Source organism: Miscanthus floridulus, chromosome 6, assembly GCF_019320115.1.
Source record: "Miscanthus floridulus cultivar M001 chromosome 6, ASM1932011v1, whole genome shotgun sequence".
Taxonomy (NCBI): domain Eukaryota; kingdom Viridiplantae; phylum Streptophyta; class Magnoliopsida; order Poales; family Poaceae; genus Miscanthus; species Miscanthus floridulus.
This window is the reverse complement of record NC_089585.1, coordinates 99,751,991-99,823,890: the sequence shown is the minus strand read 5'-3', so window position 1 is coordinate 99,823,890 and position 71,900 is coordinate 99,751,991. Positions and strand designations below refer to the sequence as shown.

The window sequence follows — 71,900 nt, the reverse complement described above, 5'->3', positions numbered from 1 at the left end:
GAAAAACCCAGTGGAAAAAACCAAAGTATACCGATATACTAGGCAAAACTCTTTAAAAACCAGTGGGAAAAATAAGAAAAAACACCATGATATATATAACTCCAATGTTAATAGACCCTTTAGCAGTTCCTAAAAACATAATCTAAAAATAATTTTATCAAAGATCAATGTCATAAATATTATCTTCGAAAAACCTCTGTGAGGAAAAATAGATAATATGATATTTACTATGTGTTAACATTAGTACATTAAAAACTTTATGTGAGAAAACTCCAAAAGAGTATAACTCATATAAAGAAAAAAGAATGTAATGTGATTTTTTAAAACAGGTTATATTTTAGAGAGATTCTCCCCTTGATTCTTGCAAGTCTCTATGTCTTCTCATACCAATGCCCTCAACACATTTATAGAATGCGGAGTGTGGTAGAGATTTTGTGAATAAATCTGCTAGATTATCACATGACTTAGTTTGCAAGATTTTAATTTCTCCATTCATTTGGAGCTCATGGGATAGAATAACTTGGGAATAATATGCTTAGTCATATTACTCTTAATATAACCTGATTCCATTTGTGTAACACATGCCAAATTATCCTCAAAGATAATGGTCGGTGTCTCAAGTGCACCAATACCACATGATTGTATTATGTGGTTTACCATTCTGCGAAGCCATACGCATTCGCGTGATGCTTCATATAAAGCAATTATTTCAGAATGATGGATGGAAGTAGACACCAAAGTCTGCTTTGAAGACTTCCAAGATATTGTTGTTCCACCTTGCAAAAATACAAAGCCTGTTTGTGATCTGCCATTGTGGGAATATGATAAATAACCAGCATCTGTATATCCTAACAAAATTGGATCTTGATTTCTGCTATAGAATAATCCAAGATCTCTAGTGCCATTGAAATATCTTAAAACGGTTTTAACTCCTACCCAGTGATGTTTGGTAGGTTCAGCACTATGTCTTGCCAACAAGTTTACTGCGAATGCAATATCTGGCAAGGTGCTATTAGCAAGATACATAAGTGCTCCAACCACACTAAGATCTAGGACATGTGGTCCTAGAATTTCTTCTTCTTCCTGTGGTATAAAAGGATCATTTTCAACATCTAAGGATCTCACTACCATCAAGGTTTTTGTTGGATATGACTTCTCCATATTGAATTTCTCCATTACTTTCTGAACATAGGCAGCTTGGTATATAAATATATAGAACATAAATGCTCAAGTTGTAAACCCAAGCAGAATTTAGTTTGACCCAAATCTTTTATTTCAAACTCTGTCTTTAAATAATGACGTGCTTCATTAATATCGGGTTCGTTGCCAATGATATTAAGATCATCAACGTACACCGATATGATACAAAATCATGTTGATGGTTTTTTAATGAAGACACATGGGTAGTCATCATTATTTGTGTATCCTTTCAAGTTAAGGAATTCACTTAACCGGTTGTACCACATTCGGCCCGACTGTTTCAAGCCATATAATGACTTCTGCAACTTGACATAATACATGTTGCGATTTGCCTTGGGATTCGGTATACTGATTCCATCGGGAACTTTCATGTATATATTAGAATCTAATGACCCATACAAATATGCGGTCATTACGTCCATTAACTGCATAGATAGACGATTTTGTACTGCCAGCGATATTAAGTATCTGAATGTTATTTCACTCATTACCGGAGAATAAGTTTCGTTAAAATCAACGCTAGGTCTTTGCATAAAACCTTGTGCCATAAGTCTTGCTTTATATCTCACCACTTTGTTATTTTCGTTCCTTTTATGGATGAAAACCCATTTGTATCCCACAGGGAAGATACCAGCGGGTGTTGGCATTACAGCCGAAAACACTTCCCTTTTATAAAGCGAGACAATATCTGTTTCAATTGCTACCTTCCACTTATCCTAGTCTGAGCGCTTCTTGCACTCAGTCATAGGCTTAGGATCTAAATCGGTTTGAAGGATATTTGCAATTTATTCAGAGACATAAATGCCAACTATTATGGACTTAAGATTATAAGACTCTCTAGCTTCTATGAAATTTATAGCAATTTCGTCTACCCTTAAAGATTCATAATGACTTCCTGAAATGATGGATCTAGGGTCTTCCGATATTCCAGCCTCAGTGTTTATGCGCATAACTGAGCTAGATTGTGGATCACTTCTATCCATAGGACATTATATGTCCCCTAGGTGTCTTTCAACCAAAGGTTGAGTTGCATTTTTAGTCTTCTTTTGCTTGCCAGCAATCACATCTTGCCTCTTGAAAGTGCTTCTCCCTCTCTTTTTGCCAATTTGGAGGTGAGTGGTTTTATTAGTTACCTCCACTCTTTCGGACACATTCCTTGTAGGATGGAGAGACTTTGTAACACCTTTATAATCAGACAAAGCATCTAACAGATTGTTTGCAATATTTTGCAAATCAATAATTTTTTGAACTTGTAGTTCAGTCTCTGTAGTACATGGATTAGAAAATGGAATGCCTTCTGCATTCCAATCAATTTCTTGACATTCCTTTTGGTACAATTCTCCCCCTAATACCGAGAAATGATCCTCATTAAAAATACAATCGCCGAACCAGGCTGTAAATAGATCCCCTGTTAGAGGTTCTAAATACTTAATGATCGACGGAGATGAATATCCCACATGGATCCCTAGTTTCCTATGAGGACCCATCGATGTTCGCTGAGGTGGTGAGATGGGTACGTATACAGTGCACCCAAACTTACGCAAATGGGAAATACTCAGAGGATTCCCACATACTAATTGCAAAAGGGATGTTTCGTGATATGCAGTTGGTCATAGTTGGATCAGGTCGGCAGCGTGTAGAACTACATGACCCCAACATGACGTAGACAATTTGTAATTCATCAACAAAGGTCTTGTAATGAGCTTGATTCTTTTAATCAACGATTCAACCAAATTATTTTGAGTATGTACATATGGAACGGAATATTGAACCTAAATTTCTAATGCCATGCAATAATCATTAAAAGCATGGGATGAGAATTCAGCAGCATTGTCCATTCTGATATATTGTATCTGATGTTCAGGATAATATGCCTTCAAATTAATAAGTTGGGCCATTATTTTGGCAAAAGCATGGTTGCGTGTCAATAAAAGAGACACGTGAGACCATCTAGTAGATGCGTCTATCAATACCATGAAGTACCTAAACAGCCCCGACAATGGTTGGATCGGACCACAAATATCTCCTTGAATTCTTTCCAGGAATTTGAGTGGTTCAGCTCAAATTTTAAGATATGATGGCCTTAAAATTAATTTCTTGGTTGCACAAGCATTGCAACAAAAATCTTTATTTTGGGAAAATTTGATATTTTTCATATCATGACCAATGGAATTGTCGATAATTTTCTTCATCATCCCTATTCTAGGGTGCCCAAGTCGATCATGCCAGTTTCGTAATGTATCGACATCTTGGAAAATATCTTATAAGCAACATGTTCTATGGCTTTTATGTATGTAAAGTACAATCTAGTTTGGAGTGAAGAAATCTTTTCGTATATTTATTTGCCATATCCAGTAAGTTTGGTAAAGAGAAAGAATTCCTCTCTTATTATCCATATGTGTTTCCACATGGAAACCATTCTTACGGACGTCTCTAAAACTTAGAAGGGTACGAGTCGAGTCGAGATACAACAATGCATCCTCCATCGTAATTTGTGTACCTATAGGGAGAGTAATAGTGGCTCTTCCTGAACCAACTATTTACGCATCGCGACCGACGATGGTCATAATATTTCCTTCTGTTTTTTTAAGAGTCTAGAAATATTTCATCTCTCTAAGTATAGAGTTTGTGGTACATGATTCCACAAGGCATAATTCTTCCTCCTTTGGATTGAGATCAACACACATCTATATGTAAAACAAATATAATTAAAATACTCAAATGTAACATATAGAATTATACATAAAATGTATTGAATATCAAGTACAATAGTATGATATTACAATATCTATGAGTTGGTACAACTTAACAACAATATAAAGAAGTTTGTACAACTCTCAAGCACACTAAATAATACAACCCAAAACAACTATATGTTTGTATGACTTAAACTATTACAACATTTATCAAGTGAGATATCAAATGTTGGACCAAGATTACTCCAAATCTCCAAACATGTCTCTAGAACCAAGTCTAGGAGCATGTTATCCATCGATGGAAGGTTCTCTTCAATGTTAAGAGAATTATTGTTCACTTGTTTTTTAGGGGCCTGATTGGAACAACCCTATTTTGGGACAGCCTCAGATGCAAGATTGAAGTGTGTCTCATATCTTCTGTCTCCTGCTAGCTTGACCTCTTTTAAGGATTTTTGGTACAAAGCAACCATATGCTTAGGTGCACAACAATTCTTGGCAAAATGCGAAAAATCTCCACATCTATGACACTTATTGTCATTTTTGGATTTCGCATTGTTCCTCTTCCTCTTGTTTGAATTAGGCCTTTGTCTCCTGTTATGTTTGTGTTTGCCAGTTTTGTTCTTTGGAAATGATCCATTGAATTTATTCCTAGTATTTTTCTGTATGTTGTGAACCTCAGACAGAGGCGCCGAACTAACAGGGCGCTTATGATGATTCTTAAGAAGAAGTTCATCATGTTTTTCTGCCTGAGTCAATGTATAAATAAGCTAGGAATAAAGCTGGTAATTATGAGCTTTGTATTGCTGTTGCAATACTCTATCAGACTAAAGCATAGTAGAGAGTATTTTCTCTATCTTATCAGCATCCATTGTCTCTTTCTCATAAAATTTCAACTTAGAACAAATCCTATGAACAACGTGATTATAGTCTACCATAGATTTGAAATCTTAGAGACATAAATAATTCCATTCATGATTGGCCTCAGGCCAAATAAGTTCTTTTTGCTGTTCATATCGCTCCTTAAGAGCGACACATAATTTGCGAGGATTTTCAATTATAAGGTATTTAGATTTAAGGTCGTTATGAATATAAAACCATAGCAAAGCCAAAACAGTATAGGTATGATTATCTTGCAGGACAACCCCAGTTTGGGGTTCCTGAATTGTAGCCAAAAGACTATGAGATGCAAGCACTATCTTGATATCAGAAGCCCGTGTAGGGTAATTGCTGACATTTAACGCGAGTTCCTCGAACTCCTTAGTGGCTATGATCCTACGTGGACAACCATGGATTAATTAATTTACCGTATGGTAAATTAAAATCAACATGATAATGTTGTAATACTAAATGCAATATTTTTAAAGTTTATATCTTATCATAGTTTTGGAGTGTTGTAGGTAATCACAAAAATTATGTATACCATACAACAAATCATCATAAATTTTAATATACACAAGGCAGATAGTCTCTAAGTCAAAGACAAAGAGTAGATCTTTATGGTAGGCAAATATATTGCTGCCTAAGCATGGTCTCTGGGCAGGATAATTCATAAGTGAATTAAACACAGCCATAGCTTAGGTTTCTACCATCTTGTGTAATAACAAAATAATACGATGAAAATAGATGTAGACCATTTATAACAAGCCAAAACCATTATTTTGGATAAAAACACAGTAGAGGTAATCATCAAGTTTTAGAGAAATAAGATGTAGACCTCTTAGTAACGGGTGATTTAATCACTGCTATGGCATGGTCTCTAGGCAGGATAATTCACAAGGAATTAAACGCAACCAATGCCATAGACTCCATTACCTTGTGTTAATTTACCAAAATAATCAAGATATATATTGCAATTTTAAACCTACAACAATTAAAATTTTCTAATTCTATGGATAACTTTGTTAAATTGCATCTAAGTCACTAGCTAATTTAACATGTATGTGGTGCAAAAGGGGTTTGGGGGCACCAACATACCCAATTCTATTATAAAATTACAAATGCAACATATATGTTGGTGCAAAACAGGGGTTTGGGTGCACCAACATTTTCTAATTAAATAATCAAAGTTACAAGTGTAATATGTATGTGGTGTAAAATGGGGTTTTGGTGCACCAACATACTCCGAAATATTATAGAATCACAGATTGCATTGTAATATAATAAGATAAAACCATATTTATATACAATGACAATGTACAATAGGTACAGAGCAACACCAAACAATACAAATAACTGATGTTCTGCAGGAAATTAAATTAGCTAAACCATATGCTAATTAATTGTACTACTGTTGAGAAGGAAATAACAAAGAAACAATTTTTTTCTAGGCATAAGACAGGGCAAATTCAGCCCATGCAAGCAACAAAGCAAGCTAGGGGGCGTAGCCTGGCCGCTAGGCGCACGGCCCAGCCAGCTGGCCAAGTGCGGCCCAGCTCTGGCCAGGGCAGAGCACGGCCTAGCTCTGGCCAGGTCAGAGCATGGCCCAGCCGCCAGTGGACGACCCACCAGCAAGCCAGGAGGGAGACCATTTTGGCCCAGCCAGGCACCGATATGCGTGCGTCCTATATAAGGCCGGTGGTTAGGGTTTCCACTACCGTCACTGTCGCTTGGCCTGTGGCCACCACCGCTGTTGTCCCCTCAATTTGAGAGTCCTAAGTGCATCCATATTTGCACAAGGATCACGCACAAATCGCAAGAATGGTACACAGATATATGATAAAAGGTTCCAAACTTTATTGATATCTAGAAATAAGGTTTTACAACAGTGGCCCGAAGGGGCACGGTTATAGGCTACATATCTAGCGGAAGAGTACGGCCATGAAACAACATTATTGGTGGTCTCTAGAGCGGGATTATTATACAGCGAAGCGGTGTCCTATTCTAGAGGCAACTTGAACGCGGTCGAAACCCTAGCCTTGATGTCATACTCCTACGAATGAATCTCCTAGCAGGAACTCTAATCCTCGTGGTATGCTTCTTCATCAAAGTCATAGTCTTCTTCAGTGCCGAGGTCTGTGAGTCAATAATGGGTGATTACTTAGGTACTCAGCAAGCCCTAACCATAGGGTGGAAATAGAAGTGTAGTGGTGATTATAATTAAAGATTAGGTCCTAGCGGAGTATTACCATTCCCACTAGTACCCGGGTTAGCATCAATTCCGTTACCAGTTTCATTACACATAAAAGTAAAACTAATCAAAGTATCCCATCCTAGCATTTGCCCATTCCAAGGACATGGCTATTCAAATAGGTTTAGGTAACTCTGCTGAGGTGTACAAATTTCTCCACACAATAGGTGCAACCTCATCCATGATCAGTGGACGAAATAGACCTAACGAGACCTCATATCTGAATGTACGTGACCTTAGATGTCCATATAACTCTACTACGACTTCTCAGGGGTTGGAAACACAAAACCGGGAAGATACCAAATCCCCCCAAACGTGGTGATACCAAATCATCACAAAAGAAAAACATGGCTCGAACACGGCCAAGAAAACAAAGGGCTCAAACGTGGCCAAAAACCAAAAGCTTAACGTGGAAAATCACATAGCAACCACGCCAACCGGACCACGGAAGAAAACCTATTCCCCATGTCGGCTCCTGATATTCCGCTGCCTACACCAGCCTTCTAGTAGAAATTATACTTCTATCTAATGGGATGTGAGATCAAGCCTACCCATATAGACACGTGGCTGTACAAAATAACTTACTAGGCGAGAGGGACTACGAACCGGTTCTTATGTGACCGAGGCGAGCATCTCCCATAGGAATCCTCTCCAGGCATCCCTGCCATGGTAAACTACCTTCATAGTTCGCCACCACTCGCCCCATGTCGGGGTTTAGTTTCAGGTTAACAAGTTTTAAGTTCCATTATTATCCCTAAATCTATTCATAACGTGGAGCTCATAAAATAATAAGATAACCATTTATCTTAATCATATTACATTAACCGAGCTCATATTCTATGGTAATAATTTTATAGTCATGTTTTAGTATTTCAGTAGTTTAAAGCAAGATGGTAGAGAGGGGAGCTAGGACTTGCCTTCGCCGTTGTCACCTTTCGGCACGTCTACGAAATTCGACCGTCGTCTGTCAGGCATATCGGTCGAAATAAAACTACCACTAACCACAAAAGAAAAGGGCAAAAACAAACATGGAACACTATGGTGGCACTAGGTGCAAATGATAGGGTTGGATTTTAGATGAATTTTAGAGGTGGTTTCATGTAAAAATAAGTTAGGGTTTAAAAGTTATATAATTTAGAAGTTTATCCTATAGCTATTTAAATAGGTGGAATTTTATATGCATTTTCTGGTGCATGAAAATATGTGTAAACTACATGATTAAATTCCCTAATATATCTAGTTTATTTACAATTTTATGTGAATTTTCTAAGTCAGAAAAATGTATTTTTAGCTCTCTGTGTACACTAGCCGGGTGTACCTAGCATTTTCTAAAGCATACCCTACGTTGTGTGTGGTGTGTGTGTATGACCGATGGGCCACCCTACCTACGTCAGTAGTGACAGCGGCATTGGCGTTATGGCCTTGGGCCCACGTGTAAGTGAATAAGAGAGAGAGAGAGGGACGGACGGGGACGGAGGGATGACGACAACGCCGTTTCCACCTGGTCCCACATGGCAGAGACAGAGAAGAGTGAGGAGGGGAGACGGTGACGGATGGAGGTGGCTGCTGCATCGTCGGAACAGGGGAGGGGAGGGGAGGCTCGCTGGAGTTGGCCACACCGGTGGCGTCGGGCCTCGGCGGTGATGGTCGAGTGGTGGACGGAGCTCGCAAGGTCACGCCGCAGCTAGTGGCGGGATCTCCGACGGCAGCGGGTGCCCACGGTGGTGGTGGCGGCTCACCGAAGGGGTCATGGCGGCGCCATGCGGTGGACTCAGCCCTTTAGGCCCTATCCTAAACAACTAACTACATGTACGTGTGTGCGAGTGAGTAAGGAGTGTAGTGGTGGTGGTGGTGTGCCCCGGGGTGGCCTTGCTAGTGATGGCCGACGGCCATGGTGGCTCGGAGGAGCAGGGCGCACACGGGCAGCGCAACACAGAGACCTAAGCTACCAACTAGCTACGGAAAACGAAAGAGGAGAAGCTTGGGGACTCACCGGTCACTCCAATCGGCCGATGTCGCAGCGGAGAAGAAGAGGGGAGGTGGCACTAATGGTGCCGATGAACTCCCGAATTGGGGAAAATGGGAGAAAGTGGAAAGGAAGAGGAGAAAGGGGAAGTGGAGGGGGAGACGGTGTGTTCCCGCCCTCCGACAGAGCTGATGGTGGAGTGGGTGAGGCGAGAGTGTCACTGGCCAGGCCTATTTATAGGCCGGCTAGGCCGGTGTCCCGACGGCGAGATATGTCTCATGGTCGTTCTTATCCACCACGTGCTCACACGGTTGACCTCGTCTGGTCATGTCACCATAGCTGGAGCTTACCCACGCGCACGTCAAAGTGCCTTGGCGGCTACTTCGGTGGCTCGGCACGGAGGCGACCATGGCGCTAGTGTTGACGAGCTCACAGTGAGGGAGGAGAGGGAAGAGGAGGAGAAAGGAGGGGCATCGTGGGGTCCCGTTGTCACCGTGTCACCGCTGACCTCTGCTGGCACCGGGGTGGTGCTGGTGGAGCATTGACGCGCGACGTTGTGCCGCGTACGGCTACCGGCTTTAGGTCGACGACGAAGTTGACGGGCGGGGCCTAGGTGTCAGGGAGAAGGAGAGGGGAAGAGAGGAGCGCGGGCGAGGCTTGGGCTGCAGCTGGGCCGCGGTGCTGCTGGGCCATCTCGCGCAGGAGAAAGGAGGGAAGGAGGGATGGAGGTGGGCTGCTGCTGCGGGCCTAAGGGAGGGAGAGGGAGAGATTCAGCGCAAGTGGCCTTTTCCATTTCCTAATTCCTCTTTCTTTTTCCCAGCTCAAGTATGCATGTGTTTAAATGGTTTTTAAATTCAAATTTGAATGCATGAGTGTGCAAAAATGTACCACCATAAGTTCAATAAGCCAAGCAAACATTCACACATCAAGTTTCACACATCAAGTTTTATTTTCCTATGTTAATTTATTTGTAAAAATTCCTATGTTGGTTATATATGCTAGCTCCTATGCAATGTTTTAAAAAGTTCAAATTTTTAGTGATTTTTAAACTAGGTCCAATTTTAGGGTGTTACAGCCGCCACCGCCTTCTCCTCGCCGGTCACTGCTGCCGCCGCTACTGCTTTTTTGCTCTTGCCGCCTTGATGTGTGAAACTACCGTCTTGTGCCTCCTCTTCCTCCTTTCATGGCGGGCTCGAGCCGAGGCCTGTGCACCGGCCATGGACGCTGGCCATCGGGGAAGAACCCGGCCATTTCCGGCGAGCTCCGACCACGGAGGCCGTCGCTGCAAGCCGGGAGCGACGGATCCGCCCCCACCGGCCCTTCCCAGGCCGCTCAGAGGCGGGGAACTGCCCCTCCTCAGCCGAGGTGGAGATGAACCCGGCTCCGAGGGCGTTCCAACTAGGCCCTGGCGGCGGTTGGCCGCCACATCGACGTAGGCGAGCGTGCGGGTCGGTGGAGGTCGTAGGCAAAGCCGGGCGACCAAGCCTCCGCACCGGCTCTACGGTTGGGGAGCGGAGGGGCGCCACGGCGCGCGGCCATGGAGCCACCGTCTCCGTTCCATGGCAGTGCGAGCGCGGTCGACGACAGCGGTGGTGGTGGTGGCAACGGCGAAGTCAACGGCCTCGACAACGTCGACAGCATCGGCGGCGTCTCCGGCGATGCCCCCACGCGCCCGACGGACATGACTGGGCCATGCGTCGGGCAGACACCGGGGGCGAACTAGAGCGTCGGCTCCGAGCGCGGCGACGAACGGCGACCACTGCTCCCTCCGGTGCGGATAACGTGTTAAAGAGAAAAGTGGTCGATGCAAAATGACCGATGTCTGTTTCTATCGATGAACAGTAGTGTATATATAAAGGCAGTTGCCTTGTCAATGACTATGTGAAAAGATGTCTATATGTGAAAATGTGCCTATCTATTATGTCTACATGGAACTGTCATTAGCAGTTGTTAATGACGAGATTAACAATTTGATCACTAAATAATTAATCCTAATTAATTAATCTCAACAGACACCATTCTCGGGCGGCGCTGGCGCTTGCGGCCAGCGAGCTGGTCCTGTCCAACCATTTGATATGATCTGAGTTGAAATTCGTACAGTCAAGATGAAAGAGCCCTTTTGACCGTTGGAACGCACAGAGTAGAAAGAAAGAAACTAGCTGGTTCAGGGACGTGTGCGGGCCGAGGTTTTTTCTTTGTTGGCCCACGAACCAGCCCAACAAGGCAACAACTATGCTCTCCTGCCGCCCGCAGTCTGCACCTACCTGTTGCTCTCCACTCCAGGCAAAGATGGAGTACCTGATTGCGGGTTCGGCCAACGACGGCGGTTCCCCGAGCGAGCGCCGCTGCACTGCGCTTACCCCCGCTCGTGCCGCCACGCCGCTGTGAGTACCTGGTTCTGAGTACTATTCTCTTCTAGGTTCTCTCTTGAGTTTCTTTGCATATGCTACCGACCTGCATCAGCCGCTCCTCTGCGATCCAGCACTAGGATCGCAAATGTGGCGGGCGGAGATGCAGAACGTTATGAAAGAGTTGGGATAGGTTTGGCAATGCGCTTCGGTTCTGGTTTGGCGGAATCACTATAATCCGCAATACCAGCCTACCAGGCCTATAGTGAAGAACCTCAGTTTTAAATCCCATTCAGTTGACTGAACCGTAGCTTATTTTTCCTGCCTTCAGAACACACACATCAACGATAGCGAGAAACATGAAAGTGAGGTGGAGAGTGTAAAGTGAAGGGACAGAACGTTGCCCAAGATCAGGAACACGACGTCGCCGGAGTACCGCTGGAGCGCGATCACCAGCCGCCGGTGCGCAGTCACCTGGAACGGGAGCTGAGTAGTTGCAAACACGAACACGAGAAGAATAGATTTGTGCCGCCCGATATCGCAGCGCTTTCGGTCCTTTATTCATGCCTTTTATACATATGATGCATGACCTGATCTTGGGCACAGGCGCCCGCGATCCCCGCGTCACGTCGCGCATTGTGTGCGCGCCGTTTCACCACGACACGCACCGCGTGCGCAATACTCGCCGTGGCGCCAACTAACCGACCGACTCAGGCTGGATCACGATCTAGCACGCCACCGATCGTGTCCATCCCCTATCTAGCTGAACTATGACTCAATTGAACAAAAGATTACATATGCGTGCTCTAATTTAGCTAACAAACTCCCCCTAAACTTGATGCACCTTCATGATGCCCAGCGCCTGTCGAAGCTCCAGAAACCTCACCCTTCCCAAAGCTTTGGTGAATATATCAGCGAGCTGCTCTTCAGTCCTGACATGATCTACCTCCACCTTGCCTTGCTCAATGCACTCGCGAATGAAATGATACCTTGTATCTATGTGTTTGCTTCTATCGTGATACACTGGATTCTTACTTAGGGCGATGGCCGACATGTTGTCCATCAACAGCTTCACTGGCATCTCCTTTGTTCCCATCAAATCACTGATCAACCGACTAAGCCACACACCCTGACATGCTGCTGCTGCTGCTGCCACATACTCAGCTTCACAAGATGAAAGAGCAACTATCTTTTGTTTCTATGAAGCCCAGGTGACCAAACTATTCCCAAGGAAATAGACAACTCTAGTGGTACTTTTCCTGTCCTCGGTGTCACCTGCATAGTCACTGTCACTATACCCTAGCAAGAGGGGTTTTAGTGCAGTCCCACGATCATACCTGCAGCCAAACTCGACTGTACCCTTCAAGTACCTGAGAATGTGTTTCACAGCAGCCCAGCGTTGCTTAGTTGGAGCTTCCATATATCTGCTAGCTACACCAACCGAATATGCAAGATTTGGTCTGGTGTTTACTATATACCTCAAGCTCCCAATAATACTTCTATATGTTGTAGGATTCACCACCTCATCTTCTACTGCTCTTGTGAGTTTGAGTCTTGCCTCCATTGGAGTAGCACATGGATTGCAGTTCATCATTCCTGCATTTTCCAAGATTTTCAGTGCATAAGCACTCTGACTCAATGTGATCCCATCACTTCCTTGCTTCACTTCGATTCCCAAGTAATAGCTCAGAAGTCCCAAGTCACTCATGCTGAATTTTTTCCGCATCTCCTGCTTGAATTGCACTATGTCACTGACATGTGGCCCTGAGATTACCAGATCATCAACATAAACACCCACAATTAAGAATGATCTTTTGCCGGCTCTCCTGTATACATCATGCTCAATTTTACTTCTCACAAAGCCAAGGTTCAACAACTCCTTATCAAGTTTAAAATTCCAGGCCCTTGGTGCTTGCCTCAGCCCATAAAGTGCTTTTTCTCAATTTCAACACTTTGTCACCTTTGCCAATCATAAAACCAGGAGGTTGCTGCACAAACACTGTCTCAGTCAGGTCTCCATTCAGAAAAGCGGATTTCACATCCATATGGTGTACCTACCAACCTCATTGTGCTGCTAGCGCTAGCAAAACCCTCACTGTTTCAATTCTGGCCACAGGAGCAAAAACCTCATCGAAATCGACACCTTGCTGCTGAGCATAACCCTTAGCCACTAACCTTGCTTTGTGTTTTACAACTTTTCCTTCTGGGTTTTTTTTTTCACTTTGAAAACCCACTTAAGGCCAATTGCCCTCTGTCTTGCTGGCAGATCAGACACCTCCCAGGTTCTGTTCTCCTCTATCGCCTGCATTTCAACCTGCATGGCTTGCCTCCAGCACTGTTCCTTCATAGCCTCTTCCACCGATCTAGGCTCTTCTGCAGCAACCAAGCATAACCCACTGTACTCCATATCATGAATTTCTTCTGTGGTGTCAAGCAAATTTGGAATGGTCCTATATCGCCTAGGCCCTCCATCTGAATCTGCAGAGGCGTCTGATGGTGGTGATGCCCACTGAATTTGTGCTGCCGGTGGTGTTGATCCTTGATTGCCCGCGATGGGAGTGTGAGGTGGTGTATGTGGACTCCCCTCACCATCTTCGAGTGGAATTGTTGCAGCAGGTGAGGTCGGTGCACCATCAACGAATGAATCAGCGCCCGGAGCTGAATCGCTGCCCGTTGTCGGACAATGAACAGTGTCAGTATCGGGGTACTGAACGCTGAATGTGCTGGGTGTTGCCGCTCCACCACTAGAGCTGCTGGCTTTCTCCCCCCAATTCCACGGCTTCTTTTCATCAAAGACCACGTCCCTCGACAACATGAGCTTCTCATTAACAGGATCAAACACCCTATACCCTTTTGTTCCTGGTTCATACCCAAGAAACACTCCCGGGATGGATCTGTCAGCCAACTTAGTTACCCCCGGTCCATTGCGCTTCGCATAAGCAACACAGCCAAAAGTACGCAAATGTCGGACACTCGGTTTTCGCCCAAACCAAGCTTTAAACGGAGTCTTCTGATTCAGACTTTTAGTTGGTGATCTATTCAAGATATACACCGCCGTCTTTACTGCCTCCCCCCAGAACTTGCTCGGTACCTGCATTGACTTGAGCAGATAACGAGCCATCTCTACAACTGTCTGGTTTCGTCGCTCAACAACGCCATTCTGTTGAGGCGAGTACGGCGTGGTTGTATAATGCTTTATGCCCTTCTCACTGCAAAAAGCAATCACCGCGGCTGAATTGAATTCGCCACCTCGATCTGATCTGAATGCTTTTAGGCGACGGCCAGACTCCACCTCAGCCGCCACCACAATCTTTTTCAGACACCCAAGTGCCTCATCTTTGGATGTCAACAGCTCTAGCCACATGTAGCGACTAAAATCATCAACAACAAGCAGGAAGTATGCTTTGCCACCCGGCGTGGGCAGCGTGATCTGACCGCAAAGGTCACTATGCACCATTTCAAGCCCGGCTGATGCTTTATATGTCGACGCCTGTGGAAACGGTGCCCGGTGTTGCTTCCCCAGAGCACACCCATCACATACCTGTTCTGCCCGCTTGATCAGAGGTATCCCTTCCACCATCATCTTGGCGCCAAGATCATGCAGCGCCCTAAAGTTCAGATGCCCATATCTGGCATGCCACATCCATGCAGCCTCCTCCAACTTGGTCAGCGGGCACACTGGAGCAGTGAGGTTCAGCTTCAACACATACAATCGGTTTCTCCTCTCTGCCTGTATCAGAACACCACGCTGCCTGTATGCAGGCCAGCTATGCTCAAACACCTCCATGACGCCATGATCTATCTCGACCCGACATCCAGCTTCTTCTAACTGACCGAGGCTTACAATATTGCACTTAAGATATGGAATGTAATATACCTCAGTGAGAACCCGATGATCCTCATTCTTCCCGGCGATGGTCACGGCTCCTATGCCTTGTATCTCCACCATGGATCCATCACCAAAGCGAACAGCTCCTCGCACTGACTCATCCAGGCTGGTCAGTGCCTTCCGGCAGCCGGTCATATGGTTTTTGGCACCGGTGTCTAGTATCCACGCCCCGTCCCTATATTCTGCCGGAAACACACGTTCTTGATTCAAGAACACGCGCTGATCTTCTGCTATCGGTGTCCTCGCCACCGTGCAAACTTGAGCCACCAGGAGCGCCCCAACTTCAACATCGCCATTGGCGTGATGGGCTGCTTCCCGTCGTTCCTTCTTTTCTTTCGTCTTGCACTCTTTTGCAAAGTGCCCGTAGATGCCACATTTGTTGCACTTGCCTTTCCGTCGTGGTGTGCCCATCGACGTGAGTTGTCTTCCTCCGGAGTCACGCACACCGCCGTCGCCACGCGCCCCAGACTTCTCCTTCTTGACATAGTGCCCGCCACTCTTTCCGCCGGATGTCGAGGACGACTCCGACTGCATGCGGCTCTTATTCCTGGCCATCCACTCCTCCTCTGTTAACAGGAGCTTGCCAGTTTTCTCCACGACTTGTTCCACCGAGGGTTCGAACCTATCCTCCGCCGCCCGAAGGTGACCGACGAGCTCCTCAATGGTCAAGCTCTTCATGTCTTTGAACATCTCGATCGCTACTGCTACCTGGCTGTAACGTGGTGGTACCACGCGGAGGAACTTCTTCACCATCCGTGAATCAGTGACACTCTCCTCCCCAAGCCCTCGTAGCTCTGTAACAAGCTTCGTGATGCGCATTGCAAATTCATCAATGGCCTCGCCTAGCTTGAACGCGATGGACTCGAATTCAGCCAGCAACTTCTGGGCATTCACCTCCTTGACACGATCTGCCCCGAGCCTCATCGTCTTGATTGCCTCCCATGCCTCCTTCATAGTCTTCTTGTTCAAGAGCATCGAGTGCATCTCCTGCGGAACGCCACGCAGCATGGCCCCTAGGGCCAAACGATCTCGCTGCCGCTCCATCTTGTCAGGGTCAGATGTGACCGCATCCCAGAGGAACATACCCTCTAGATTGCACTGAATGTGCGACGACCACTCTTGATAATTTGTTCGGGAGAGCATCGGCCACACCAAATTGCCAGCGGCCTGATTGAATGCCCGATCCATGGACTCTTTCTCCCCAGAAGTGCCCATCTCGACGATATTGGGGTTCAGAGCACCTCCTCCTCCGAATTGGTGATCTAGGTCACCTGACGTGCTCTACTACTCCTCTCCACCGGCGAACACCTCCGCCTCCGACCAACCTCGGCTCCGATACCACTTGAAGGGACAGAACGTTGCCCAAGATCAGGAACACGACGTCGCCGAAGTACCGCTGGAGCGCGATCACCAGCCGCCGGTGCGCAGTCACCGGGAACGAGAGCTGAGTAGTTGCAAACACGAACACGAGAAGAATAGATTTGTGCCGCCCGATATCGCAGCGCTTTCGGTCCTTTATTCATGCCTTTTATACATATGATGCATGACCTGATCTTGGGCACAGACGCCCGCGATCCCCGCGCCACGCCGCGCATTGTGTGCGCGCCGTTTCACCGCGACACGCACCGCGTGCGCAATACTCGCCGTGGCTCCAACTAACCGACCGACTCGGGCTGGATCACGATCTAGCACGCCACCGATCGTGTCCATCCCCTATCTAGCTGAACTATGACTCAATTGAACAAAAGATTACATATGCGTGCTCTAGTTTAGCTAACATAAAGCATCAATTTTCCCTTTCAGTCAACAATACGGTTATTAGCATCATTGGTGTTGGAACTGAGACCGAGCTCAGCTCCTGGATCAGCAACGGCGCCGTCGGGGATCGGCGGTGACCGAGACAACTAAAACCCTTGGACACACACGCGAACTGGAGAAGAACACACACGATGGCGCTGCCAACTGTCGCAGCTTTTTCCGCAGTTTTTCATTCACTTAGATAGATGGATACATGGGCTTGAAGCCCGAACACCCCGCCACCACGACCGGCTCCACGACGCCCGTTTCTTTCGGGTTGCCATGGGACGCGCAGCGCGCGACGTCGTGGCGGGGACAGACACTTGGCGGTCACAGCGTGGCCAGGGCACATCACCTGCCACCCGCGATTCTACGCCTAACAAATTAACTGCAACACTAACAAAGTTCAACGGGATTACAAAGCGTTCATGACTCAAAACTTAAACAGCCAACAATTGGTGTATAATTCAAGCTACAATACACGTTCACGTCATTACATTTGCTTCAGAAACCTGACAGCACAAATGTGCTATGTTTCTTTCTTGTTAGGCAATGCCAGGAACTGCAACCATTGAACTGTAGTTTGACTTGATCTTGTTTAACTTAACAACCACATCACTCATTGGGATCCTTTCATCAGGTGTAGCACTTGAACAAAGCAAGGCCAAATCAATTATGGACGCTAGGCAGGTACTCAAGATACTGAAGTTCTCAGGAGGTTTACTTGTGTCTTGAATACCATTATTAAGCTCCTTTTGTATGCTACTGTCAACGACATTTGTGAGCTGATATGGGAATGCTTGACTAACCCACTGCCTCAAGCTGATGTCACCGACAAACATTGAATCGATCGGCCTTTTCCTCATGAAGACTTCAAGGAGAACAATTCCATAGCTGTAAACATCACTGGCCCGTGATGCTTTTCCTGTTGATCCGAACTCTGTTCAATCCATGTCAGAAGAAAGCTGGTTAGCTTAAATAACTATAATAATACATTTAGTGTCATGCGTTGCAAGAGGAACTAAAAAAAATACCTGGAGCCATGTATCCTACAGTTCCGGGCATGCTTGTTAATGTGATGGAGTTGTCATCTCCAACTAGCAACTTGGAAATGCCGAAGTCAGAAACATGTGCAATCATGTCCTTGTCAAGCAAGATATTGCTTGGCTTTAAATCACAATGCAGGACAGCTTCAAAATGCTGGTGATGGAGATACTCCAGTGCCATTGCAACATCCAGCATGATGCCAACCCTTTGGAGGAAACTGAGTTGCCTCCCATTATTTGAGTACAACCAATCATCCAAACTACCATGAGGCATATACTCAAGAATTAGTGCTTTGAAGTCAAGATTGGAACAAGTGCTAATTATCTTCACCAGATTCCGATGCCGAGCCATTCGAAGTGCACTGCATTCTTTGTCAAAGCTCTTGGAAGCTGATTCGTGCTGCATGTTTAGTACCTTCACTGCTATCAAAGATCCATTATCTAGCTCACCTTTGAAGACCTTACCAAAGCTTCCTTCCCCTAGCAAATTATCATCGGTGAAGTTGCTGGTTGCACGAACAAGTTCATAGTATGAGATCACCTGATAGTTCTGCAAGTCTGTGTCTGAGGGTACTAGCATCTTTCTTTGGTTGTTCACCTTCATTCTTACCAACATATACAAGAACACAGCTAAAGCGAAAAATGCCAGTAATGAAGGTAGTAAAACTTTTATCAACAGGTTTTTTGGTCGCGACTGATTGCTGGTGTTCTGGCACTGAGCTATACCTAGGCGAGGAAGGCCACACAGCGCATTGTTCCCCATCAATGATTTGAGTGTGATATTTGAGAACACTCCTCCTTCTGGTATCTGTCCATCCAATCTGTTAAAAGAAAGGTTCAAGTTGGCAAGGTAAGTGAGATTGGTCAAGGATTTTGGGATGGCACCAGAAAGTGCATTGGAGGATAGATCCAATTCCTCAATATTAAGCATATTGCCAAATGAACCAGGTATTGATCCTTGGAATAAATTTCTGGACAGATTGAGATATATCATCATGCGGAGTTCACCCAAGGAAACTGGGATGTCACCTGATAGCTTGTTTCCTGATAAATCCATCCCGGTAATTGCTGTCAATTTTCCAACATCAGCAGGCAGGAACCCACTTAAAGAGTTCTGTGACAAATCAAGCTCAATGAGGTTCTGAAGATCCCACAGACTTGTTGGTATGGTTGAAGACAATGAGTTTTGGGATAATGTCATAATTTGCAGCTGGCTTAGGCTATTGATATTGCTTGGAATGGGACCAGTTAGTTTATTGCTGTCAAGACGTAAATGAACTAGGTTTGTTAATCTACTGATTTCTTCTGGGATGGTGCCAGACAAGCTGTTGTAGGAGAGGTCCAATTCTTGGAGATTGTTCATTGCAGTGATTGGTGTAGGGATCTTCCCACTCAGGTTGTTTCCACCAAGATACAGTTCTAATAAGCTGGTAAGGTTAGCCAATGTACCGGGGATGCTTCCATTGATGTTGTTGTTAGCTACTTGAAAAGTTTCTAGCAGCGTGCTAAGGTTTCCAATTGAAGTTGGTAGCCTCCCTGTGAACTCATTGTTTGCTATGCCAATGGTAGTCAGGCTTCTGCAGTTGGATAATGCAGCTAGGAAATCTAGATTCCCAGAGAGATGGTTCTCATCAACATAGATGCGACGGAGATTCAGCAAGTTGCTAAATGACATCGGCACTGATCCTGTCAATCTGTTTCCAAATAAGTCTATTTGGGTAAGGTTGGATAGATTGCCTATGGATTCTGGAATGACACCAGTTATTTGGTTGTTTGCAAGACCTAGAAACTGGAGGTTTCTCAACTGTCCCAGTTCTGGTGGAATCTCCCCATGTAGATTGTTTTCACTGAGGTCCAACACAAGAAGCACGGTATGGTTGCTCAGCTCAACTGGGATCATTCCAGTCAGGTTATTCATTGACAAGGATATTGCAGTAAGGCTTGGAAGTGTTGCTAGCCATGACGGCACAGAACCAGTGAAATTGTTCACACCAACGTAGAGTTCGTCAAGGTTCTTACATGCAGAGAGTCCTAAAGGGATTGGCCCGTTGAAATGGTTTTCTTGGAGAATCAGCACTTGCAGCATAGGGAGGTGAAAGCTCTCATTTCCAGGAATGGGACCTGAGAGATTGTTTCGTCCGACAGATAGTACTTGAAGCTGCGAAATATTAAACAAAGAAGGTGGCATGGAGCCTGAGAGAAGATTTTTTTCTAGGACAAGCACCTCCAGCTTTAGTAATGAGCTGACACTATCAGGAATTGCTCCTGTCAACCTATTCGAGCCAAGATGTATTTCACTCAAATTGGGTGTGCTGTTGAACAGGCTCTGCGGAATTGGTCCGCTTAGATCATTAAGTTGCAATCTTAACGAACTAAGGCTGTGCAAATTTTGCAATTCATGTGGAATCCCCCCAAAGAAGTTATTGTAAGCAAGATCAAGAATCTCAAGCCTAGTGGTGTTGCCAAGGTTGCGAGGGATGGTACCTGACAAGCTGTTCTGTGATAGATCAAGAGTTTGAAGCAAGGGCAGACTGCCAAGCTCGTGTGGCGCGGGACCCATGATGCTGGTGTTGCTGAGGACAAGGGTCGAGAGGAAAGAGAGATTACCAAGCTGTGGCGTGATGCTGCCCTGGAGCGGCATGTCGCTGAACTCAAGGCCAGTGACGCGCTGCCTGCTGTCACAAGAGACCCCCGCCCACGAGCAGAATGCTGCAGCAGCAGTCCAGTTGCTGGCAAGGATACCAAGGGGGTCCTTGAGCATTGCTTTGAAGGCGAGCAGTGCAGCAAGGTCTGTGGCATTGGATGGTGGTGGGGTGAGTGCGGTGGCGCATGCTGCGGCGACGGCGAGTAAGATGAGTACCATGCGGACGCGGATGCGGATGAAGGAGAAAGAGACCATTTTGGTGAGAGTCGTCTATTAGTGGACAGAATATGGATGTGACTTGGCTGCTCTTATAAGCAGCTTTGGACGTGCAATTGGCTCCAGTGGTTGGAAATAATGACGACTTTCTTCTTCGAAGAAACTGCTTTCAGACATACCGTGCCAACTAGCAAGCAACTTGTGCTCAATTAAGCCTCTTTATTCTACCCCCACATTGGATATATGGGTTTGGTACAAAGAAATCCATGTGTGGACGTTAGTTGGGGGAGTTTTTTTTTTTCATTTACAAACTAACTTTATTTTCAGCGGAAAACCACTTTATTGCGTTTTCTGTCGACAGATGCTGCTGATACTAGTACAAGATATGGGTAAGTAACAGAACAGGAACAGGCCGGGGCCAAGAAACCATGTGCTGCTCCTAAAATTTGGCGTCTGAAGCAAGGACTGGAGGGATCAATTTGAGATCGTTCGGCATGTAGCCTGATAGGCTTGCACGCGTTTAGATTCATGCACACTAGCACACCATCCCACTCCCACATCACGAATCTAGCGTTTCTCCCCCGTTCGGTGCGACAGCATCCATGGCAGGCCCAGTGCCCCACGGAGGATCAGCGACCACACCTCCGAGGAGCAAAATGATCAGCAGTTTCGCTCTCCTGATCACACAAACCGCGGCAGTCGTTATCCTGCAGACCGTGGCGACGCCGTCGTTCTACCGTCCACGTGTGGCCATGAAGGCGCCTAACCAAAAAAGGAATTTCACTCTAGGCCGCGACGCCGTGCACCATAGATCCTTTGCCCCTGACAGGAAACTTGATCCCTCGAGGCCTCAAAGGGGGCATAATCACGCGGTAGACTTAGTCGCCAGTCGCCAGTCGCCACTTGCCCACTTTAAAAGTCTTTGTGTGTTGGACACTGGAGTTGACGCCTCGGTCGTCCACGTTCAAGCAGAGATCCGGTTTCTCTGCGAATACAGTGCGACCATATATCTTCTCAAAAGCGATTGAACACAGCGCTACCTCTTTGCTCGCCATGCCTCTCCTACCTTGTCTCCTCCTCTTCCTGTGCGTTCATGCCCCTGCCTCCCATGCCATCCTCCCTCCTCCGCTCCCGGCCACCTATGACGGTTCGATTTGCTCGCAGTCGTTCATGTGCGGCGGCGTCAATATCAGCTATCCCTTCTACCTTCCCAACGCAACCAGAGAGACCGCCGATTACGGATACAGCTACTCCTGCGGCTACACCGACCTGTTGATTTCCTGCCAAGGCGAGGCGCCGACCGAGACCCCGGTCATCACCCTCGGTGGCGACAACTACGCCGTTCAGAACATCTTCTACGACACCCACACCATCATTCTGGTGGACAGCGATGTGCTCGTCGGCAGCAGCTGCCCTGCAGTCCGCCATGAAGTCAGCTTCAACGAGAGCTGGCTGCACAACAGCAGCTCCAGCGGCAAGCTCACCTTCTTCTACGGCTGCTACCCACGCGGTCCCGTGCCGCAACAATTTGACGCTTACAAAATCAAATGCGCGGGGTTCAAGAGCCCGCCAGGTGTTGGCGCAGGAGACGCCTTCGTGCTCATGACTGATGAGCAAGAACTGTCTGCGAACTGCAGCGAGGTTGTCACCGTGCCAGTGAGAAGCGATGTTCTGATGGCAGCAAGTAATAACCAGAGCAACTTCACAAGCGGCGGATACGGAGACGTGCTCAAGCGTGGGTTCGAGTTGGAATGGACCCGTATCACAGAGGATGGGTGTCACCTGTGCGAGGAGTCGAACGGGCAATGCGCCTATAGCCAGAACAGGGTATTCCGGGGCTGCTTGTGCCACGGAGGGAAGGCGGGCAACCCGTACTGCAAACACATCGCATCAAGTAAGCCCTTAAACCTACTGAAAGATTTATTTCCGTCTAAAAACAAATTCTGCCCCGTCTGCACAGCCAACCATTTCACTCGGCGATTCCAGTATTCCACGCCTGTGTGTCTTTCTATTGAGGCTTCGCTTCAAACTAAAATGAGTTTCATGATTTGGTTTCCTATTCACAAACAAAAAACGAAGAACTCAAAGCTCTTAAATTTTCAGAAGAATCGAAGACAATGAGCACGTTGGTTTTGCATAGGCCACCATGAATTGACTAAAATTAGGCTCTCTTCACCAGCACATTACGAATCCACTACTTAGTCAAGCTTTCATCATTTCGCCAATCAAGTGACCTGGCACTGAGAACATCTGATCAACCGCCAATCAAGTAGACTCTCACGACTGCCAGGAACCTCAATTATGAAGGAAATTATTCTTAATGATCATACAAACGTTTTCAAGGTATCATGAAGCAAAACTTGTCGGCCCACCTGTCTCACTAAGTACTCCCTCCGTCCAAAAAATAAAATAAAAATCTCGCTTCCTCATATGAGTCAAACAATTCCAATTTTAACAAAAAATATATAAAATATTATTTATGATACGTAATAAGTATCACTAAATTAATCATGAAATATATAAACCTATTTGAAGATACAATTCCTCATATTTGTGCTTTGTGTTTCTGTTTGACGTAATCTTGCTCAAATCTAACATTGTCTTTTGTTCGTTGGCATACAGGATCAAAAGGGAAAACAACAATTATTGCTGGTAAGCACTACGCAGCCTATAGCCAGTACCCATCTTCATGCATTTAGTCTAAAAAGAGCAGAAGAAAAGCATATAATGAATTATTGGCATGTCATGTTTGAAAATCCATAATTCTAAAAAAAATGACAACAATGTAGATAAATTTCATCCTCCCTTTGGGCAATAATCTGATGAGTTTCTTCACTGACTAGTGGTGCATTTTTCTTTGCAAATTGATTTTTTAGAATGCTTTGTAGTTGAATTCGCTTGTGATGCTTTTGTGATGCAGGTATTGTTGCAGACATGTTATTCATGTGTCTAGTAATTCTCATATTCTTCTCGGCTTGTAAATATGGTTGGCTCCCCCTCAAATCGAAGGACGAACCAAGGATTGAGTCATTTCTACAAAAGAACGGGAACCTATATCCGAAAAGATACACTTATGCAGATGTTAAAAGAATGACAAAATCCTTTGCTGTGAAGCTAGGCCAAGGTGGATTTGGTGCTGTATACAGAGGCAACCTCCAAGATGGCCGCCAGGTAGCGGTTAAGATGCTAAAGGACACCAAAGGTGATGGTGAGGAATTTATGAACGAGGTGGCTAGTATTAGCAGAACTTCTCATGTCAATGTTGTGACACTTTTAGGATTTTGCTTGCAAGGATCTAAAAGGGCACTTATTTACGAGTACATGCCTAATGGTTCACTTGAAAGGTATGCCTTCAACAGCAACATGAATAGTGAAAATTTACTAAGCTGGGAGAAATTATTTGACATAGCAATTGGCACGGCTAGAGGACTTGAATATCTCCACCGGGGATGCAATACTCGGATCGTGCATTTTGACATCAAACCACATAACATCCTATTAGATCAGGATTTCTGTCCTAAGATCTCTGACTTTGGATTGGCCAAGCTATGCCTGAATAAAGAGAGTGCTATCTCCATTGCTGGCGCAAGAGGGACAATAGGTTATATTGCCCCAGAGGTTTACTCAAAGCAATTTGGAATAGTAACTAGCAAGTCAGATGTGTATAGTTATGAAATGATGGTCCTTGAGATGGTTGGAGCAAGGGATAAGAATACAAGTGAAAATAGTGAATCTAGTAGCCAATATTTCCCTCAGTGGATTTATGAACATTTGGACGACTACTGTATCAGTGCTTCTGAGATTGATGGTGAGACCACAGAGCTTGTGAGAAAGATGATAGTTGTCGGTTTGTGGTGCATACAAGTGATTTCAACTGATCGGCCAACAATGACTAGAGTCGTCGAGATGCTGGAAGGAAGCACAAGTAATCTGGAATTGCCACCCAAAGTTCTCTTGAGCTGACGAGCGTAGATATCTTCCTAATAAATGTTGCTAGCGTTACCAGGTTGCACAAATGCAAATGTTTGTTATATCTATGCAGAACTAAATGAATGCACCGAATGCTATTTTTTGGTCTGTAAACATAGATGTAACTATTTTAGGAATTTCTTGACAGGGGTGCTCATAGCCTCATACTACACTATATGATGGTATACTTTGTTCAGACTAGCTGCAAGCACTAGATGCATTACAAATTCAGTAGGCGGGCTGGGTTTAAAATTTAAATCGCGATGGAATACATTACACAATTAAAATTGAGACTAAACTTTTCATTCCAATTCAGATCAGAATTGCGACACCCAAATTCCTGAAAATACTTGAACTGTGAACTAGAGATTAGTAGTAGTAGGTATTAAGAGTAGGTATTAAGAGTCAACTTACCAAAGTCAGAGTTCTCTAATGACGTGGTCATAGGACTCATAGCTGAGATCTCGGCTGGCTGTCCGCACTCATCACTCATCAGTGGCACTCTGCCATAGCGGTGCCGCCTGCCGGCCTGCGTCCATGTTTGCCTCCGTTTGAGTCAGTGGCTCAATGCCCGGGTAGCTTCCTAACAGATGGCCGCGTTCGCTGTCTCCAGACTCGAGAGCCACTAATTTCCACACGGACCGCGGTGTCGGTCGCTAGAGGAGCCTCTATTATATTGTATCTGTATGACAACCATGTTTGCCTCCGTTTGAGTCAATGGCTCAATGCCGGGTAGCTTCCTTAACAGATGGCCGCGTTCGCTGTCTCCAGACTCGAGAGCCACTAATTTCCACACGGACCGCGGTGTCGGTCGCTAGAGGAGCCTCTATTATATTGTATCTGTATGACAAAAGTCCCTCGACTGCACGTGGAAATTTCACTATCTCGGCTGACGCTTCGCTAGTCTCTAGCGGTGACTAGTCACCGTGTTAGGACATTTTGCAGCACAGCGCGAGAAAAGGCATGCCACAGGTGCAGTTTTTTTCTAATTCTGGTTTGGCGTATCTTGACTTCCTACTAGAGTTTAATCCATTATTCCATTTTCAATAGAACTTTCTGTCACCACGAAAGTTAGCCCAGCAGATAGGTTTATGAGCCAAGACGCACGGTTTCATGGCATGTTGGATACTATTCTACGGTTCAAACCAAACCTTTTCATGGGTAGCTGGGTCTTCTTGTGCTGACCAAACTTCTTCCAGTCCCACTTAGCTTCTTTTCCTCACTTGTACATGGTGTGCAGCACACAAGCAGAATCCCCAGACATGGAGTAGTTTGTAAGGAGGGGCCAGCGTCAAGCGACAAACACAAACGCCTTGGGAGCCACCAGCTTTACCCATAGGCCATGGTGGGTCTCCTGCTGCTATGCCACCGTCGTCTGCAGCTGCCGCTCCTCGTTGACATCTTGTTCGCTGCTTCCCGCGGTGATCCTTCCAGCGGCGATTACAACACCTCCATATGCAAGCTGCAGCCGTACACATGCGGCAAAGTGAATATCAGTTACCCGTTCTATCTTTCCGATGAGACGGCAGATGTCCTGGGCAACAACTCCTCCTCCTGCGGGTACCCTGGGCTGGCCATCCACTGTGTGGACGACAAGTATCCCATCATGCAACTCGGCAGCATCAGCAGCAGGAACAGCAGCAGCAGTAGCCCAGACTACTACTACAACGTGACGGACATCAACTACACCAACTTCACCATCTCCCTCGCCGACCCCGATGTCCTTGATGATCAGAGCTGCCCACGGATTCACGATCAACCTCGAAGTGTAGGCAGGAGTTCATATTACGCTGAGCCTGATAGGCTTGCACGCGTTCAGATTCATGCATACGAGCACACCATTCCACATCAACGATTAGCCTGTAGAAAGTGCAGGCGTGTGTCAGCAATCTGAGGAGGCGAAGGCGCGACAGGCGCGGTGGCTAGAAGGCGCGGGAAAAAGGTGAAGACAAGAATGGTGTCCTGGGCCGGCCTCAAGGTGTTGGGCTTCGTCCGGCCCATGGCGGGTCGTGGTGTCGGTGTGAGTCCGCTTATAAGCGGTGTAATGGCGCTATGAACGGTTAAGGAATAACGGAAGTCTTAACCAATTCCTCCCTCTAAGAACTCTGTTCTTCTGTATCTGAACCCCTGTTCCTCCCAATTCTAATACCAAATCCTCTGATTTCTACTATCTCCAATTATCATTTCTGTAATTGCCGATCTGGTTCGTGACAGCCCCAAGTACTTTCACTGCTATCAAAGATCCTTCATCTAGCTTACCTTTGAAGATCTTCCTAAAGCTTCCTTCCCCTAGAAAGTTATCATCAGTTAAGATGTTGGTTGCGGGAGCAAGCTCGTGCAGTGGTATGAGATCAGCAGCGGCTGATAGTTCTGCAAGTCTCTGTCTAAGGAACCGGCATATTTCTTCGGTTGTTCACCTTCATTCTTACCTCCATATACAAGAACACAGCTAAAGCTAAAGCTTAAAATGCCAGGATGGTATTAGGTAATAGGACTTTTATCAATAGTTTTTGTGGTCTCGTACGGTTACTGGTGTTTGTGAGAATCGTAGGATTGTGTACCTTTCTGTGTAACCCGTAGATCCGTAGTTAGGCTCCTCGACCTTGCGGAGCTTCACCGCAACGACAGCGTGGACGCCGATGCCGCCCTGGATGCAGCCTCGCGGATGCCAGTGCACGGCGTGGTGGTGAGGCAGTGGGGTGTCGGAGAACCTGCATAGGCGCGACGGTAGTGATGGTGGCGGGCTCATCCCGTCGCTAGCAGCATGCTTTAGGATCGGATTAGGGTTTCTCTTTCGGTGGGTGTGGCGGCTCCGGTCAACCTCGTAGTCTGAGCCCTCACCCCCACATTTCTTTTATGTGTGCCGTGCGACAGGGGCCCTCCAACCGAGTTAGGGTTGGGCTCCCCCGATCAGGGAGCAGAGATATGGCCCAATAGGCCGTTGGGCCTATTAGTGGAGATCAACTAACATTCTCCCCCTCGATCTCATTCCATCTTTCACTCTCATATCATTTGCTTTTGTTCATTCCATTACAGATTAGCTCATAGAGCATGTCTCATCGTCACGGTCCATTGTCGATAGACTTAACAGCTACAACTCACTACTCTGTTCTGAAATAGATACTTATCTTTGGGCCTTCTTTTGTCCAGGAATATTTTAGGCTTTCCCTTAAACCCAAGCTAGCTACATGTTCTCTGAACACCATGTCCTCTGAACATGTTGGGTGGTAAGCCTTTTGTAAGCGGATCCGCGAGCATCCTTTCTGTTCTTATATGCTCAAGACTTATGACTTGATCCTGGACTTAATCTTTCACAACATAATACTCTATGTCAATGTGTTTGGCAGCACCACTTGACTTATGTTGTGAGCATACTGTACTGTCAGATTATCATCGTAGTATTACTTTAAGTGGTCTATAGATGTCGTCAACCACCTTTAAACCGGGTATGAACTTCGTTAGTTAGTTCACCTGTCCGTTGCCTCATAACACGCTACAAACTGTCATACATTGTGGACGATGTAGTGACAGTTTGCTTTGAGCTTTTCTATGAAATAGCTCCCCTTTGCGAGATGATAGAAAATCCACGTCTGGATATGTATTCACTCTCGCATAATCAGAATCTGAATATCCCACCATGTGGAGTGAATCAGATCTTCCATATGTCATCATGAGGCCTTTCGTTCCTTGCAAATAATGCAAGACTTTCTTTACTAATTTCAGTGTTCTATTCCAGAATTGCTCTGGAATCTGCCAAGTAAAACCCGGTAACAAATGCAAAGTCAGGGCGTGTACATACTTGAGCATGTTGCAAGCTTTCGACAGCTGAAGCATATGGAACCACTTTCACTTTATCGATTGAGCTCATATTGGTTCCTGGGGCATTCAAAATCCTCATATCTGTCGCCCTTGACTATAGGAGCAGGTGAGGGACTACTTTTGTGCATACTGAATTTCTTTAAGATCTTTTCCATATATGCCTTTTGTGACAGTCCTTATACCCTTTTTCTTCTATCTCGGTGAATCTCGATCCCTAGAACGAACGAGACTTCACCAAGATCTTTCATATCAAATTTCTTTGTCTCCAGTAGTAGACTGACATCACTACTAGCAAGTAAGATATCATCTACATACAGGACAAGGAAGTTAAACTTCCCATTCTTAAACTTTGTATAGACACAATTGTCCTCTACATTCTCTTTAAAAAAAACCCAAAATTCTTTATTGTCTAATCAAACTTCAAGTACCATTGTCTTGAAGCTTGTTTTAATCCATAAATGAATTTCTTTAGGCGGCATCACATTCGTTCTTTTCCTTTCATGACAAAACCTTTCGATTGTGCCATGTAAACATTTCCCTCCAAGTCTCTGTTGAGAAATGTCGTCTTTACATCCATATAATGTAATTCTTAATCGTAATGTGTCACTAATGCCATTATGATTCTGAAGGAACCTTTACATGAGACTGGAGAATAGGTCTCATTGTAATCAATCCCTTCTCTTTGCATATAGCCTTTTGCCACAAGTCACGCTTTATATGTTTCTATATTCCCTTGAGAGTCAAGTTTTGCTCTGTAGACCCATTTACAGCCTACTGTATTGGCTCCTTTAGGAATTATTTCAAATCCCAAACTTTATTGACATTCATCGATTTCATTTCATCTTCCATAGCCTCAAGCCACTTTGATGACTGATCACTACTCATGGCTTCTTCAAACGAGGCTTTAATAATCCTTTATTTGAAATTCTTTAGTGTTGTACACTTCATAATCAGCAGGAATAGCTGATTTTCTAACTCTTTGAGACCTTCTAGGGGCCTCCACATTTGGCACATCTTCTGTTTGAGGCTATTGTTGCTCCCCCTCATATGTGGCAATTGGTTCTATTGGATCTTGAAGAACAGGTTCCTCATTTTCATTCATTGTTGCCACAGGTGGGATAACAACTGGTGCTGGCACCACAATATCTAGCACTGTCGGTGCAGCTACAACAGGTAGTGAGAAAATTGGCTCATGAATCATTAGAGTGGGTGCTTACACCCGCTTCACTTCAAGGTCAATTTCTCGAGCTACCATGCTCCCCCTCATCAATTCGTCCTCTAGGAAGACAGCATGTCTCATTTCCACAAACTTTGTATATCTCTCTGGACAGTAGAAACGAAAACCTTTTGACTTTTCTGTGTAGCCAAATAAATGACAACTTACTGTTTTGGGATATAACTTCCCAATGTTTGGGTTAATCACTTTAGCCTCGGCAGGGCTCCCCCCCACACACGCAAGTGGTTAAGTGAGGGTGTTCTTTCTGTCCACAACTCATACGGTGTTTTGAGCACCGACTTTCTTGATACTCTATTGAGAATATGAATGGAGGTTTTAACGCCTCCATCCACAGGCTCAACTATAAGGTGGAGTAAATTATTATACTGCCCACCATATTCATCAGGGTACGATTGATTCTTTTAGCTACTTTATTCTGCTGAGGTTCGCCCGGTATAGAATACTGGGCTACTATACCATTCTTTTAGGGTATGCCGACCGTAGTACTCCACCACGGTCAGACCTGACTGTCTTTAATCTTTAATATCTTAAATTTATCCAATACATCTTTTCTTTCTTTAATTAGATAAATATAGTCATAATGGGAGTAATCATCTGTGAATGGATCATAACCATCCGCACTCTTTACAGGAAACTGACCACAGATGTCTGTGTGAATAATCTATAAAATTCCTGCGCTTCATTTAGCATCTTTCTTTACATACTTTTCTTTTATACATTCTCTGCATTGTTCTTAATCTGAGAGCTCTAATGTAGGAAGAACATCATTCTTAACTTGTCTTTCTATTCTCCCCCTTGAAATATGGCCTGAACGATAGTGCCATAATTTCGACAACGCATCGTGAGCTCTCTTATGCCACCATTTTCAGAGTTACACTCTGTCACTAGCTACTTTATCAGCTGAGTAGCATATGTCTTTGAAGTGTCAGTGAACTGACTCTTTATTCTATCGAGGTACTCGGTGACCGTGTCACATTCTAGGATTAAGCCCACAATTGCGGGTTCAATCATGTTCTTTATCACAGCCAAACATTTCTTGCTGACAGTGACCCACTTTCTATGCTCAAAAGCCATAGGATATCTTTTGAGATTCAAAATCCCTTTCTTTAGTTGCCCAAGTGGCATCATTCTCTTTTGTCTCCCTCATCGGTGCCACAATCTCAGTGGAACACGGTGAGGTGACTACCCAGTCCACCTTAGACAGGATGAAAACCAGATCATAACTTTTCTTAACATAAAATTAACACCATTTGCATGCCTTGATTCCAATGTTGGTCAAAATCAAAACATACAACTATTCTTATACACTAATTCTACATCACCGTTGGGCAGAAATAGAATTAATGCATAAATCATTAACTTTCACAATTGTTCTTACACACTAATTCTATATCACCGTTGGGCAGAAGTAGAATTAATGCATAAATCATTAAAATTAACATCTGTTCTTATACACTAATTCTACATCACCGTTGGGCAGAAGTAGAATCAATGCATAAATCATTAAAATTACGATATTGTTATTAACAACGTTGGTCAGAAAATAACATCATAATCCATGATAAATCTCTTTTTCTCCAATTAAATACCACATTGGTTCAAAATAACTGGAGAATTAATAATTTCTTTAGCAGCGGAAAACTTTTCTTTTTCTCCAATTAAATACCACGTTGGTACAAATTAACTGGAGAATAAATAATTTCTCTAGCTATGGAAAAACTTCTCCTTTTCTTGAATTTTACCCACAGGGAAAATTGCTTTTTATATTTTCTTTAATTCATTAATCAATTTCTAGGAAATAAACATTTACTGGAAAAACTTCCTTTTCTCCAGTTAAATATCACGTCTGTTCAAAATCACTGGAGAATATACCTTTTCTTTAGCAGCGGAAAACGTATGCTCAATTTCTTGAATTTTACCCACGGGAAAAATTACTTTTTCTATTTTTCTTTTTGAGCTATTTTTCATTTTCCAGAAATAAATATTTGCTGGAAATAGAAAAAGGAAAAACTCATTCTTTTCTGTACTGTACTTTCGGCCCAAAACAGCAAGGCAACCCACGGTCCACGGCCGTACACGCCCTTCCCGCGCGCCCCCCCGCGCCCAGGCCGCAACCTGGGCCTGGGCCGGGAATTCAGTCTGGCGCGCGCACCCGCCTGGGCCAGATTTGGCCCAACAGCGCTCCACCGTCGGATCACATCCGATGGTCGCCCGGCCGTCTCGCTCGATCAAAAGCAACCCGACCAGCCGCGTCGGCCGAAACCCTAGCCCATTCGGTCTTCTGCCTCTCTCTCTTCGCTGCTCTTCTTTCTTTCTCCATAGCACAACAGCGCCGCCACAGCGAGACACCGAGAGCCAGCGAAGGCAGTGGAGCGGGCAGACACGGCGCCGTCGCCAGCCCCCTCGCCGGTGTGCGTGCTCCCCGACGGGTGAGCACGCCGTCGTCGAGCGGCCTGGCCGCGGTGCCCCCGTTTGCCGAGCCCGGCGAGCAGCAGCCCTGGTTTGGCCTTTCTTCTCCCGCACCGGCCAAGGGCCGGTTCGGGTGGGTTTCTTCTCCCTTCCCTTTCTTATTCCCCTATTTCTTTTCGATTTGGTTCTTCTCTCATCCGAACTAATGTGGGGAATGGGGTTAGGGTTAGGGTTTCTTTTCTTTTTAGGGTTTGATTCCGAATGGGATGAGGGGGTTAGTCTTTCTGTTTTCTTTTGATTTCTTTTCCTTTTCGGAGTTCATCCGAATCTCTTCCCTTCTTCCCCTTTTCTTTCTCCGATTTGGACTGATCTACCGGAGTTCGTGCGCGCCAGGCTACCCAGCCCGGCGGCTCTGTCTCTCTCTCGTCGGCCATGGATTTGGTTGACGGCAGTGACAGGACGGCCAGGCTCCAGGTAGGTAGCCTCATGACCGTCCTCTTTCTCTTGTACGGTTAGGGTTCGAGTTCCGTCCCGATCCGATCTGGATCAGGCATTTTCTTTGTTTTTCAATCTGAAACCCTAGATCTACACCCTAGGCTGACGAACTGCTAGGGTTCTTTATTGAAACCGTGCCCACTTTTCCTGTACCCGATCTAGGGTTAGGGTTACACAGAGTGAACCTAGCTCTGGTACCATTGTGAGAATCGTAGGATTGTGTACCTTTCTGTGTAACCCGTAGATCCGTAGTTAGGCTCCTCGACCTTGCGGAGCTTCACCGCAACGACAGCGTGGACGCCGATGCCGCCCTGGATGCAGCCTCGCGGACGCCAGTGCACGGCGTGGTGGTGAGGCAGTGGGGCGTCGGAGAACCTGCATAGGCGCGACGGTAGTGATGGTGGCGGGCTCATCCCGTCGCTGGCAGCATGCTTTAGGACCGGATTAGGGTTTCTCTTTCGGTGGGTGTGGCGGCTCCGGTCAACCTCGTAGTCCGAGCCCTCACCCCCACATTCCTTTTATGTGTGCCGTGCGACAGGGGCCCTCCAACCGAGTTAGGGTTGGGCTCCCCCGATCAGGGAGCAGAGATATGGCCCAATAGGCCGTTGGGCCTATTAGTGGAGATCAACTAACAGTGTTTTGGCATTGTACTATACCTAGGCAGGGTAGGCCACACAATGCATTGTTCTCCATCAATGATTTTGTGTGTCATATTTTGGGAACACTCCTTTTTGTATCTGTCCATCCAGTCTGTTAAACGAAACATTCAAGTTGGCAAGGTAAGTGAGATTGGTCAAGGGTTGTAGGATGGTACCACTCCCTGCCGTCTCCACTAGGTGACCTTGGGCCAAAATGCCGAGGGCCTCATGTCCCTCGTGCTCCACAGCAGTCATTCCAAAAAGTAGTTAGAGGGCCTCGCGGGACCTACAAGCCTCGAGAAGTACAACTCTTGATGTACATAAGTACCGATAGCAAAGAGGCGTGCAAACTTCACTAAATACTTTGTTTAAACCTAGAGCAAGTGCTAAAGTGGCTTCTAAGGGCACCACCAATGAAGGCTAACATTTTTAGTGGTTCTAGTATAAATAAAGTGATCCACATAGACCAGGAAATATTGAGACTACTATTCACACAATGCAAACTATCACTACTTGTGGTTTGCAAAGAAACTTTTTTCTTTCATCGTACCTCACATTTATTTTCTCTCCCTTTTTCTTTTTTAGCATGGACCACATTCACTCTCCTCAAGCATATATAGCTTCTGCAAGCCACTATGACAAGTATAGAGCATCTACTTTTTTATCCGATCATACATGGCACTTAGGGCTACTAGTAAAAAAGCAGCGTTGGGGAACCCCTAACTACTCTAAACACTAATACCAACACTTTTGCTAATCGCCTAATTTTCTCTTAAGTGTATATGGTGGCTAGAGCACTAAGAAATGAACGTCATCTCGACTATAGCTTTAACAAACTCCTACACACTTCAAATGGACGTGTATGGGTTTAGGGTACAACGGTTAGTCCTAATGATAATATTTGCCATTCAACTGGCAAAATAACTATTTTGATAGGGTTCATATTTCTTACATATGCTACTTGTTAACTTATGTCACCTTGACGGTTAAAAGAGAGGCGCATTGGGTAAAGGATATATGCTAATTTCTTTCACAGGAATTGTTTTTAGCAACTCTCGTTCACCCTTCTTCTGGTTGACGTCTCAGTGCTTCGCATTACATTCATCTGCATTGTTTGCTTGTTGTTTCCCATTCTCCTTTCGATTGTAAAATGAATTATTTGTACCGTTCAGATAACAACTGCCTGCAGGAAAAAAATCTCTACTCCTGATTAGGTTGTACAAGGAACAAGGGGATATGTAAATCCCATTTGGTTAATTTCCTGAGGTTTACAACAAGAAATATGAAGTATATTTTTCCTTTTGTAAGTTTGACAAAAATTCCCTTCATGCAGCAGGGTTCAGTGCTCATAGCAGAGACGGTGGCGGGTGGCTCAACTTTGGTCATCGCCATCCAGCAGAGGCTCGATCCGCCACTCGCTGCCATAGTAGGAGTTGGGCAGACCGAGCCAGAACTTGAAGGCCTCGGCGGCACGCTTGCGCTCCCGGCGCCTGTCCCGGCGCGCTTGCGACGCGTGCATGCTGGTGAACATCCTGGAGTGCATCTCGATGTACATCTTCTTGTACTTGGTCTTGTTGGGCGCGATGCCCTTCTCCTCCATGCACGCCACGATCTCCAGCGCCTTCTTGAAGAAGGCCGCCCTCACGCACATGTCCGCCAGCGCCCCCAGCAGCTCCTCGTCGGCCTCCTCCAGGCACCGCTCCTTCACCTCGTTCCAGAGCACCAGCGCCTCCCCTGGCTTGCGCGCCATCGCGATGCCCTTCGCCAGGCTGCCGTACGTCGCCACGTCCGGCTGCACGCCGCGTTCCTTCATCCTCTCTACCACCTGCTTCGCCGTCTCCACCAGCCCCAGCCGGCAGTACCCCTCCACGAGCATGTTCCACGCCGCCCTGTCCACCGTCACCCTGGGGTCCCGCTCCATCTCCATGAACACCTTGTGCGCCACCTTGGGCTGCCCCGACACAGCGAACGCCTTCATCAGCGTCGTGTAGCTCACCGTGGACGGCGCGATGCCCCATGACCGCATCTCGTTGAAGAAGGCTAGCGCGCCCGCGCTGTCGTCGCTGAGCACGCACCCGTCCATGAGGGTGTTGTATGTCACCACGCCGGGCTGGATGCCGGCGTCCGTCACCATCTCCTCAAAGAGCTCCCTGGCCTTGCCGATCTGCAGCTGCTGGCAGTACCCCTTGAGCAGGACGTTGTAGGTGACACGGTTGGCTGGAACTCCGGCCGCGGCCATCTCGCCCAGCACGGCGTGCGCGCGCGCCACATCGCCCGCACCGACAAGCGCTGATATCACCGTCGTGTAAGTCACATGGTCCGGCCGGCTTGCGGGTACCGTCAGCGCCTCTTGCCGCATCGCGCGCAGCACGGCCACGACATCGTCGACACGGCCTGCGTTCATGTATCCCTTCATCAACGTGGTGTACACCCTGGCGTTGGGCGGATAAGCCTTGGGGAGCAGCGGCACCTCATCTGAGCCCTGTCCCTGTTTGGCCCCGGCAACAATGTCGTCCAGCAGCGCGGCACCCTCCTCGACGTCAGTCGCACCGTCGCAATCCATAGCGACAGCCCTTAGCAGTGAGCATATGTCTTTGCGCTCTTCCCGCATCGCCTGCACGATCCTCTCCGCCGTGGTGATGTCACCGAAGCCGACGAACGCGGCGACGAGGGAGTGGAAAGTGGTGGCGCAGGGGGCGAGGCCGGAGGAGAGCATGCGCTCAAGCACGCGCGCGACGAGGTCCTTTCGGCCGGCGCGCGCGCACATCTTGATGACGACGTTGTAGGTGAGCGCATCGGCGGCGGAGCTCCATTCGCTCATTGCGTCGAACAGCTGCCGGAATCGGCGGCAGTCCCCGGCGTCGGCGCAGGCGCTGAGCGCTGCGTTGAATGCGGCCGCGTCGGGGAGGCAGGAGGGGTAGACGAGCTCTGATGGCGCGCGGCGGAGGTGGCGGAGGACGGCGTCGAAGAGGCGGAGCGCCTTGGTGGGCGGCGTGAGGCGGGCGACGGCGGCGGTGTACGCGCGTCGGTCGGGGAGGAGGCCCTGACGGAGCATGTAGAGGAGGAGGGAGTGGGCGAGGCGGGCGTCGCGGGAGCGGGCGGCGGCCGCGGCCGCGAGGGAGAGGGAGTTGGCGTCGAGGAGGTCGAGGGCGCCGCGGGCGCGGAGGCTCTGGAGGAGGCGGGCGGCGCGGGAGAACGTATCGGGGCCGTTGGAATCGAAGGAGAGCTGCGCGAGGAGGCGAGAGGCCGTGGTGGGGGAGGAAGGGAGGGCAGAAGGCTTCGAGGAGAAGAGGCTGTAGGCGGCATCGGTGTCATGGGCGCGGAGGAGCGCCAGGAGGGCGTCATCGGAGGCACCATCTTCTTCATGGTCAGGCGCGTGGGTGAGTGGCGGGGTGGAACGGGAAGTAGCTGGGGACAGGGCGGCTGGCGGATGGAGCCTCTGGTGCTGGTTGCCGGAGGAGGAAGAAGGTGGGGAGCATGAGCACGAGCAAGAGCAGGTGGCGCCACCGGGGAAGGAGGGATGGGGTTGGAGGAGCTGGAGCGAGTAGCGCGTGCAGCATAGCATCCCTGGAGTAGGTAGTCGCGCGGTAATGGCCGTATGGTCGGTCTGGTTTGGTCCGCCGGACGGCCGGAGGAGGAGGGAGAAGAAACGGCAGCAGCAGCTGCAGACGAGTGGAGCGGATAGGATGAGGATGAGGTATTTGACGTGGCCCAGGCCCAACCAAAGCAAACAAGCGTTCCACCCCACAGCCCAGCCATATCGACAGGGAGTCAGGGACGAATTCAGCTACAAACACACAGGTCACAACTCACACGTGCTTGGTCCGTGCAGAAGTTACGAGTTCTTGGACTGACCGAATTTAAACAAGAAGTGAACTCCTGGGTCAAAACAAAAAAGTGTGTGAATTCTGGAAATGGAGTCGTGGGGAGGTTTTTGAATCTTACCATCGCTCATATGTCATCCCGCAATAGAAAATCACTGGATAACCATTATTATAAAACGTGCGTAGCCCACTAGAATGTCAATCGGCGAGTTTGAGATTCAATTAGTCCTAGAAAAAAAAAAGAAAAATAACATCGTGTTCGTGTTTTGCCCTTCCCCCTTTTGAGCGACAAAACAGATGGGCGTGGTGCCTCGTGCTCCTGAGGACACCCACAATGGATGACTTATAAGCTAGCTCTAATTATTATTTTTTCATATTTTAATAGAAGTGAGAGAAAAGCTAGCCCTTGATCAAGAGACAGACTCATACACATATTCAAAGATCATCTGAGAGTGTCATGTGTGCTATGTTATGAGTTATATGCTAAAAGTTAGTGTCGCGGGGTCGAAACCGCGACAAGCATGTTGTTCGAGTCAGGTCAGAGTATGGGGTCTCCAGTGGCTCGAGTGGACTTAGAAAAACAAGAATCACATAGAGACGATGCAACGATTTATCCTGGTTCGGGCCAATTCGGTCCCTATGTTCAGAAGCTGATGATTCTTATATTCAAGAGCACTCAAAATCTATGGGGTTGCAACAAAGTGTAAAAGAAGAAGATTTGATAATCCTAAGGTTATCTCGCCGTCGGTGGAGTCTCCCCCTTGTCGGAGAGGAAGGAGACTGCAGGATGCGGTCGAGGAGGGGCTCCCGGTGCCTCTCTCTAGGTTGCCTTGCTCTTGGTGCAGAGCAGAGACAAATGGAATGGAATGGAGTGTCTAGTGATCGAATCGGTATCCTCTCCCCTCTAGGTCTGACCTTATCTCTTATATAATGAAATAGGTAGGGTACAAGGTGGTTTGGGGGTTCTAGTCTATCGTCTACGTGCGCCGGAGTCCAGGAGGGACGTGTAGCGGTGCACCGTGGACCGTCGAGGTGTCTTGGCGCCGAAGAAGCCTGGACGTCGTTCGGTTGCTCTGTTCTGACACTCTCTGTGTTAGAGAGTGTCGTCTTGGACCGGCCTCCCCCAGGTGAGACCTTCTGGAGTCTTCTTGGTGGCGAAGGAGGTCAGCTCCAGGGGCAGATGTGCGGGCTCGGAAGCCCCCAAAGCCACTAAAGGTCATGGGAAGCTTTGTCTTCTTATGTCACGCCCCAAACGTGACCCTGTCAAAGGAGCAGTTGGCAGGGGCACACCTAGGGAGTGGCGCCTGGGAGCCCCCGGGCATCGGTAGCCTGGGGCTTGTCTTCTTGTGCCCATGTCTTGGCTAGCATCGTTAGCCAGGCAGGAGCCAAGGACCGGACTCGGAGGTGCCATAGATCAGGAGCCCGAGGCTCGGGAAAGCCCCGAGCCCCAAGCTAAAGCTATAGGCGAGTTAGGCTCAGCCGGGTCTTTTTGCCAAAGGATGTGCGCGAGCATGCCTGATGGGCATAGCCCCCGAGCGATCCTGAAGATGTCGGTCGAGGGGTCTTCTTCGTTCGGGAACCATTGGACCCGAGGCTTAAAATACATGTATGTTAGGATATCGTTAGGAGCTCCCGAGCCCTTCGTGGCCTCACCTGGCATGATGGCGACGAAGGGCTAAATTCGATCGTCTGGTGACCAAACCCTCCTTAGCGGGGACGGCTTCTGATGGTGAGAGTGTTGTGCCCTGCTTGGGGCCTTTGAAAGGTCCTAATATGGCTAGAGGGGGGGGTGAATAGCCTATTTAAAAATCTACAAATCAACTAGAGCAATTTGATTAGTATGACAAATAGCGTAATGCAAACTTGCTCTAGCTCTACAAGGGTTGCAAGCCACCTATCCAACAATTCTAGTTGCAATGATTACTTAGGCACACAAACTTGCTATGTAATTACTCACTAAGAGCTCTCAACCTTGCTACTCTAAAGAGCTCAACTAGATGAATATAAATAATAAAGCAAGCTCTCAATTCTAATTACACTAAAGAGCTTGTGTCAACTAGTTTGCAAGAATGTAAATAAGTGAGTAGAGTGATTATACCGACGTGTAGGGGATGAACCAATCACAAGATGAATATATAGCCAATCACCGGGAGAATGCCAAAGACAAGAGACAATCGATTTTCTCCCGAGGTTCACGTGCTTGCCAACACGCTACGTCCCCGTTGTGTCGACCAACACTTGGTGGTTCGGCGGCTAAGAGGTGTTTCACAAACCTCGTCCACACGATTGGACACCGCAAGAACCGACCCACAAGTGAGGTAACTCAATGACACGAGCAATTTACTAGAGTTACCTTTTGGCGCTCCGCCGGGGAAGGTACAACTCCCCTCACAATCACCGAAGGCGGCCACGAACAATCACCAACTCGTGCCGATCCTTCACCGCTGCTCCAACCGTCTAGGTGGTGGCAACCACCAAGAGAAACAAGCAAAATCCACAGCGCAACACGAATACCAAGTGCCACTAGATGAAATCACTCAAGCAATGCACTTGGATTCTCTCCCAATCTCACAATGATGATGGATCAATGATGGAGATGAGTGGGAGGGCTATGGCTAAGCTCACAAGGATGCTATGTCAATGAAAAATGTGCAAGAGATGTCCCTTGAGCCGGCCATGGGGCTATAAATAGAGCCCCCATCAAATAGAGCCGTTATACCCCTTCACTGGGCAAAACGCGCTCTGACCGGACGCTCCGGTCATACCGATCGGACGCTGGCCCCCAGCGTCCGGTCGCCTGATGGACGCCACGCGTCACCAGCTTCAAACGCTGTTCGTCAGATTTCAACGGCTACGAAGCTGACCGGATGCTCCGGTCAAAACTGACTGGACGCTGAAGCCCCAGCGTCCGGTCGTTTCCAGTAAGCTCCTCGAGGCATGTTTTTTCGACCGGACGCGTCCGGTCCACCTTGACCGGACGCAGCCAGTGTCCGGTGCAACACCGAAACTGGCGACCTCTCTGCCAGCTCGACCGGACGCAGCCTTTCAGCGTCCGGTCGCTGAGTGACCCAGCATCCGATCAGTAGACCGACGCCAGCATCATTTCGACCAACTCCATTTCAATTCTAACTTCTTCACTCTTGCTCAAATGTGCCAACCACCAAGAATTCTAACTTCTTCACCCATCTCAACCCTGCAAACACCTTGTGCACATGCGTTAGCATATTTTCACAAATATTATCAAGGGTGTTAGCACGCCACTAGATCCTAAATGCATATGCAATGAGTTAGAGCATCTAGTGGCACTTTGATAACCGCATTCCGATACGAGTTTCACTCCTCTTAATAGTACGGCTATCTATCCTAAACGTGATCATACTCACTAAGTGTCTTGATCACTAAAACAAAATGGCTCCTACATTTTATACCTTTGCCTTGAGCCTTTTGTTTTTCTCTTTCTTCTTTTCTAAGTTCAAGCATTTGACCATCACCATGCTATCACCATTGTCATGATCTTCGCCGTTGCTTCATCACTTGGAGTGGTGCTACCTATCTCATAATCATCTTGATAAACTAGGTTAGCACTTAGGGTTTCATCAATTAACCAAAACCAAACTAGAGCTTTCAGCCTTCTTCTCTAGTGTGATGGATGGTGCTCGGCTATCAAGGCTGAGTGAAGATGATGTTGATCCCTTCGCGAGTCCATGTCGCATGGGTCTTCGACTTGAGCATGAGCTCGGTGAACTCGTCTAGGAGTTGTCGACTGTAGGCCTAGGGGCGCCCTCCTTTCTGATCGGAGCCTGCCGTGGGCTGGTTGACCAAGAGCGCTGGGCTCTAGCTCGGGGCCATCAGATCATCCGGAGCTCCACACCCTTCTGAGGGTTGTGATAACATGTCCTAGTCCTCTTAAGCCGACCTTCTAGGGTTGACCCTCTGCGACCAAAGATCGAGGAAGTGGGAGCACGCCGAGGCTCGGACGGAGGCCCTCGTTGAGCCCACTGCTCAACGGCTCCTGATCCAACTCCAAGGAGTTGGTTGGTTTTTGGGGGATGCGCCACCCGAGCGCTCGTTGATCCAGAGGTCAGGCTACTCCATCTAGGGAGCCAGCGTAGCCCCTGAGGCCATTATGGGGCCTCCTTGCTAGTGAAAGGGGTGGCTTCTAGGCGTGTCCCATCCGTTGATGCTTTGCGCAGGCGGTTGATGGCGTCTAGGCCGTCGTGCCTGGTGGATGAGTTATGACACGTGCACACCCCTATGTCATCCTGTCTCGTCTAGGAGATGGAACGTTAGGGCCATGTGGAGTAGATCAGGTGGAGGAGGAGCCGTGGCACTCAATGCACGTGGATTCGAGTCGTCGATGATAGTTGGTGGGCCCAGGGGGAGGCGGATCCCCCAGTCCTCTGAGGGGGCGTGCGTGAAGTGGGCGGCACACGTGGCTCAGCCCAACAAGGTTGGGCCGACAGGGAGGTGGCGATTCACCTTTGCCTTGGGTCCAGCAACCGCTGCCGCACCGCACGATCGTGCATGGGATCATGGGGGCATGGCTGCCGCTGCTCTCGGAGTACAAAAGCAAAGATGGAAAGGTGGAGAGGGAGAGTTACCTTCGGCTTTCGATGAAACCTTTCCTCTTCATGCGACCTCTGCTTCCTCCCGCTCCCACGCATTCGCTCGCTACCCCTTGCCCCCGCCTTTGTCCCCATGGCAGAATGGGGGCCATCCGGGATCACCGAGGTGAAGATCAGGAGGATGGAGGAGAACGGGTTGGCGCTGGAGCCACACTAACCAAACTAACAAGCTCTCAAAGACTAACTACACTAAAGAGCTTGACAACTAGTTTGCAAGGAATGTAAAGGGGTGAGTAGGGTGATTATACTACCGCATCAAGGAATGAACCAATCACAATGTGGAGACAACCAATCACCGAGAGAAATCCAATCACACAAGAGACACAAGATTTTTGTCCTGAGGTTCACGTGCTTGCTGGCATGCTAGTCCATGTTGTGTCGATCAACACTTGATGGTTCAGCAGCTAAGAGGTGTTGGACGAACCTCGTCCACACAATTGGACACCTATTTATACCTTTGCCTTGAGCTCCATAGGGTTTTGTTTTTCTCTTTCTTCTTTTCCATGTTGAGCACTTGATCATCATCAACACGTGTCCACCTTCATCACCATGGACCTCATCTTGCTCTATCACTTGGATTGGACCACCTTTTCTAATTCACACACTTAGATCAAAGGTTAGTCCTAGGTTTCATCAATTATCCAAAACCAAACTAGGGCTTTCAATCTCCCCCTTTTTGGGAATTGATGACAACCTATTTACAAAGATATTCAATGAAATCTTTTTGGATTCATGTTGCTTGCCCAAGCATATTACCATATGTAAAGATTATGGACAAGTTTCATCAACCTAATTCGGTAGTATTAGCTCCCCCTACATATGTGCTAAGAGTTTAGATTTGAAAGCTTGCACATATGCATGGATTAGAAGTTTGGGAGAGTAATAGCTACCAAATGATGCTAATGTATAAAGAATGGACCTTTGAAGCATGATACCAATTGGAGTTGCCATTTGTACACCATCCTTATCACCATGATTTGCTAGATACCACTTGAAAAGCAAAGACAAACTAGATACCTCGTGAGATAAACATTAGAAGCAAGGTTCTAGTACCACTTATAAAAGATCAAGGTATATCTAGCTATCCTATGCATGCTAGTTTTTATTTCATCAATCATTTTATATAATCTAGCATACACCACACACGCATAGATATGGAATTTAAAACTTGTGCCATGTAAGCAAATATATTGTCGGGTTCATAAACCCGGGGTCCCTCGAGAACCGGCTTCTGCACCAAGGCTCGGCCCAAGAGTCTAAATACAATAGGCCGGAAGGACGGCCTAGTCGCCAACCAAAAGGTCTGGACCGAAAGGAGCGGTGCCCGCTCGTCGACCCCTTGGACCCACCACTCTGATCGGAGCACTCGCTTTGGCCTCCAGCCGCCTTCGGATGCCCTCTCCAATTGAAAGGCCTAGCCCAAAGCGCTACTTCCGACTCTGACCCCGCGACCCTCCAACTAGGGCTCGTAGGAACCCTACTCACCGCTCTTCTCTGATCGGCGCACTCAGTGCCGACTGGAGCCATCCGACCGGGGACGCCCGCTCGGTAGGAACCAGAAGACGTGCGGAGAAAGGCAAGGCAAGGCTCACAAGTCAAAACCACTGCACCAGGACCATACCCTGCATGGAATAGTACTCTGCAGCCACCTGACAAATAGTATTATTGTAGGGGCTGCTAAAACTCCCATACGGTAAGGCCCTCCACATGCCTCTAGGCATCAATAGCGGTATGGGCACCAGGATTTACCGTATCGGGTGAACATAGCGAGACTCCTCACATGCCTCTAGGCATCAAACAGTATTTGCAGGTACCGATGTCCACCATCCCTGAAAAAGGCAGCATGACCTCTCATATGCATGTGACATTCTACAGTGACATCAATAGTGTTGTAGACGCCCACCGTTATCTGGTACCCGCCGGTGTGGGCAACAAGGCTCGATAGCATACGCACCCTTTCCCTCTCACTTGTAAAGGGGGTGCGCTTCCTCCAATAAAAGGAGGATCGATTCCAGTTGATTAGAGTTCCTTTGATCGATAGCTCTCAACCATAGAACCGCCAGGTTCGGACCTCAAGCACCCGCTTGAACACTTAGCTCATAGCGAAGTTCCTGTCACTCTCGACCCTTCCGACCGGAGCCGACCGGACCTCTTGTACACCCCGTCTTTCTCCTTCTCATTTGTAACCCCACTACAAACTTCGAGCACCTGGGCTCAGGAATAAAGTCACCGACCGACCCTGACTAGACATAGGGCACGTTGCCGGAACCAGTATAAATCCTATGTCATTGAGTGCTAGGCCACCTCCAATCACAACATACAACAAAACTACAAATATTCACTAGTTGGTCACTTTCTGCATCAACAGTTGGCGCCGTTCGTGGGGAAGACGTTGTACATTCAACACTTTTGGTCATCGGATGGCCCACTTTTCCGCCACCCTCGCTGTGGCGGGCTCGGGCGATACGATTTGCTTCGGCTCGCTGGAGTTTCCTGCACTCTCACCTGCTGGGATGTGGGTTCCACCCGTCTTCGAGCCATCATAGGCCTTCCTCTTTGGAAGCCTAAACTTCATCGCCGACCGGCTCGACGTGCTACATCTCCGTGAGGAGGCTCACGTCTCGGCGCCCGTTGGAGGAGCGCCCTCCATCAACTCTGGGATGCATGGCTTCGATGACACGGCATCTGCGCTTCTTTCCAAGCAAACTCTCTGCTCAAACCCCGCTGTGAGTAATATACATGCTGTTATTTACTTACTATTCTTTATCTTCCGCCGATTACCCGATGGAACCCCGTTGTCCCCAACACAATTGCCGTACGACCAGTTCCCATATGGCCTCGCATCTTCCATGGATGCATACGCCCCGGGGCTCTGAAGGATGCCTGCGCCGCCCCCTCTCGCATCCAAATTCGTGGGAATGACGAGCTATGCTCCCACCTATTTCCTCGACCTCATAGATGATGATGGCGAGAGTGACGGCTCCAGCATCGGTGACATGGCACCTAGCCACCGTCTGTCCTAGGAGTGCGCCATGGTGGACCCTATAGGACACCCACCAGTGGAAGCGGAGTCCTCATAGACTCACACCTCTCCGGACCCTCACACGAAGACCCCCGAGCTCACACTTGAGCACGGGGAGGAACTACAACAATGGTGGCTGCATCAGCCACCAACTGCGCCGGCATGCCTGGCGCACCACACTGCGCCCTGCGCACATAGACCGGTGAGTGGTGCTCGGGGGCGTACCTGTTAGGTCCAGCACAACACCATGGACAGGGGGGACAATCCCCCGCACTTCGCTCGGGTGAACCAGAACATCACTGCCATGGCAATGCTTCTGTGTGGCCTATCCGAGCCGAACGACCCTCACGAACAGGTGATCCACCGGAACCTCCAGGCACTAGTGGAGACTGCTGTCATTCAACAAGTGGAGTGCTCCATATCATGATGCCGACTCGCATCCTCGCTCTCTGCCAGGGGAATGAGGACGCGGCAGATGGGTCGCTCCACCCGATCGCCGCTACAATCACCAAGTGCGACACAGGAGGCCGCACTGTCACCTCGTCTTGACCCAGCGACCGCTCCACACCGACCGCCTGTATTCACATAGCTCGGACTGAACTGAGACACACACAATAGCGACTAGAGTCCTAGCCCTGATGGCCCGGGACCATGGACCTTTGTCCAAAACCCCCAACAAACGCCGCTCCTGTCGTGCTTCGATGGAGGTTGGGGCAAGGGCAAGGCCAAGCGCCGGGATCAGGACGAAGGCCCCTCCACGCAGAGGGGCAAAAAGAACAGAAAGAATCACCGCCGACTGGCCAACCCCGTGTTGGTCACCATGGTTGATCATGCAGGCACGCAGCCCTGGTAGGACCCTCTAGGCCACTTCCACGAGCTCATGGAGAGCCCATGCACCAACCACGACTACCCTATAAAACACCTCTACAAGGACTGCCAGCTCCTTAAGCGCCTGCTGAGGTAAGCTGGCAGGCCAAAGGAAGAAAAAGGCGAGGAAGCAGCGACCAAAGAAGGGGGCGCAGCGGGCAAGGATCTAGACGACCGAAGGTTGAAGTGATCCGACCGAACGCCTACCGATCGAAGGACGGCAACGACGCCCATCTCTCCAAACTACTGGAATAGCTATGTCGTTTTTCCCAAAGCTTCAATCTTACCATTATTTACTTTGTATATGCTCCTGCAAAAGCGCCCTGACCCCAACACTTTTTTGGCCGAGGCACTCGGGGGCTCCACTAGTGTACACTACTATCATTATGCTTAATGACTACCTCCCTGTTTTGTTTACCTATGGTGGAATTCCTTCCTACCCAACCAACGGGATAGTTTGTTCCTTAGTTTTGCTTTACGTAGCTTTGCTTTAAAAACATTCCAACCGATTGCACCCTACCTTTCCCTACGGTTACGAGCAACCGAGCCTCACAAGCCATGCCCTGGGCTCCCAAGGTCATGGCCTATGGGACAAACGGGTAGGTATGAGAAAGAAAGAATAAAAAACAAAATTATGCTAAGAGAAAACTAAGGAACGAAAGGGAATAGGCTCACCCGAACGAAGCAATTCCATCACAGAAAACAAAACCAATGGTAGTAATTAAACACACAATAATATTTACACGGGGCTCCCCCACAAACTTAACTTTTACGTTTTCTACTACTGCAAATACTACTACGACCACAAGGGATCCGCTCGGTTCCACTCCCTCGGCTTCATCAAGTGCAACGGGTAGGAAGCGAAGGGACGCCCCATGTAGGCCATGCCGACTCAGTCACAAACGACGAGCATGGGTCCCGGTCGGACATTTCTGACTAAAGCTCTTCGAACCCCATCACTCAGGTCATCAAGGTCCCGGTCGGACATTTCCAACTGAAGCTCTCTGAACTTCATCACTCAGGTCATCAAGGTCCCGGTCAGACATTTTTGACTGAAGCTCTCTGAACCCCGTCACTCAGGTCATCAAGGTGAGCATGTGTTCATTAATACAAAAACTATTCACACAAGGGCTCACCCACGATTGATGAGCGCAGGTCCCAGTCGGACATTTTTGACTGAAGCTCTCTTAACCCTGTCACTTAAGTCATCAAAGTGAACACTACCAACCCCCTCTATTTCCTTACAATCATTTCATACATCCATATGTGCATTCATTCCATATACCCATGCCTCCCGGATTATTCGGGCCCTAAACCGCCCGGGGCTCAGGAACTAAGCATCGCACATGCAGCGAAATGCATCAGAACGCTCCGTGTTGCGTCATGAAGTGGCGGTTGCCACATTCGACATGAGCAACCAATAGAGCCAGGGGAGAAAACCATAGATGAGTACCATGTGGCCCTCGCCCAGTCTAGTAGACCGGGTTATCTCAACCTTCTTGTTTGATCCTGAACCTCTCGCCAGGCCCACAGAATCTCCATCAAGGGGAGGCCATTAGGCCACCCGGGTCGGTCTCCGAAATGACCTAGGCATCTGTCGGGTTGAAGGTAAAGGAGTAGTGGAATATCACAAGAGGGCTATGCCAACCCCGTCACGAATGATGGACCTAGATTCCGCTCGATCACACCCGTTAGAGAACTCACCGAGCTAGTCTTCGAGCCTGAGCGATCGAGACAAGCGACGAAACTCAGCCCCTCCGATTGTGAGGAACCAGATGGGGTAACACACACAACTCACATCGACCCCCACGAAGGCCCGACAGGGCTCGGAGGCTCAAGACAAATGCCAAGGATAGTGACCTCGAACTTGCTAGATCCACGACTCTGACTCGCCCGGTCCCATAGCGCACACCGACGCTAGGATCCGCAAGCACCGCCTCATCCGATCTTTAACTAACTAACTAACTATGCTTCGACTGTGCTCCAAAAATCTAGGGACTATGACTTCGAACTCGCATAACGGCTTCACTTCCGACTGCGCTCCAAAAATCCAGGGACCGTGACTCCAAACTCGCATAACGGCTTCACTTCCGACTGTGCTCCAAAAATCCAGGGACCGTGACTCCGAACTCGCGTGAAAACTAACTAAACTAACTACCTCGGTCGCCCAGGCTGCACCGAGGCCGAGATCCATGACTCTAACCCACTCGGTCCCACGGCATGCACCGATGGCAGGACCCATGGTCTCGGTCTCGTCTGATCTCTAAACTAACTATTTAGAAACCATGGCACGCACCGATGCCAGGGTTTGTCCAAACTAACTCCCTCACCCGATCCCATGGCGCGCATCGACGCCCGGATCAGTGAGCTCTCTCACAACCGAACTAACTCCCTCACTCGATCCCATGGCGCACATCGATGCCAGGATTAGTGAGCTCTGTCTCGTCCAAAACACGACTCTGACTCGCTCGATCCCACGGCGCGCATCAACGCCAGCATCAGCGAGCTCTGGCTCGTCCAAAACATGACTCTAACTCGCTCGATCCCATGGCATGCATTAACACCAGCATCAATGAGCTTTGTCTCGTCCAAACATGACTCTGACTCGCTCGATCCCATGGCGCGCATCGATGCCAACATCAGCGAGCTCTGTCTCATCCATACATGGGCTCCCTCACTCGATCCCACAGCACACATCGACGCTAGGATCAGTGAGCTCTATCTCGTCCAAAACATGACTCTGACTCGCTCGATCCCATGGCGCGCATCGATGCCAGCATCAGCGAGCTCTAGCTCATCCAAAATACGACTCCAACTCGCTTGATCCCATGGCGTGCATCGACGCCAGCATCAGTGAGCTCTGTCTCATCCAAACATGACTCTGACTCGCTCGATCCCATAGCGCGCATCAATGCCAGCATCAGCGAGCTCTGTCTCGTCCAAACATGGACTCCCTCACTCGGTCCCACGGTGCGCATCGACACCGAGATCAATGAGCTCTTTCTCGTCCAAAACATGACTCCGACTCACTCGATCCCACGGCGCACATCGACGCCAGCATTGGTGAGCTCTATCTCATCCTAGACTAGCTCCCTCGCTCGATGCCATGGCGCACATCGACGCTAGGATTAGTGAGCTCTGTCTCATCCAAAACTAACTGCCTCACCCGATCCCACGGCGCGCATCGATGCCAGGACCAGTGAGCTCTGTCTCGTCTGAAACTAACTACCTCCCGATCCCATGGCGCGCATCAACGCCAGGATCAGTGAGCTTTGTCTTGTCCAAAACTAACTGCCCCACCCGATCCCACGGCGCACATCGACGCTAGGATCAGTGAGCTCTGTCTCGTCCAAAACCCTTGACTAACTCCCTCGCTCGATCCCACGGCGCGCACCGACACCAGGATCCACAAGCTCCCTCTCACCCAATCTCTCAAAACAAACTAAAAACCACCTTGGCTGCACAATGATGCCTTGAGCGACAAAATTCTGTTTCAGACTAAAAACATACACACACACCCACTAGAACAACACCCCCAGATGGTTCTACCCGAACCGCTCAGGGGCTACACTCGTGGGTGCGCTCATGCGCACCCACCGACAAAACTAAAAACCTCCCCTAATGACACAGAAATCCCCCCAGATGGTTCCGCCCAAACCGCCCGGGGCTTAGGGGCTACACCCATGGGTGCGCTCGCGTGCACCTATCGGCAAGACAAAAATCCCCTGAATGATTCGACCCGAATCGCCCAAGGGCTTGGGGGCTTCTGTCGGGTTCATAAACCGGAGGTCCCTTGGGGACCGGCTTTCACGCCAAGGCTCGGCCCAAGAGTCTAAATACAACAGGCCAGAAGGACGGCTTAATCGCCGACTAGAAGGTCTAGACCGAAAGGAGCAGCGCCCGCTCGTCGACCCCTTGGGCCCACCACTCTGATCGGAGCACTTGCTTCGGCATCCAGCTGCCTTCGGACGCCCTCTTCCATCAGAAGGCCTGGCCTAAAGCGCTACTTCTGACTCCAACCCCGCATCATCACCATGGACCTCATCTTGCTCTATCACTTGGATTGGACCACCTTTTCTAATTCACACACTTAGATCAAAGGTTAGTCCTAGGTTTCATCAATTATCCAAAACCAAACTAGTTTCAATTTGAATCTATCGGTGCAGAAAGTGACCAATAAGTAAATATTTATAGTTTTGCCATACGTTGTGATCGGAGGTGGCCTAGCACTCAATGACATAGGGTTTATACTAGTTCAGGTAACGTGCCCTACGTCTAGTTTGAGTTGGTCAGTGACTTTACTCCTGAGCCCAGGTGCTTGAAGTTTGCAGTGGGGTTACAAACGAGAAGGAGAAAGATGATAGATACAAGAGGTCCGGTCAGACTCTGGTCAGAGGGACTGAAAGCGACAGGAGCTCTGCTATGTGCTAAGTGTTCAAGCGTGTGCTCGTGGTTTGAACCTGGTGGTTCCGCTGTTGTGTACTAGTGAACTTGGTCGATCTAAATGAATCTGAATCCACTTGAATGTTGGGAGAGAGCGCATCTCCATTTATAGATGAAGGGGATGGCCTTACAAGTGAGAGCGAGACAGTGCATATGCTTCTAAGCCTTGTTGCCCATGCTAGCAGGTACATGATGATGGTAGGCACCCACAACACTGTTGGATGTCAGATACACGTGGGAGGTTGTGTTGTCTTCTTTGGGTATGGCAGACGTCAGCGCCTATCACATTGTTGATACCTAGAAGCATGCAAGGGGTTTTACCATGTTCATCTAGTACGGTAAATGTCGGTGCCCACAACACTGCCGATGCCTAGAGGCATGTGGGGGAGCCTTACCGTATGTGAGTTAATGGCACCCACAATACTGTAGGGGAAATTTTTAGTGCCTACAATACTGCTTGGGTTCTGTCATGCCAGGGAGGTCACAGAGTACTGCCTGATAGGTGCGTAGGGTATGGTCCCTGATATTGCGGTTTGACTTGTGCGCCCTGCTTTACTTTCTCCGTCCGTTCCCTAGTCCTTACTGAGCGAGCATCCTCGGTCGGTTAGTCCTAGTTGGCTCTGAATGCGCTAGTTGGAGAAGAGCAGTGAGCAGAGGTTTTGGTGCATCCTAGTCAGAGACGTGGGTCGAAGTTAGAAATAGTGCTTTGGCCAGGCCTTTTGGTCGGAGAGGTGGGCTGGAGTCAGAAACGGGCGTCGTTCCTCCTCGACCAGACCTTTTGATTGGTGATTGGATCACCATTCTAGCCTATCGTTTAGGTAATTGGGCTGGCCCATGAGTTGCGTGTTCGTTTGCCACATTGCCTGCTGGGCCGAACCTTTGTTGGGAAGCCGGTCCATGAGGGACCCTAGGTTTATGAACCTGACAGGAGCCCCCAAGCCCCCGGGCGATTCAGGTAGAATCGTCTAGGGGATTTTTGTCTTGACGGTGGGTGCGCGCGAGCGCACCCGCGGGTGTAGCCCCTGAGCCCCGAGCGATTCGGGTAGAATCTTCTGGGGGTGTTGTTAGTGGGCGTGTGTGTGTGTTTTTTAGTTGAGATAGAGTCATCAACCAAGGCGTCATTGTGTAGCCAAGACATTTAGTTTTGGGATCAGGCATGGTAGAGCTCATGGATCCTGGCATCGGTGTGCGCTGTGGGATCGGGTGAGGTAGTTAGTTTAGGGATCGGACGAGACGGAGCTCGCGGGTCCTGGCATCGGTGCGCGCCATGGAATCAGGCGAGGTAGTTAGTTTAGGGATCAGACAAGATGGAGCTCGTGGGTCCTAGCGTCGATGCGTGTCGTGGGATTGGGCGAGTCGGAGTCAAGGATCCTGGCCTCGGTGTAGCCCGTGCAATCGAGGCAGTTAGTTAGTTAGTTTAGGGATCGGGCAAGCCAAAGCTCGTGGATCCTGATGGGGCGAGTTTGGGGTCACAAACCCAGGTGTTTTTTGATGTGTAGTCAAAGCATAAGCAAGGGATGGGGTGAGTTCGGGGTCGTAGACCCAGGTGTTTGGTGTGCAGTTGATGTGTAGCCGAGGAACGGGGCGAGTTCAGGGTCGTAGACCTAGGCGTTTGGTGCGCAGTCAAAGCGTAGTCGAGGGATGGGGCGAGTTCAGGGTCACAGACCTAGGCATTTGGTGTGCAATCAAAGTGTAGCTGAGGGAAGGGGTGAGTTCAGGGTCACAAACCCAGGTATTTGGTGTGCAGTCGAAGCGTAGCCGAGGGATGGGGCGAGTTCGGGGTCACAGACCTAGGTTTTTTGGATGTCTTGAGCCCCCGAGCCTCGTTGAGCTTTGGTAGGGTCGGTTTGAGTTATATGCTTTACCCCATCCTCAGTTTCTCACAATCGGAGGGGCTGAGTTTTGTCACTTGCCTCGATCGCTCGGGCTCAAGTGACGCGCTCGGTGAGCTCGCTAATGGGTATGATCGAGTGGAATCTAGGTCCGTCGTTCATGATGGGGTCGGCATAGCCCTCTTATGATATTCCACTGCTCCTTTACCTACAACCCAGTAGATGCCTGGGTCATTCCAGAGACCGACCCAGGTGGCCTGCTGGCCTCCCCTCGATGGAGATTCTATGGGCTTGGCAAGAGGTTTAGGATCGAACGAGAAGGTTGAGATGACCCTATCTACTTTGGGGGTAGACTAGGCGAGGGCCACATGGGGCTCATCTGCATTTTCTCCCCTAGCTCTGTTTGACTTGGGGTGGCCTTGAGCCCTTCATGGGCCGACCTTCGAACCTGGTCGGTCGTTGCTCATGTCGAATGACACAACTACCGCTTCATGACGCAACACAAAGCATTGCGATGCATTTCGCTACACATGCGATGGCTTAGTTCATGAGCCCCTAGGTGGTTTAGGGCTTGAATCATTTGGGGGCACGAGCGTATGGAATGAATGCGTGTATGGATGTATGAAATGATTATAAAGAAATAGCAGGGGTCGGTAGTGTTACCTTGATGACTCGAGTGACGGGGTTTGAAGAGCTCTAGTCAGAAATGTCTGACCGGGACTTATGCTCGTCGTTCATGACAGAGTTGGCATGACCTACATGGGGCATCCCTTTGCTCCTTACCCATCTCTCGGTGTTTTCCTAAGCTATTCTATCAACTTAGGAAGCCCAATGGTTTCTCCTAGTGGAGACCCCGTCGTTTGGGTTTTTCCAAGTCCCACCTGGGGAGGCGAAGAGCCACCTGTGCATGGTGATGCTTTGGTTTTCATGCCCAGCATGTGGTAGTGGTGGGCCATACCCAGGCCATGTCCCATCTTACCAGGCGGCATTCCGTCTGACCAGGCATTGTTCCATAGGTCAGTGTGTGTCCTATCGGTCAGGGTGCGTCCCATCGTTTCCCATCCATATTGAATGGGGGAAGGGAGAGAGTTTTTCACTCTGATCTTTTGCCCCTCTTCAGTTGTTGTGTTTCCTCCTTAAATAGGGGGAGGGAGAGGGCTTTTTGTCGTAGTCCTTTGCCTGTTCTCCAACTATTGTCTCTCCTCCTTCCTCACCGAGAATGCCTGTATGTCACGGTGGTTCCTAAGTGAGAGAGAGAGTAAGCGAGGGGGGACTTATAGATCCTTTCATGAATCTAGAGCGTCATGTCGAGCTGGAGGCTGCCGGGGCAGTGCTAGCCGTCTTTGCCTAAGAAGGGGCAGCTTTCGCCAAAGGAGGTGGTGCACTAGATTCATCTGCGAGGCCTTTTTCGGGATGGAGCCGTGTGTGGATTTTTTCCGATAGATCTTCATCGAGGGAGCCTTGTCAGAGGGGAAGTTGCTTAGGATCATGCTGGTGGAGGGTTCCATGCCTGTAGCTACTTAGGTTGGCCAGTTCATAAAGTTTGATGAGATCTCTTCTAGCCATGGTGGCCATACCTCAGTAGCAGCGTCCTTGCCTAGAAGCTGCCTCTACTACATGAGAAGGTTAGGAGCTCCATGCTCTTCTACTGAGCATCTATGGGTGCGACACCCTTGAGTTACCCATTATGCTCATTGGAGTTGAGGGAACGGAACCAGGTGGGTCCCTTGAGGTACCCATTGCACTCGCCAAAGTCAAGGGAGCAGAGCCGGACAGGGCCCCTGTGGTGGAGGTTATCTCCGACAGCGTGTGCCCTGGGCTCTCCTTTGGTGTTAGGCGATGTCATCGAGTGACCGTGGTATTATTTGGAGTAGAAGTAGTTAGAAAATGTAATAGTTGAGTTCGTAGGTGCGCCCCCATGTGAACAGTTTTTGTACCAATGAATACATCAGTTCTATTTTTGTGATAGAACCACTATCCGTTCCTTGTTTTTATCCTAGCATAACTTTTGTTTTTTATCCTTTCTTTTTCACACCTGCCCATTAGTTCCATAGGCTGCATCTTTTAAGAACCTGGGCATGGCCCATGGGGCTTGGCTGTTCGTAACCATAGGTCATGGCGGGGCGCATTCGGTTAGGAGTAAGAACAAAGTCACATAGGGCAATCAAAAGAATGGAATGCACTTCCATTCGGGGACAAAGTTGTTACCATGTGATAGTAAAAAAAGAGAGGTAGTATTTAGTATTGTACCCTCATGGAGCCCCTAAGCAACCCAGGCTGAAAGTGTTTAGGCTGGGGTGCTTTACAGGAGCAAGTGTTGAGTAAAAAGCGGTAAGACCAAATTTAGGGGAAAACGACATAGTTGTTCAATGTTCCAAGTGTTGGTGAGAACGTTGTCATTGTCATCCTCTAGTCGGTAGGTGCCCGGTCGGATCTCTTCGGTCACCGTATAGGGTCCTACCCATGGTGGAGAGAGTTTGTATTTTTCCTTCGTTGATTGGGTCCTCCAGAGTATGAGATCACCGACTTCGAGTATCCTTCCCCTGATCTTCCTTTCATGGTACCTACGGAGAGTTTGCTAATAGCGAGCGGAGTGGATGATGGTTGTCTCATGGGCCCCCTCGAGCAAGTTGACTGTGTCTTGTTGAGCCTCCACTGCTCGGTCCCGGTTGAAAGCCTTCACTCTTGGGGCGTCATGGTCGAGGTTGGAGGGCAGTACTGCTTCAGCTCTGTAGGCTAGGAAGAAGGATGTGAACCCTGTGGATCGGTTCGAGGTCATTCTGAGGCTCTAGAGGATCACTGAGACCAATACAACCCATCGCCCGGCGTACTTGTTGAGTCGGTCAAAGATGCATGACTTGAGTCCTTGGAGGACCATGCCATTGGCACGCTTGACCTGACCATTAGTGCGTGGGTGTCCGACCAAGGCCTAGTCGATTCTAATGTCGTATCCATCATTGAAGTCCAGGAACTTCTTCCTGGTGAAGTTAGTTTCATGGTAAGTGATGATGCAGTTAGGAACACCGAACCGGTAGATGATGTCGAGGAAGAATTTGACCGCCTCTTCCGAGTGGATGTTGGTGATGGGTTTGGCCTCTATCCACTTGGTGAACTTATCGACTGCTATGAGTAGGTGAGTGAAACCGCCTGGGCCCTTTTTGAGGGGTCCCACCATGTCGAGGCCCCAGACCATGAATGGCTAGGTGATGGGGATGGTTTGGAGCTCCTATGCTGGCAAATAGGTTTGCCGAGCGTAGAATTGGCATCCTTCACACCTGTGGATGACCTCCTCTACATCTTATAGTGCTGTGGGCCAGTAAAAACCTTGGCGAAAGGTTTTTTCGACCAGCGACCTTGGGGCCGCATGATGTCCACAAATTTCAGCGTGGACCTTGAGGAGGAGCTGCTTCCCCTGGTTGGTGGGGATGCACTTCATGAGCACCCCTGATGGACTCTGTTTGTAGAGTTTGTCACCGAGTGCGATGAAGGTCTTGGCGCGTCGAGCGATCCATCGGGCTTTAGTCCTTTTGGGTGGGAGAATTTCCTTGAGGAGGTAGGTGAGTAGCAGCGCTCGCCAATCGGTTTGATCAAGTGCTAATACGACGATGTTGATGGGTGACGTCGCCATGGAGGTATAGGGATCGGAGCTCCTAAGCACTGGCTTGGCGTTGGGGTCAGAGCCCCCGGGCGCTGGCTTGACTTTGGGGTCGGAGCCCCCGAGCGCCGGTTGGGTGTCGAGGTGTGTCTGGACCGAACCTTCCAGGATGTAGGCGGACAGCTCGTGGACATCGTTGATGTAGACCCCGCTTGGGGATGGATCCCGCCTGGCTACCAATTTTGTAAGAAAATTGGTGGCATCATTGTCCTTTTAGAGGACATGATGTAGCTCGATCCCCTAGAATTTGTCCTTGAGCTTGTGCACCTCTTGGCAGTATGCTACCATGAGAGGGCTTTTGCAGGAGGAGTCCTTCATGACCTGATTAACGACCAGCTTTGAGTCGCCACGAACATAGAGTCACATAGCACCAAGCTCAATGGTGATACATAGTCCGTTGATGAGGGCCTCATACTCCGCGGTGTTGTTTGAGGCTAAAAAGTGGAGGTGGATGGCATAGCAGAGCCTACTCCTATCCAGAGAGATCAAAACCACTCCAGCCCTTGAGCTGGATGCCATTATGGACCTATCGAAGTACATTGTCCAGTACTCATGGGTGACGTTCGGGGTTGATAGCTGCACCTCTGTCCATTCGGCGACAAAATCTGCGAGAGCCTGAGATTTAATGGTGGTACAGGGGATGTACCTCATGTTGTGGCCCATGAGTTTGAGTGCCCACTTAGAGATCTATCCCATGGCGTCGTGGTTGCGGATGATGTCCCTAAGCGGGTATGAAGTGACGACCGTGACTTCGTGGTTGGTGAAGTAGTCCAGGAGCTTCCGGGTCACCATCAGCATGGTGTATAGGAGTTTCTACACCTAGGGGTACTAGACCTTGGGGTTAGTGAGTACTTCCCCAATGAAGTATACAGGCCACTGGACCTTAAGGTGGTGTCTTGGCTCCTCCCTTTCGACGACTAGCGCGGCACTTACCACATGGTTGCTGGCCATGATGTAGAGCAGAAGGGGTTCTCCCTGTTTGGGAGCGATGAGGATCAGGGCTGACATCAGGGACGCTTTGAGACTCTCTAGAGCCTACTGAGCTTCCCCAATCTAGACAAAAGTGTCTATCTTTTTGAGGAGCTTGTAGAGTGGCATCCCACATTTGCCGAGCCAAGAGATGAATCGGCATAGGGTAGCCAGACAGCCGGTGAGCCTTTGCACGCCCTTGACATTACGTATGGGGCCCATGTTGGAGATGCCCATGATTTTTTTAGGGTTGGCCTCAATGCCATGCTCGGACACAATGTATCCTAGCAGCTTCCCCTTTGGAACCTCGAAAACATATTTTTTAGGATTCAACCTGATGTTGAACCTTCGGAGGTTCATGAATGTTGCAGCCAAGTTTGTGGTCTGGTCACAAGCTTGAGCCATTTTGACCACTATGTCATCAACATAGATGATGATCGTTGGTCTCGGCCACTCAGCTTGATTAGGCTGATCGAGCGGGTCGATTTGGTCAGTGAAACATTGCTGCATGCACCTTTGATAGGTGGCGCCAGCGTTCTTCAAGCCAAAAGGCATGGTTACGTAGCAGTACAAACCATACGAGGTGATGAATGAGGTCGCGAGCTGATCGGACTCTTTCATCACGATCTGGTGATAGCCCAAGTAGGCATCCAAAAAGGAGAGGATCTCACAACCTGAAGTGGAGTTGACTATCTGGTCTATGCATGATAAAGGGAAGTGATCCTTTAGACAAGCTTTGCTGAGGCCAGTATAATCAACGCACATTCTCCATTTCTCGGTCTTCTTTTTTACAAGAATGAGATTGGCAAGCCAGTTAGAGTAGAATACCTCTCTGATGAATCTGGCTACCAGGAGTTTGGCGATCTCTTCGCCTATGACCCTGCACCTCTCGTCGTTGAAGTGACACAGGCGCTGCTTAGCAGGCTTTGAGCCTAGGATGAGGCATAGTGCGTGCTCAGCAACCTCTCATGGTATGCCTAGCATGTCAGAAGGTGGCCATGTGAAGACATCACGATTGGCGCGTAGGAAGTCGATGAGCTCGCATTCCTATTTGGCCAAGAGCTAGGTCCTAATCTGCACTGTCTTGGTTGGGTTGGTGGGGTCGATTTCTACCACCTTGGTTTCCTCAAGAGGGTGGAAGGCCATCAAGGAGATCGGTTTGTTGCAGTCTAGGACTGCCGGGGTTGATGACTCCCTGAGCTATGGGAGCTCGGATGAGTTGACAACCATGGTGGCAAGCTCAAAATGCTCGCAGTCGCACATGAAGGCATGCGAGAAGGCGCTGCTCACGGTGATGATGTCGTTCGGTCCCAGCATCTTCAGCTTAAGGTAGGTGTAGTTGGGGATCGCCATGAATTTGGCGTAGCATGGCCACCCCAAGATGGTGTGGTAGGACCCTAGGAAGTCCACTACTTCGAAGGTGAGGACCTCCGAGTAGAAGTTGGCTCGGTTGTTAAACATGACGGGTAGATCGATCTGCCCGAGTGGGTATGCCTACGCTCCTGGGATCACCCTGTGGAAGGGAGAACCCACAAGGTAGAGTTCTGACCAGGGGATGTGCATGGCATTGAGGGTGTCGATGTAGAGGATGTTGAGGCCCTGCCTCCATCCATCAGCACCTTGGTGAGGCACTTCTTACGGACGATGGGGTCAACAACAAGTGGGTAGCATCCCGGTCTCATGATGTGAGAGGGATGGTCTCTCTGATTGAAGGTGATCAAAGATTTCGACCAGCTGAGGAAGGAGGGGATGGCCGTCTTAGCGGTGCATGCCTCCCTATAGCACACCTTATGCTGGCGTTTGGTCCAGATGGCGTCGGATCCGCCAAAGATCATGATGCATTCCTTAGGGTCGAGGAAGCCGCCTCCATCCTTGCCTGTTGCGCCTCCTTTCTTAGCTGCTGCCTCTTTGCCATCTTCTTCTTTTAGCGTGCCGACCTGTCAGAGGAAACGTTTGAGGAGCTCACAGTCTTTGTAAAGGTGTTTGATAGGGTAGGCGTGGTTGGTGCATGGGCTATCCATGAGCTTGTTGAAGTGGTCAGGTAGGCCCTATTGGGGCTGCTTGCCCATGTGATCAGCCGCGGCAACCAACATGGTGTTGTTCGATCGACGTTGATCCTTTTTGTTCTTCTTGCCCCTCTAAGTGGAGGGGCCCTCATCTTGGTCTATGCGCTTGGCCTTGCCTTTGTCCCAACCTCCGTTGAAGACTGCTTGGACCACCTCCTCTCCAGAGGCATGGTTAGTGGCGATGTCGAGCAGGTCGTGGGTGGTACGGGGCTTCAGGCAGCCAAGCTTGTGGATCAGGGACTCATAAGTCATCTCGGAGAGGAATGCATTGATGACGTCCATGTCGACAACATCAGGGAGGGAGTTGCATCGTTGGGAGAAGCTATGGATGTAATCCCGTAGGGACTCACTAGACTCCTGCTGGTAGCTCTTGAGGTCCTAGGAGTTTCTAGGATGGACATACGTCCGCTAGAAATTTCTGATGAAGACCCTCTTGAGGTCCACCCAGTCATGGATGCTGTCGTGCGGGAGGAATTTAAGCCTTGCCCAAACATGTCCCCCCACACAGATGGGGAGATACTGAATGATGAAATAGTCATCATCCACCCCTCCAGCTCGACAGGCGAGCCAGAAATCTTCGAGCCAAATACCAGGGTTTGTCTCCCCAATGTACTTGGTGATGTTGGTGGGCAGTCAGAAGCGCTGTGGGAACAATGCTCTTTGGATTCACCAATCAAAGGCCTATGGTCCTGGGCCCTTAGGGCTGGGACTATGGTCGCCTGACCGACGACCATGCCTAGGGCACGTTTCATCGCTCCTCGTGTCACCTACCCTCATTGCCGCCCAGTGGACGTCATCATCATGCCAGGCCTGGTGCCAGTTGCTGATGATGCTGTGAGCGTCTTGGTGTAGACTGGGTCATTCGTGTACTGGCGGTCGGTGTAGGGCAGGCACTAGGTCGGACCGCAGCGCGGCCGCTGCCTCCCAAGCCACACTTGGTGGCTGTAGCGGTGAGCGAATGGAGCGATCTATCTAGAACGTCCCCACTCCCCTGGTGGGGAGAGAGGGCATGTGTCAGAGTCATGATGTGGAGCTTTCCACCTATTGAATGGTGGTGGCTTCTACCAGCACCCGGAGGTTCTGGTAGACCGCCCGCTCCTAGGGGTCGATGGGCTCAGGAATGCCACATAGAAGCATTGCCGCAACAGCGATGTTCTAGCTAGCCTGGGTGAACTGTGGGGGATCATTCCCCTCGTTCATGTTGTCATGTTGGACCTGGCGGGTGTGACCTCGGGTGCCGCCCGCCGGGTCATGCGCATGGGGCGCAACGTGTTGTACTGAGCGCACTGGCACAGGTGGCGGCAGGTTCTGCCTCCGTTGTCATAATTCCTCGGCGTGCGCTTGTGCAAACGTGAGGGCCCCCACACGTGGGTCTAGAGGGGTGTGAGTCTGCACAGACTCCACAACCACCGGTGGTTGTCCTAGAGCATCTACCATAGCGCACTCTCAGGACAGACGGTGGCTAGGTGCCATGTCACCGATGCTGGAGCCATCGCTCTCACCCTCGTCATCCAGTAGTTTGTGGAAAGTGGTGGGAGCATAGCTCGCTATTCCCATGAATTCGGATGTGAGGGGGGATGGCGCCAGCATCCTTTGAAGCCCCTGAGCGCACGTGTCCATGAGGGATGCAAGGTCATAGGGGAACCGATCGTACATTGTTCGTGGTGCGATCAATACGGTCCCGCCAGATAATCGGTGGGAGATAATAAATAGAGAGTAAATAACAGTATGCATATTACTCACATCGGGGTTTGAGCAGAGAGTTTGCTCATAATGAAGCGTAGATGCCTCATCATTGAAGTCATCATGCGTCCTAGAGCTGATGGATGGTGCCCCTCTGATGGGCGCTGGAACAAGTGCCTCCTTGCGGAGGTGTAGTACGTCGAGCCGGTCAGCGACGAAGTCTAGGCTTCCGAAGAGGAAGGCCTAGGATGGCTCGAAGATGGGTGGAACCCACATCCCAATAGGTGGGAGTGCAAGGAACTCCAGTGAGCCAAAGCAAATAGTATCGCTTGAGCCCGCCATGGTGAAGGTGGTAGAAAAGTGGGCCATCCGATGACCAAAAAGTGTTGAACGTACAACATCTTCCCCATGGACGGCGCCAACTGTCGGTGCAAAAAGTGACCAACAAGTAAATATTTGTAGTTTTGCCATATGTTGTGATCGAAGGTGGCCTAGCACTCAATGACACAGGGTTTATACTGGTTCTGAGAACGTGCCCTATGTCTAGTTTGAGTTGGTTGGTGACTTTATTCCTAAGCCCAGGTGCTCAAAGTTTGCAGTGGGGTTACAAACGAGGAGAAAGATGGGGGGGGTACAAGAGGTCCGATCAGACTCTGGTCAGAGGGACCAAAAGCGATGGGAGCTCCGCTATGTGCTAAGTGTTCGAGCATGCGCTCGTGGTTTGAACCTAGTGGTTCCGCTGTTGTGTACTAGTGAACTTGGTCGATCTAAATGAATCTAAATCCACTTGAATGTTGGAAGAGAGCGCATCCCCTTTTATAGATGAAGGGGATGGCCTTACAAGTGAGAGAGAGAGTACGTATGCTTCAAAGCCTTGTTGCCCATGCCGGCAGGTACAGGATGATGGTAGGTGCCCACAACACTATTGGATGTCAGATGCACGTGGGAGGTTGTATTGTCTTCTTTGGGTATGGCAGACGTCGATGCCTGTCACACTATTGATACCTGGAGATATGCAAGGGGTTTTGCCATGTTCGTCTGATACGGTAAATATCAGCGCCCACAACACTATTGATGCCTAGAGGCATGTGGGGGGAGCCTTACCATATGGGAGTTAATGGTGCCCATAGTACTGTAGGGGAAAATGTCGGTGCCTATAATACTGCTTGGGTTCTCTCGTGCCAAGGAGGTCGTAGAGTACTGCCTGGCAGGTGCATAGGGTATGGTCCCTGGTATTGTGGTTTGACTTGTGTGCCCTGCTTTACTTTCTCCGTTCGTTCCCTGGTCCTTACCGAGCGGGCGTCCTCGATCGGTTAGTCCTAGTCGGCTCTAAATGCGCTAGTTGGAGAAGAGCAGTGAGCAGGGGTTTTGGTGCATCCTAGTCGGAGACATGGGTTAGAGTCAAAAATAGTGCTTTGGCCAGGCCTTCTGGTTGGAGAGGCCGTCCAGAGGTGGGCTGGAGACCAAAGCGAGTGCTCTGGTCAGAGAGGTGGGCCGGAGTCAGAAACGGGCGTCGTTCCTCCTCGGCTAGACCTTCTGGTCGGTGATTGAATCGCCCTTCTAGCCTGTTGTTTGGGTAATTGGGCCAGCCCATGAGTTGCATGTTCATTTGCCATGTTGCCTGCTGGGCCGAGCCTTTGTTGGGAAGCCGGTCCATGAGGGACCCTAGGTTTATGAACCCGACAGAATCCAAAGTCACTCAAAGTAGCCTTCATTTAAAGTAATTGAGCACAACAACTACCAGCTGAAATGTACTCTGCTTCGGTGGTTGAAAGTGCTACATTATTTTGCTTCTTTGATGACTAAGACACAAGTGATCTTCCCAATAATTGACATGTGCCTGATGTGCTCTTCCTCTCAACTTTGCATCCCGCATAATCAGAGTCCAAATATCTAATCAACTCAAATCTAGCTCCCTTGGGATACCACAATCTAACATTTTGTGTATGCTTCAAGTACCTCAATATTCTCTTGGTTGCCTTCAAACGACTCTCTCTTGGTGAGGCTTTAAATCTAGCACACATGCATACATTAAACATCACATCTAATCTTGATGTGGTCACATGGAGTAGGCTTTCAATCATAGACCGATACAATTTTTGATCCACCATATTGCCACTAGTGTCACTATCCAAGTTTTCATTTGTCCCCATTGGTGTACTAATAGCTTTAACATCATCCATTTTAAACTTCTTGAGCATGTCTTTGATGTACTTGCCTTGACTCACAAACGTACCACTCTTCAATTGCTTGATTTGAAGACCAAGGAAGTAACTAAGCTCTCCAATCATAGACATCTCAAACTCACTTACCATCATCTTTCCAAACTCCTCACAAAAATCTTAATTGGTTGATCCAAATATGATATCATCAACATAGATTTGCAACATAAACAAGTCATTGCCTAGCTTCTTGGTGAAGAGAGTAGTGTCAACCTTGCCTATCTTGAATCCCTTAGAGAGTAGGAAATCCCTCAATCGCTCATACCATGCTCTTGGTGCTTGTTTCAATCCATACAAAGCCTTCTTCAACTTGTAGACATGGTTGGGCTTCTTCTCATCTTCAAAACCAGGAGGTTGCTCAACATACACAAGCTCATTGATGTACCCATCGAGAAATGCACTCTTCACATCCATTTGGTACAACTTGATGTTGTGGGCACAAGCATAGGCTAACAAGATCCTAATTTCTTCCAATCTTGCAACCGGGGTATATGTTTCTCTAAAGTCAAGACCTTCAACTTGAGTGTAACCTTGATCCACTAATCTTGCTTTGTTCCTTACAACTATCCCATCTTGATCTTGCTTGTTCTGAAAGACCCACTTGGTTCCAATCACATTATGATCCTTAGGCCTCTCAACTAACTCCCATACTTGATTTCTCATGAAGTTGTTTAGCTCTTCATGCATAGCATTCACCCAATCAACATCCAACAAAGCTTCATCTATTTTCTTAGGTTCAATGGATGACATAAATGAGAAGTGTTAACAAAATGATGCTAATCTTGATCTTGTTTGTACACCTCTTGAGATATCACCAATAATGGAATCCAATGGATGATCTCTTGCAACATTGGTTGGTTGGAGCACTTATACTTGATTGCTTACATTTGATTGATCACTTGGTTGAGATGATGAACTAGCCACTTGTTGTTGATCTTACACTTTGTCATCACTAGTACTTGATTGAACTTGATCATGAGAACCACTAGCTTGCACATTTGAGTTAGAGAGCACTTGATTCTTGTCATCTTCAACATCAATCACCTCTCTAGGCCTTATATCACCAATGTCCATGTTCTTCATTGCATTGAACAATTGAGTGCCTCTCACATCATCTAGATTCTCATCTTCCTCTTGGGAACCATTGGTTTCATCAAATTCCACATCATGAACCTCCTCAAGAGTACCACTAGACAAATTCCAAACTCTATAAACCTTGCTAGTAGTGGAGTAACCAAGCAAGAAACCTTCATCACATTTCTTCTCAAACTTGCTCAATCTTGTGCCTTTCTTCAATATGTAGCATTTGCAACCAAAAACCCGAAAGTATGCAATATTGAGCTTTCTATCATTCATGAGCTTTTAGGGTGTCTTCTCTTTAAATAGGTGACAATAAAGTTGATTGCTATAGTAGCAAGCTGTGTTGATTGCTTTGGCCCAAAATAAATGACTCACATTGTACTCACTCAACACTAATCTTGCCATGTCAATGAAAGTTTTATTCTTCCTCTCAACTAGGCCATTTAATTGTGGAGTGTACTTAGCCAAGAATTGATGTCTAATTCCAAACTTATCATATAAATCATCAACTCTTGTGTTCTTGAACTCACTTCCATTGTGACTTCTCACTTTCTTGATAGTTGTTTCAAACTCATTATGAATTCTCTTGATGAATGTCTTGAAGGTTGCAAATACATCACTCTTGTCAACAAGAAAGAACACTCATGTATATCTAGTGAAATCAACCACAATTACAAATCTATATTTGCTTCCACCAATGCTAGTGTATATGGTTGGTCCAAATAGATTCATGTGCAACAACTCAAATGCCTTAGATGTGCTCATCATGCTCTTCTTAAGATGTGTATTACCAACTTGCTCTCTGGCTTGACATGCACTACAAAGCTTATCATTCTCAAATATGATGTCCTTCAAGCCTCTAACTAAGTCATACTTGATCAACTTGTTCAATTGTTTCATTCCAACATGACCAAGCCTTCTACGCCATAACCAACCCATGCTAGACTTAGTGAGCAAACATGTTGATAATTGAGCTTCTCTAGCATTGAAATCAACCAAGTATAGATTCTCATATCTAAATCCTTTGAATATCAAGTTAGAGCCATCTACACTTATGATCTCTACATCATCCACACCAAATATGCACTTGAAACTAAGATCACACAATTGAGCTACCGATAATAGGTTGAAGTTCAAACTCTCTACTAGTAGCACATTGAAAATGCTCAAGTCATTAGATATTGCAATCTTACCAAGACCCTTGATCTTGCCTTTGCCATTGCCACCAAATGAGACACTATCAATCCCATTGCTCTTATTCTCATTGATTGAATTCAATATTCTTGAATCACCGGTCATGTGTTGTGTGCACCCACTATCAAGCACCCAATGTCTTCCTCCGGCTTTGTAATTGACCTACAAAAGAAGATCAATTCCTTTTAGGTATCCAAACTTGCTTGGGTCCTTAAAGGTTAGTCACTAAGGTCTTTGGTACCCAAATGGCCTTCTTCTTTAGACCCACAATTAGTGTACCAATGACCTTAGCCTTCACACCATTGGCACCCTTAACAAGCATGTAACAAGAATCAAATCTAATTGAGGATACATTAGGTTGCTTATTCTTGTTGGTCTTGCAATATTGCTCTATATGCCCAACTTGTTTGCATCTATTGCAAAACCGACCATTGCCCTTCACAAAGCTAGCTTTAGGAGTGATAAAGGCTGTCTTGCGTTTCTTGTGGGTATAGCCTAATCCCTCTTTGTTGATAGAAGACCTTTGGGTACCCAAGCACTTTAGTAAGCGGGCATCTTCACCATAGGCATTGCCTAAGGCACGAGTGAGCTCATTCACCTTCTTTTTGAGGGTCTCATTTTCCACCATTAGTGAGGCATCACAAGTGAATCCATCACTCAAAGGTGAAGTAGAAGTGGTAGTGCTACAAGAAGGGTTAGTGGGAGCAACAACAATGGGCTTATAAAAAGATTCATCAACAATTTCACATGTTAGTCCCACATCACAAGACACAATCACTTGATCCTTCTTGGTTTTCTCCTTCTTGACTTGCTCGATGAGAGAGGAGTGAGCCTTTTCAAGTTTAGACTGAGCTTTGCCAAGCTTCTCATGGGCTTCCATTAGCCTCTCATGAGTGGCATTGAGCTCATCAAAAGATTGCTCAAGAAATTTGACTTTCTTGTGCAATTCTTTGCACTTCTTTCTCTTCATCTCAAAGCAAGTGTGTACTTGCTCACACATGTCCATGAGCTCCTCCTTGGTGTACTCCTCCTCATCATCATCACTCCTACAAGCATCACTTTCACATTCATCATCATCACTTACATCATATTTTACCTTAGTAGGCTTTGCCATGAGGCATGTCAATGGAGTGTCGAAGATGGAAGGCATGTTGATGGCGATGCTTGCTAGTGCTCTCTTGATAGATTTCTTGCCATCATCACTAGAGTCATCAGTATCTAAAGAGACATCACTATCCCATGTCACCACATAGCCTCCACCCTTCTTCTTATTTTGAAAGGTCATCTTCTTCTCCTTCTTCTCCTTCTTCTCCTTCTTATGCTTCTTCTCATCCTCATCATTGTCACTATTGTAGGGACAATCCGCTACAACATGATCCGGGGCTCTTGCACTTGTAGCATCTCCTCACATACTCCTTGTTGTGATCTCTTCTCTTTATTGCTCCATAGTCTTTCTTCATGAATTTGCCCATCTTGCGCACAAAGAGAGCCATAGCTTCATCATCAATGTCACTAAGATCTTCATCATCACTTGATTCTTTCTTGGACTTGCCCTTGTTCTTGGATGATGAGCTAGCCTTGAATGCTATACTCTTCTTTTTATTGTCTTCATCTTCCTTCTTGTCATCCTTGTCAACCCCCTCCCTTTTCATATGGTATGTCTCTTGTCTCATGACATCACCTAGTACTTGGTTAGGGGTGATCTCCTTCAATCCTCCTCTTATGATGAGCAATCTCAACATCTCAAATCTTGGAGGTAGACACATCAAGAACTGATAAGAGACATCATCATCATTGATCTTCTCTCCAATGCCTTCAAATCATTAACAATCACTTGTAATTAATGGAACATCTCCGGAATGCTCTCATCTTCCTTCATCTTGAAGCTTGTCAACTTGTCCTTAAGAATATACAACTTGGCACTCTTCACCACCATTGTGCCATTATATGTTTCCTTTAATCTCTTCCACACCTCATTAGCTCTATCATAATCCTTGATTTGCTCAAACACCTTGGAATCAATGGCATTATATATGGTGTTGAGAGCCATTGTATTGCATTGCTTGTTGGTCTTATCTTGGTTGGTGAGATTGTTAGAATCCATGATAGCATAGTCACTCTCGGTCACATCCCATACTTGATCATTGATTGAACCAAGATACATCTTCATCTTTCTCTTCCAATAATCATAGCATGTGCCATCAAAGAACGGTGATTTGCCCCCCATATGGTTGAACACAACTAGAGCCATAATTTGACACCAAGGTTGTTAAGCCTTCAATCAAATGGTGACCATGGCTCTGATACCACTTGAAAGGTCCTAATATGGCTAGAGAGGGTGAATAGCCTATTTAAAAATCTACAAGATCACTAGAGCAATTAATTAGTACAACAAATGGTGTAATGTAATTTTACTCTAGCTCTACAAGGGTTGCAAACCACCTATTCCAATAATTCTAGTTACTATAATCACTAGAACACACAAAAGCTAGTGTTCACTTAATTTCATCATCTAGAACATACAAAATCTAGGTCACTACTCACTAAGCTAGTGTGCTCTCAAAGACTAACTAAAGAGCTACACTAACCAAACTAACAAGCTCTCAAAGACTAACTACACTAAAGAGCTTGACAACTAGTTTGCAAGGAATGTAAAGGGGTGAGTAGGGTGATTATACTGTCATATCAAGGAATGAACCAATCACAATGTGGAGACAACCAATCACTAGGAGAAATCCAATCACATAAGAGACATAAGATTTTTTCCTAAGGTTCACGTGCTTGCTAGCATGCTAGTCTCCATTATGTTGACCAACACTTGGTGGTTCATTAGCTAAGAGGTGTTGCACGAACCTCATCCACACAATTGGAAACTGCAAGAACCTACCCATAAGTGAGGTAGCTCAATGACACAAGCAATGTACTAGAGTTGCCTTTGGTGGTCCTCATGGTGGAGGTCGGTAGTGGGTCTCGGAGGTGCCAGAGGAGTCCCTCCATACACGGATGGAGCCCGCCTCGCTGGTCTTATCCTCAGAGGGACATGTATGAGTCGTCATCACATTCCTTCATCCTTGTCGCTGCTTTTGATGTCATTGTCTTCATCGTGCGTAGGGGCTTCCCTGGGAGGATGTTCGTCGAGGTTGGTTCTTCGAGCAGCGTTGAGCCTCCCCAACATCAGGCTTGCCTACTGCTACCTTCTTCATCAGCAGCAGAATCAGGCCAGCATGCTCCATCACCGGGGGCGCTCTCCTGTGGCTCCTTGGTCACTCTACCGATGGTGGCGGTCGAGGCTTTGTGGAAGGAATGGGAGGATACCCTTGGGGTCACTAAGGACTCTTGGAGGGAGGTCGAGGAGGAGTGACTAGTGGTAGCAATGGTGGAGAACATCCATGATGCAGCACAGGTAGAGGTGGCCCATCTGAGGGGGGAGCTCGAAGGTGCAGGTCATTCCCTTCCCTTCTTGCTTTCCGTCGGTCCCAGCCTATGAGCCACGCTTACGGCGTTCAGCCTTGATGCCTCTCGCCTTTATCAGTGTAGGGGCGAGGGAGGAGGTTCACCGCTTGATGGAGCAACTTCAGGGGTCCTAGGAGGAGGAGGGCAGGCTGTGAGCCCTCATCGAGTCCTAGGGTGTGGAGTCAAGGGAGCTTGTCGTGCCCTCTTCCCACGGGGTGTGCGCGACAACACTAGGGAGGTGAATGAGCACCTTTGTGCCATGCTGGTGTGCCTTTGAGAGGCTATGGAGGATGGCATCTGGCAGGGGGTAGCCTCTGCGCTGGATGTGGTACACTTCTGCTTCCCTGACCTGGTGGACGTTCATGAGGTGGCAGAGGGGATCCCTAGGAACACCGACGACACGGACATGGCACTCCTTATGCCCTAGCTAGAGGAAGCCGCCGACGCTGTCTTGAGGATTGCTCCACTAGACACGGTCCTCCATGGTCCCTCATCAGACCATGAAGGGTGATGGTCACGTGCTGTGCCTCCCCACCCGTTCCTATGAAAGAAGAAGGATCAACCAGCATGTGCTCTGTGGCTGAACAATGGGGTGAAGTCCCTAGAACAATCTAATGTTCTTGTAAATATCAAGTTCGTTTGTTTGCCATTTCTTTGTTGCCCCTGTTTTTTTTGCTTCTTGGGTGTTGTCGGTGCTCAGCCCCTTTTGGTCGGTATTTGGGGCCTCATTTCCCTTGAGATCCTTGGTCGTGCCATGGGTAGCCAGGGTTCATGACCCCTATTGATGGCGCATAGGCGTGGGCACTAGGTCGAGGAGCCGAGAGACGCAAATAGACTAGGAGGAGGAGGAGGCTGAGTTGGCTTGGCGAGCGGTGAGTGGATGACACTTCGCACTTACCAGAAGGAGGGATTAGCGGCGAACAGGAAGCGAGCTTAATATTCAGCCTAGGAAATGAATGCAGGAAATAAAGAGGAAGAGTTACATAGCTTCCTATCCTTCTCCTGGATGCTTGACGAGAGGTAGAGGTGGGAGCGTCCTGGTTTAGATCAGATGTCGGCGCTCTGGGGGATCAGCTTAGCGAGGGTCTTCTGTAATGGGGAAGGGTCAGGGCTCCCCTCGACCGGGTTGGCCCCTCTTGGGGACCAGGCGCCTGGGTGGAGGGACCGGCCAAGACGCTGTTGCCGCTAGGTGCGCCGGACATGCTCCAGGAGCTGGATGAACTAGGTGCCGACGTTGCCTTTTCTTCTCCGTGCGTCGACTTGGGCCCATGGGGGCCTCGGTGTAGTCATCGTTGCTTCCCACGGGGCGCCATGCGTGGTGTTGCTGTGCAATATTCAGCTTTCATAGCTTGCGCTCTGTTGCAGGGGCTTCCTAGTGTGCCTGCCCTGCTTGCTATCAGGCCACCCCTCCCTAGGATGGTCCATGTGGTAGTTGGGGCTTCATTCTAGTGGCGTGAGCCCATGTGCCCCCTCAGCGGGAGCCTTGTCATTGATGTGACGTCATTGGTGAGGCGTCGCATCATACTCGACATCGCCAAAGTGGTGCTCCAGATTGCTTCCTTGGAGGGTCACAAAGAAGGCGCACAATGAGGGGGCATTGGCCCCTGCCGTGCCGGAGAGGATGGGACTTTAGGGAGCCTCATGGACGACGAGGTGCTCTAACTCCATCTGGAAAGATTTCGCTGCGCTCTAGACTCCTGAGGGCAGATCCGAGAGGTTGTACCTATTAACACAAAAATGTGGCGATGTGATCAATACACAGCAAGCCTAAAGATCTAAGTGGAGCAAGACTAGAGATCTGCTTGGCTTCGATACAGAACCAACCGATTTTAAAAACCCAACGACGTGCCAATAAATTTGACCCGCAATTGACAAGGAGAGAAAATCTTATCAGTAATTTAAGGTGGAACATATCGGTGTTGCACCAAATAGTTCCAAATGTACGGCTCGATAACCGATTCAATGAGGCTATTGACTAAATAGTCGATATCCAGCGTATCCATGAAACGAAGGTCTTTAAATCAAGGATTATCGGCTAATATTAAATGATAATGATACGAATCAAAATAACCGATGCTCATGGAACATCAGAAAGCATCATCGGCTAAATGAAACATGATTGATATAAAGCGTCGAGTCGATAAGTTTGATGAAAAGAGTATAACATGCGATCAAATCGACTATCTAATATAAATAATTCTACAAATAGTTTTGAGTCTAATCTATTATCATCAACAGTGAGGTTTGATCAGATCGATGCAGCTATGATAATGATAATAAACTAAAGCCAAAGAATCTATAAAACCATCTATATGTTGATAGATTCATGAAAACATGCTATATGCATGAGTATAGGCAAATCGGCTAAAATAGTTGATGCAGTCATAGCAAACAAACAAAGTACATATCTTGATCATGAACAAGACCACTAATTGATAACTTCTAATCTAAAGTCTTACCAGTGAGGTTCGACCGGATCGATGCAGCTATGGTAGTATCATCAGATTAGATCTCATTAAGTAGTGAGTTTATTTAAGATTGAAATATATCTTTAGATGCATACTATGTTTGACTAGAATAGAGATAAAACAATCGATCTAGCAGAATTAAGTCATCAATTATAAGATTTAAAGTGTGACCACATCAAAGGATGACCAATTAAGATGATATGATGTCGATATGTCTCTATCTCAATCGAGTGATTTTATTATAATTAATAAAACATTAATTATAGCAAGATCGATAATTGGTGAATCAACCAAAAATAGTAAGAAAAATCTTACTAATCTCAGCAGATTCGATAACTGGTGATATTGTATTAAACAACAAGTTATTTAACACAAGATCGATAACTTTGATCTATATTATGATTCCTAAGAGATCAATCAGCTGATGCAGCCTTACAAACTACGATACAGATAGATAACTAACTTATATTATGGCTCATAAAAGATCAATCAGCTAATGCAGCTTTACAAGCACAATACAAGTCATGACGGTACTCAAGCAAGCTGGAGGTCGGTCAGTTGATGCAGCCCTGTTTGCTAAAGAACTCGTCGAGATCTATGGTACTCCTACTCCTAATGCTATGGCGAAAGCTGGAAAGATTGTATTGATTAAATGTTCGTATCTTTTACAATAACCAAGGTCTAACATTTATACCCGGAACCTAAACATGAATCCTACTCAAATACGGCTCATTACAATTCTTAGAATAAAAGAAAACTTTCTAACTTACTAATAACCTGGACCCCAATTTTCCTTATTTGTAGAGTCCGACACATCTTCGTGGCGCCACTCAAGCATAGCCCATTGACGTCGTCTATTGATGTCATCCATAAAATAGTCGATTATGATATTACATCTAAATCAGCTGATACTGATTCACATCTAATTGATTCCTTGATGATACAATCCTTGAAGATTCGAATTCTCGTGTTCCTCTTCCCAAATTTTGGTGTAAACAGTA

The 71,900-nt window shown here is 47.9% G+C and overlaps 3 protein-coding genes across 3 annotated transcripts; 1 reads left to right on the top strand and 2 right to left on the bottom strand.

The window, feature by feature from the left end:
• Positions 1-17,248: 17,248 nt before the first annotated feature.
• LOC136456418 (receptor kinase-like protein Xa21) lies at positions 17,249-21,083 on the bottom strand. Its single transcript, XM_066456283.1, has 2 exons — positions 18,058-21,083; positions 17,249-17,963 (listed from the first exon to the last, which is right to left on the bottom strand). The coding sequence occupies exons 1-2, from the start codon at positions 20,966-20,968 to the stop codon at positions 17,569-17,571; spliced, it is 3,306 nt and encodes a 1,101-aa protein (XP_066312380.1). The 5' UTR covers positions 20,969-21,083; the 3' UTR covers positions 17,249-17,568.
• Positions 21,084-21,897: 814 nt separating this feature from the next.
• LOC136456421 (LEAF RUST 10 DISEASE-RESISTANCE LOCUS RECEPTOR-LIKE PROTEIN KINASE-like 2.1) lies at positions 21,898-25,053 on the top strand. The gene is made up of 3 exons (XM_066456285.1): positions 21,898-22,823; positions 23,552-23,581; positions 23,850-25,053. Exons 1-3 carry the CDS (start codon positions 21,983-21,985, stop codon positions 24,890-24,892), a joined length of 1,914 nt encoding a protein of 637 aa, XP_066312382.1. The 5' UTR covers positions 21,898-21,982; the 3' UTR covers positions 24,893-25,053.
• A 9,678-nt stretch (positions 25,054-34,731) lies between these two features.
• Positions 34,732-37,169, bottom strand: LOC136456419 (pentatricopeptide repeat-containing protein At3g09650, chloroplastic-like). Its single transcript, XM_066456284.1, has one exon. It carries the CDS (start codon positions 37,059-37,061, stop codon positions 34,869-34,871), a length of 2,193 nt encoding a protein of 730 aa, XP_066312381.1. The 5' UTR covers positions 37,062-37,169; the 3' UTR covers positions 34,732-34,868.
• Positions 37,170-71,900: the final 34,731 nt, after the last annotated feature.

What these genes read in the sequence shown, in the direction of transcription:
- LOC136456421 (XM_066456285.1), top strand. Translation starts at nt 21,983, where the DNA reads ATGCCTCTCCTACCTTGTCTCCTCCTCTTCCTGTGCGTTCATGCCCCT. An exon ending in CTGCAAACACATCGCATCAA is followed by an intron (nt 22,824 to 23,551) that starts GTAAGCCCTTAA and finishes GTTGGCATACAG; the next exon opens with GATCAAAAGGGAAAACAACA. An exon ending in GAAAACAACAATTATTGCTG is followed by an intron (nt 23,582 to 23,849) that starts GTAAGCACTACG and finishes TTTGTGATGCAG; the next exon opens with GTATTGTTGCAGACATGTTA.
- LOC136456419 (XM_066456284.1), bottom strand. Translation starts at nt 37,061, where the DNA reads ATGCTATGCTGCACGCGCTACTCGCTCCAGCTCCTCCAACCCCATCCC.
- LOC136456418 (XM_066456283.1), bottom strand. Translation starts at nt 20,968, where the DNA reads ATGGTCTCTTTCTCCTTCATCCGCATCCGCGTCCGCATGGTACTCATC. An exon ending in TGTAGGATACATGGCTCCAG is followed by an intron (nt 17,964 to 18,057) that starts GTATTTTTTTTA and finishes TGGATTGAACAG; the next exon opens with AGTTCGGATCAACAGGAAAA.